This window comes from Humulus lupulus, chromosome 5 (assembly GCF_963169125.1).
Source record: "Humulus lupulus chromosome 5, drHumLupu1.1, whole genome shotgun sequence".
Classification (NCBI taxonomy): Eukaryota; Viridiplantae; Streptophyta; class Magnoliopsida; order Rosales; family Cannabaceae; genus Humulus; species Humulus lupulus.
This window is the reverse complement of record NC_084797.1, coordinates 244,139,537-244,194,112: the sequence shown is the minus strand read 5'-3', so window position 1 is coordinate 244,194,112 and position 54,576 is coordinate 244,139,537. Positions and strand designations below refer to the sequence as shown.

The following is a 54,576-nucleotide window of genomic DNA, read 5'->3' as shown; positions in this document are numbered from 1 at the left end:
GATGATGAATTTTAATTGTTGAGGCATATTTTGTTTGAATATATTTTGGAGATTTGGTTTATGATGCTATTTTGTGATTCTGTGTTTTGAGTATGATTTGAATTTGATTAGTTATTTTATTGTTTCTAATTATTTTTTGGACTTGATATTTGATTCTGTTTGCATCTTGCTATGTTGTTGGTTTTGGGCATTTTGCTTCTGACAGTGGCATGCTTTGCAGCTTGGTTCTTTTTTCTAGTGAAGCAATACTTATTTCTCCTTAAATGTCTACTAGCTTGATTTTGTATATATGTGTCTATTAGCAATGCTTTGTTGCTTGTGTGTTAGTATATTTCAGATCTGGTCTTTGATCTCTTTATGAGATTAAATTTTCAGTGTTTGAGTATTTTTGGATATGATCTATCTTTTCTTGTGCGTGTTCCTGATTTTTAAATTGATATGAGTTTTTTCAAGAACATATTACCTTAATGTCTCATGTTTTTAAGAACATATTACCAATGAAGTCTAAGCAATATAATTAAAAGGGTTTGGTTCTGTTTTGAGCCAGACATCTGTTTTAATATGTCTATATATGAAGGGAACTGTTTTGAGCAAAGATTTGTTTTAAAATATTTTGTTTGGTACATTGATTCTGATATTTGTATTCAAATTTAGTGTTGTGTAGCTCTTTGGTTGAAGGGATGGTCATGCTTTGAGCAATGAGTATGTTTTAATATGTCTATATGTGAAGGGATTTGTTTTGTGCAAGGATTTGTTTTAATATATTTTATTTGGTACATTGATTCTGATATTTTTATTCAGATTTAGTGTTGCTCTTTGGTTGTAGGGTCTGGTTCTATTTTGAGCAAGGAATTTGTTTTAATATGTCTATGTAGGAAGGGATCTGTTTTGAGCAAGGATTTGTTTTAATATATTTTGTTTGGTACTTTGTTTCTGATATTTGTATTTAGCTTTAGTGTTGCTTTTTGATTGTAGGGTCTGATCCTGTTTTGAGGAAGGAATACGTTTTAATATGTCTATATATGAAGGGATCTATTTTGAGCAATGATTTATTTTAATATATTTTGTTTGGTACATTGATTCTGATATTTGTATTCAGATTTAGTGTTGTTTTTTGGTTGTAAGGTCTGGTTCTATGTCTATAATCTAATTTTTAGTTTGTGGATTTATGTCACTGTCACTATGACTTTGAATTTATTTTGCCTATGATGTTCAAGAATAAGTGTACTTATTTTATGCTGGTGATTATGGGACTTGATGTGCTCATATATTTGTTTTTAATATATGCTGGTATATCAAGTATCATAAATGCCCATAATAATAAGTCATATATTTTATGAAATCCTTATGATGATTAAATTGGGGATATTTATTGTGTTGAAGTTAAACTCTTCACCTCTGCCTCAAGCATCCAATCGAACTCTTTACTCTGATTCGAAACCATCAAACATTCAAAGGTATTATGTGTTTTTTTTTTATCAGATGTTCAAATATATACATATTCATACAAGGCTCTATTTCACTAGTTCTTATTATGCTAAAATATTTATTTCTTTTCAATTTTTTAATAGATCCTATATATGTTGCTTATCATGATGAAGATTGGGAAATTCCTTTCTTATTGACAAGTTAGTTATTTGATTTCCTTTTGCAGATGAAGACCTTTCTCTAATTGGGACTTAGATTTTAGTTTGTGCAGTTGGAGTAAAGGTCCAAAAGTTATAGTACAGAAGACTAAGAACATGAAGAAAGAAAGAATACAAAGAAATAGAACCAAAACTAGTTACAGTGCCAAAGGAAAAGAAAGGGAGACATTTGATTTGAAATTGAGAATTAAGGAGATTTATTGTATTTATTTGTAATTTGAGAATTTATATTATTGTAACTTTGTATTTTGATTTTAAACTTGCAATTTTATTAAATTTCAAATTTAAGTAATGTACAGTTTATATATTTATTTTTATTTATATTGTTAGCTTTTATGATAATCTTAAAATTATTAATATTTGTAAAAAAAAAAGTTGATATTTACTTAAACATGTATAAAATTTTACTTAACCTAACTACAACAATTCAAGTATTCAATCCATAAAAAAAAAAAATCATGTAGTAACCATGTGGTCTATATCTAATGATGACATATGTACTAATTATCAAACGACACGTGGACAAATTATTGTTTAACACGTGGAGCAATCACAAGATGCCAATTGGCGGTATTGACGTATGCCGTGTGTATGCTACTATGGAAACCATGTCAGCAGACACGTAGGATGACACGTCATCTGATGACTCATAAATTGATTTATAACTTAGTGGGGTCCACTGATTCTTTTACCTACCAGTATTAATAAGTGTGGGTAAAGACTTTTTCCCCACTAACATTTACCTACCAGTCTCTACCAATTCAATATTGGTAGGTAAATCATATTACCCACCATTAGGCTAGTTTTACCTACACTTACAATTGGTAGGTAAAGACCTCATTTTCTTGTAGTGATAGCTAACACCATTGTCATAATCATGTTTTCTGCAGGTGTTTTAAATGACAAATCATGATCCCAGATGCATTTGGATTGTCTATTTGGTGCATCTGGTGATCTCAGTATTTTCACTTGCCACATAGGATAAGTTTTTCTGTTAGTGTTTTCCTAGCTCTGGTTAGTTGGTTGTTAGGAGTTTCTGTTAGGGTTCATTATCTGCTCATATATACAGGTCGGTTTGGGTCTTGGACCTTATTAGCTAACTGTTTCATTGTTGCAGAGAGTTTTTGTTGTCCTTGTTGTTTTCTCTCTAATCCTTTGTTGCAGGTTCTTAGTTAGGGTTTGAAGTAAGGTTGTACATTCGTTGGTTTGACTGGGTTATAACATATTTTAAGTAACCTAATGTAAATATTGAGTTACAAACATCCAACTGTAACCCGCACAAATAAGAAAAGAAAAAATTTAACCCGCCCAATGAGTTTGGCAATTTGGTTAGTTTAACTCATTTAAACCAATCTTCAATATTTTTTTACTTTTCAAATAATCAAATTCAATAAATTAAAAGTATATTATACATCTTTCAAGCTTAAAAATATTATATTCTAAATTCATTGTTAAAAATATATGATTTCATTCTTTTTATTGTTTAAAAAAGATCATTTATGTACTATTATATACTGTATATATGTATAAAAAAATATCTTAATTGATTTATTTGGTTTGTTTGGGTTATTTGGATAGGTTGGAATATTTTCCAACCCACCTATGTATTAGACTGGGTGGTTTGAATTTTCGTTGGGTTATCTAGGTTACATTTTTTAATGTTTTATTCGGTTTTGGTGGTTTGCGAAAGTTCTTAAACAACCCTAGTTTGAAAGCTCTTGGTTGAAGATTATTTTCTGATTCTACAGAGTGAAGAACAAAGGGATCTGTTCTAGAGATTCTGAAAGGATTTCACAGTCGAAGTGCTGAAGGGATTACAACTCATCTTCTAAGGGATTTAGAAGTTTGTAAAATTGAGTGGGAGACTCAATTGAGAGTGATTGTAAATCTTACTATGAGCTACATATGTTCTTTAGCATATATTGATTGTGTAATTTGTAAAGAACAAAGTTTGCTATAATGAAAGTATTTTACCACGATCTTTGTGACCCAGAGAGTAGCTAATTTCGTCAGCCAACCTTGTAAAAATTCGGTTGTGTTGTTTACTTTCCAAGCATTTGTTCATTGTTCAATCATTTGATTCAATCTTAAAGTTCACGGACTTAAAAAGTAACTTTTCACAACATAAAGTTAATTGGTTTGTCTGGATTTTCTTCTTCCAAGGGAAGACTTTTCTTCATTTTCTTGTTTTGTCGTTTCCTGACAGAATGGATTATTCAGAGCCAACTCAATGAACAATATTAGGGATTGGAACAACCATATTAATTGGTTAAAACACCCTATCATTAAAGATAAATTGTACTTATGAGATACATTTTTGGTTGTTTTGGTAAATGGAGATGGAAATTGTTTGGTACAAGAAAGTGGATGCAAGCATAGACATCAAAATTTGATTAATCATTACATCAAACAGTTTGCTATCCATCTACACACACATTTATACATAGAAATTAATATATATATATATATATATATAAATTAAAGGGCAACCATAGAGAGAGTATTGAAGCTATCCTGGTGATGAGCTTCATCAGAAGCAGTTGCAGAAGGAAGAAGAGTAAGTCTCTGGTAGAGCAAACGAAAAGCCCTTAAAAATCTAGAGCTAGAAGACGAACCATTATTACCATTACCATTAACATTTTCGATTTCACTGTTATTACGAGTAGAAGAAGAAGAAGAAGAAGAAGTACTAGCAGTGGAAGCTATTTGACCCAACTGAAAAAGCAGCAGCCTTGACTCATCTATTACCTCCCAATACCTAAGCTGAACCACCCTCGTCTTCATCAACACCTTCACCGCCAATGGCACCAGCAGCCCGCCCAACATCGCCGCCCTGTGCGTCGACGACCGCTGCAAACTTATTATCACCATCTTCATCTTCACCGCTCCTATCACTATTCCCAGCCCCATCTCATATATATATATAATATCTCTCTCTATACATATATTCTATATACTTATATATAGAGAGAATTTGAGCGGTGCGCCTCTTTTTTGGTTTGTACTCCTATACTCTTTTAGGTAAGATATTTTTAATAATAGTGATATTATAGTTATTCGTGGAAATTATATCCTATACCCATTTTAATTTTTACCCACTATTTTCTTATTTTAGAATCTAAATTGTCAATTAATGTACTCATTATACTCTTTCAATTACATTTTTTTTTCTCCTTAAACACATTACGATTAGAATGTATTTCTAATTTAACTATAATGTGACACATATAATACACATTACAACAACACTTAGAATCATATACTCAAATAAGGGTAATTTGGGAAATCTCATGATAATAATGGGTAAAGTTCAACTAAATATATTTAGTGTCTAATTTTAGTTAACTACTCCTAAAAATGAGTAGTTATCAACTTTTCTCTAGTTATTTGGAGTTTTTTGTAAAAATTTTATAAAATTTAGAATAATTTAGAGCACCGAAAATAATGTTTAAATATATTATTTTCCACGTCCATGAAAAAATTAATCACGCATCTAATAATTTGTTTCAATCTTATTTTTGGTCTTGTAAATAATAAGTAATTTTCTGAAAATTTGCAGAATACTCTAAATAACTACAATATACACCGAATAAAAAATTCAATAACCTCTTTTTATGAGTTGCAAAATATCCAATATATATATATATATATGTCATACCCTCGACTAATTAATTCAATGACCTAACAAACAACTATATATGTTGTACCACTTTCTCTCTTATGTCTTATTCTTCCAGACTTGCTGTACATGAACCACTGCCTCTAGTAATATAGACATTAGATTTGTATTAGTATAGAAAAAGACATCAATTATATTCTGTTTTTTTATGTGACACACAAAAATCCAACATTATCTTTTAGTCACATTTGAAATTAATTAATAAAAAATTTGATGTGTGTATATAGATGGTAGGCTCTTGGCGGTGCGGGAGGTGTAGTTTTTTACCAATTTATCAAACTGCATCGCATAGATCTCAAACCGCATAAATTGTACTATATAAATGTGGTGTGGTACGGTGTAAAAGGTTTATAACTATTGTCAAATAATTTAACAATTAAATATTATAATTAATAAATATTTATAATAAAGCTCATAAATTTTCTAAAAAAAATAATAAAGGTCATAACTAAAGATTAACAAAACAATAAATATACAACAAACTAATAAATTTTTAGCAAAATAATAAAAAAGTAACAAACTAATAACAAAGAAAAAATGTGATATAGAAGTAAAAATATTTTGATTGAGGAATATATTTAGGTTGAAGTAAAATATATGTAAGCATCTTATGAAACATAATATGTTTTCTAAATATTATGTATATTATACTATATAAGTATATACACATTAAGTTTAAATGTAGTAAAATTTAAAGAAAAAAAATATAAAAAAATTAATATATATATAATGATGTGGTACAATGCGGTTTGAACTACATTTATAAAATTAAAAAAAATGCAAATTGCACCGCATGGTTTGGCAAAAATGCAAATCGTAACCGCACTGCGAAGATTTTCTATCCACATGCAAATTGCAGTGTGATATGGTGCACTGTGAGCGATTTGTGCGGTGTAGGCGGTTTGATGAACACCCTAATAAAGAGCATATAGAATGAATGGAGAACAAATAACAATTAACAAAGAAGAAAACACTTGAGAAAGTAGATACTAAATATAAAATATATACAAGATGATTGTATATAATATTGTTTGGTATCAGAATAATTTGGCTCTTTTTTTATTTTAATTTATTTATAATTATATATGTATAGGCGTGTATTAGGAGTGTTCATGGTGCGGGTGGTGTGATTTTTTGCCAATTTTTTGGACCGCACCGTATACGCGATTTGAACATTTTTTCAAACCGCAAACTGCATCTCATAGACATCGCAAAAATTCGGTGTAGTTCAGTGCAGTGTGGACGGTTTATAACTATTGTCAAATAATTTAACAATTAAACATTATAATTAATAATGATTAATAATAATGTTCATAACTAAAGAGTGTTAACAAAATAATAAATATACAACATACTAATAATTTTTTAGCAAAACAATAAAAATACAACAAACTAAGAACAAAGAAAAAATGTGATATATAAGTAAATGTTTTGATAAAGGAGGAATATATTTATGTTGAAGTAGAATATGTGTTAGCATCTTATGAAACATAATAATAATTTTTAGATATTATGTATATTATACTATATAAATATAGATGTATTTAAGTTTAAATGTAGTAAGATTGAAAATATATATATATAACGATGCAATGCGGTGCATTACGGTTTAAACTACATTTATAAAAGAGAAATAAGTGAAAATGACATTTTTTAAGTGATTTTGCACTCTCACCTACTTTTGATATTTTTTTTTTGCAAAATGGTCTCGGTCTAAAATTCGACTTGTTGTCTAATTTTTTGATCAGCTGTTTAAAATTTTCGACTGGCCGTTTGAATTTTTCGACCACTTATCTAAATTTTCGACTAACTGTCTAAATTATTAGAAGTCATTTTGCAAAAAATTATTAAAATTAGACGAGAGTGCAAAATGACTTTAAAAAGTAGATTATTTTGTCAAATGATCCTTTACGAAATTCAAAATCATAAATTGCACTATACAATTTGACAAAAATACAAATAGCAATCCCACCACAAAAAATTATAAACAGTTAATTATAGTACAATGTATGCAGTTTGATGAACACCCCTATGTATAATAGAGGGTAGGACTAGTTGGTCGATTATGTGGGGTGTTATTAAAATTCAAATGGAGGAAATTTCGTCGAAGTTTCTCGAGCAGAGTAAAAGACATATGGTGTAGGTCCATTTCACTCAATTCTTTGGAATAAATATAAATACATTTTGTTTTCTTATTAATAATTCAATATATTATTTAATTCCATTTCACCAGAATAAAAGACATGGTGGGGGGCATTTCACTTAATTCTTCAATAAATATAAATATATTTTGTATTTTACTAATAATTCAATATATTATTTAATTCCCACCCAAATATATCTTATTCTTCTTTTTCTTTTGTAGTAATGTTGGAATTAAAAAGGAAAATAAGAATTGTGCCAAATAAATAATAAATATTTTTAAACAAAATATAGTATAGACTAAAAATAAAAATTTTAAAGCCTAGCGTATCATATTATCTCTTTAAAGTATGCCAACTCATCTATATTATAAACTAAAAGCTGCCCAAACCTATTTTTCAATACTTTGATTTTGTATTCACTCCTAATTAAAAATAGGGAGATTTTATAGTACACCTTTTTCTTTCTTTTTGGGTACATTCATGCACTTTCTTTGTATTTTTTGGCAAAAGAATAGTTTTAATTTTAATTTTTTTTATATAATGGTATATATTATAATCGCAGTCTCACATTAATTATGTATGTAAGATTGTAAGTGAGTTTTATAAAAATAATTACTTATATATTACAAATTTTTGAGAAATTCTAAATATGATACTTATCACATACATATAAAATAAAACAGATATTGCGCAACAAATTATTTTAATATTATTTTCGGTACTATAAATTATTTAAAAATTTATAAAAATTTACAGAATATACTAAATAACTATAATGCATACAATCATATAAGATATTGACATTTATTTATCACATATCTTTTTCCATACAATGTATGTTTCTCATTATTTCTCCTCACTACAAAATTTACTAATAAGTTTGAAGATTATATTTCAAAAGCATTAGAAAATAATAATGAACATAATTTTTTAATTAACAAAGTGCAAATAAAATATTTATGATAAGGATAGTTTCCCAAGTTTCTTATCAAGCATTCAAAAAAAAATCTTATAGTGTATCAATTTTGAAGACCAAAAAAGTTATATTATATTAAAATGTGTTGAGAAGAAAAATGAGATGTAAGAGGAGCCCACTCTTAATAATTAACTGATATCAAATAAGCATAATGGTCCTCCCATCCCACGTGTTTGTGTCTTTACACAACACGTGAAAAAAATAAAAATTCATATTTTTTTATTACACCTACCCTTCTTCAAAATCCATTGAAAATATTTTTAAAAAAATTGTTACGGCCATGATTGCCCATAATTTTATATTTGAAAATATACTATATCATAAAAAATAAGATCTAATCCTAATCTTTGTCATTCACCATAAAAAGAAGAGCCTTAGGTCAATTACTTGGGATGAAAAATTGCGTATAAAACAAAAATAATTTAACACATCTTCAACTGGTTGGTATAAGATCTGTTTTGACTCCTTGCTTCTTTGAACTATGTAGTAATACAAGTAACCAATTCGGCTTGTTAGGTAGTAATAAAAATACATCTTGCCGCCTTGCGGTCCAAGATCGAACAAACAAGTATTCGCTCAACAGTGATGCTAATAAGCATGTCAGTTCATATTCATGCTAAAATATGGTACTAATAAGCACTTCCAAATGTTTATAAGCAAATAAAGAGGCTAATAAGCATTTACTGACATACATAACATATGCATATAACAGTGTTGATAAGTGTTTTCTTTGCATTCACAAGCAAATAGCGATGCTAGTAAGCATGTCTTTATCAATCATACAGCAGTCAAGGGTTAGGCCCTATCAGAATATCTTATGCTCCCTAATAAGACAAGCAAATAAGGCATTTGTATCCTATTTAATCAGTTAAACACATAATCACATAAATAGTTAAAGTAACATCTCAAATTACCTAATAAGGCTTAGAGCTTTGGTTAGGGGGGCATGATGGAAAATTATGGAAATTATGTGATTATGTGATATATATGTCTATCGTTATATGATTATGTGAGTTATATTATAATATGACTTGATAGGCATGTTTATGTATATTAAATATGCATGTGGGCCCAATTATGGCTAAGAGGGTAATTTCGTAATTTGGCCCGTTACGAGTATATTTGGCGTATATGTGATATATGTGTAGGACCACATCATTATGTGGATATATTTGGGTTACTCGGCACGAGACGATCCTAGTAAGCAAAGTAGCAGTTTAGTCATAACGAGGTCAAATACTGGGCTTGGGTTGAGCCTAGGAGTGATTTGGGGCCAAAGACTTTGGGGAAGTCGGAATAGGAGAGCACTCATCTTGGGGTGGGCTTACTACTTAGATGCTTTCAATAGTTATCTGCTCCGCACTTGGCTACCCAGCGTTTACCATGGGCATGATAACTGGTACACCAGAGGTGCGTCCTTCCCAGTCCTCTCGTACTAGGGAAAGGTCCTCTCAATGCTCTAACGCTCACACTGGATATGGACCGAACTGTCCCACGACGTTTTGAACCCAGCTCACGTACTGCTTTAATGGGTGAATAGCCCAAAAATGGGGGAATTATTTGGTAATTATTTGAGGATATTGGAAGTAATGATAATTGTGAGACGTAAATTATGATTAACAGGATAAGCGGCAAATGACAAATTTACCCTTCACGGCTTAAAAGGGCAAGGCTTAGGCTAAGGGGCATTATGGTCATTCTGTGTTAAGTTAGTGACTTAGTCACTTTTCTTCAGCCAAAGGAAACCTTAATACAGCAAGGCTTAGGCTAAGGGGCATAACTGTTATCCTTCCATCTCGTACTCCCTTTTCTCTCTAAGTGGGGGTTGAAGTTTGAAAGGAAGCTTGGATTTTTGGAGTAGAATTTTGGGTTTAAGGCTTGGGGAAAGTGTAGGAAAGCTTGAGGATCGCTAGGAACCCATCTTCAATGAGTAAGGTAATGGTTTTAACCCTTGATTCTCTCCGATTTTCTGAGTTCTTACTCTGTTCTTGGTGCTCTTGAGTTTTACAAACTCAAGACTTGGATTATGAGTTCCTGTGAAGATTTTGGGTATTTGTTGTTGCTTTAATGTTACTAAGTTATTGGGTAAACTGTTTGGATGATTGAAATGTTGATTTGAGGGGTTTGGGACCTGTTGGGGTCGGATTTGAAGCTTTAAGGTTCGGTGAGATTCTGGAAAAAACCCAAAATTTTGTGTTGCTGGCATCAGCATAGCAACGCTAGGTAGGTAACGCTACAGCACTAGTCTGATGGGTAGTTTAAGTGTCTGACTTTAGCTCTGTAGCGCCCAGTAGGTAGCACTATAGCGCTACACAGTTTTCAGGACTTGAATTTTCAGTACTTTTTGGGGTTTTGGCCCGAGGGCTTGGGGGACGATTCCACCACCTTGTTTGGTGGGATTGTAGGTCCTGAGAGCGCGGGATTGGTCTCGGGGTTAAGTTTTGGAACTTGAACTCATTGAAATGTCGTTTATGGTTGTGACTAGGTTGCTGCTAGGGCTTGAGACAGGATCGTGATCGAGGGTCATTCATTGGTAGCCTGTACTTGGACCAAATGTAAGAAAACTACACCTAGTATTTGATACATGTGATTATGGCTTGGCCCGAATTATTGAACAAGGATGTGAATAGGGTATGAACACCTGATGATTATGCTTGTGACTGTTGATTAAGCATGTTGAATGCTTTTTATTTGAAAATCTCATATATGATATATGCATGTCTGCATTATCTTATTGAGAAAGACTTGACTTATTAGTCAAGGACGACAATAGTGTGTTGAGCGCTGGTCGTTTTGGTTAGGTTATGTAGGAGTGCATCATACGCTTGTTTGACCCAATGGTCGTGGAAAACTCAGCGCCAAATACGTTGGACCAGCTCCAAGGCTGGTTATACAGAGGATAGGGCAAAGGGCCCCTGGGTGACTTATTAGTCTTATATCCTAGGGCTATGCCCCATAATTGACTTATTAGTCAAGGATGGCCCTAGCACGTTGAGTGTTGGTCGTAAAGTATTGACTTATTAGTCAAGGACGGCCCTAGTATGTTGAGTGCTGGTCGTAAAGCATTGACTTATTAGTCAAGGACGGCCTTAGTACGCTGAGTGTTGGTCGTAAAGCATTGACTTATTAGTCAAGGATGGCGATAGTGCGCTGAGCACTGGTCGATATGGTTATGCATAACCAGGAGTGTGACATACACTTGATCGACGTGTGCTATGTGGTGCAGGTAAAGGCAAAAGAAAGCTGGACCATCCTTGAGTTGGAGAGCTTAGGTGATGACGTGTACATATGTAGCTGCTCGACCAATACCTGGGTGAGGTTTGAAAGAGGAACTAGGGCTAAACCCTGTTTTGCCGCTTAGATCGGCCGGTTGTAAATATTTTGTTGTAATAAACCTTTAAATTATATTTTTTTGGATCCCAATGTATATAGTAAACGTTCTAATGAAACGTTATATCTTAACTAACATTTTTAAGTCCTAAACCGCTAATCATACTTAGTTACACATTTATGGCAAAATGACTCGATTAGCGAGTTTAGCACTGTTTGCAATGTGCACCGTAACGGTCCCTAGAGTTGGGGCGTTACAATAACCATGTTCAACAACCGGGCCAAACCCTAATCACATATATATGTCGTATTGGGTGCAATTTTCTTATTTCTAGTCCAAGCACTAGATAGATAAAAACGACCCTCGAGCACGATCCATCCCTGAGCCCTAGCGATAATGTAGTCACAACCATAAACAATATCCTCATTACGATTCAATCCCATAAACAAACTCTGGGACCAATACCGTGCCTTCGGGGCCTCCACCTCCACCCAACGGGGTGGTGGAATCATCTCCCAAGACCCTAAGTTCTTCCCAAGCTCTAAAAGTGAGGCTTGTTGAAATTGGCATAGGGCAGGGGCGCCCAAACAAAACAAAGAGCCCCCAAGGAACTCCTCTACATATGATGTAATTTTATAAAATTTAGAATAATTATAAATGTATATTTAAAAAAAAAAAAACTCATCAAAGTTTAAGAAACTATAAAGTTAGGGGAAAAAACAAGTAAAAGATGAAAAGAAAAATAAAACAATGTTGGATGGAGAACTCATTTCTTAGGTCATCTACAACTAGACGACATATCACAATTTTGGTGTTGTTTTCATACCAAATCAATTACAACTGAACTGCATAATCTTCACTAATGGTGGGACACTGTAGCAACAACAAAAATATTTTTTGGTTTTTTTTTTTTTTTTAATTTTAATACTAATATATTAACACACACATATATATATATATATAATAGATGTTATGATTTAATAAAATAACATAGTGCTGGAATAAAAAATATATTTTTTTGTGTAACTTTTAATGTTATGGTTGAAATTGAAAAAAAAATATAGTGCTAAAATTTCATTATTTTAGTGTTGAACCAACACCAAAATGTTTATTGTGGTTGAAGTCGACCTTAATAATAAATTTCAAATAGATAATAGGGAATTTACTTATTTGGTATTATGTGTTTTTCCAAAATATCGGTTTGATATATTCTGTTTTTAATAATGTTTATATAGTATTTTGTATTTTAAAATCATATACATTTGATGTTCTGAACTCAAATTTGATAAATAAAATTTTATCAATATGACAAAACTGTCACAAATTATATATAATTAAGTAATTAAATTTGAATTTAGAACTCATATAATTAAGAACAACTCGATTAAATTAATTAAATTTAAATTTAAAATACTATGTAAGATTTCAAAATATATAACACTAAATGAGTTTTATTGTAAACGTAACGTAACAAAACATTGGAAAAAAATAATTACCTACCCTAGATAATACCATATCAAAAGTATCCCCACAACGACTTTTTTATGTATACTATGCACAAAATAATTTGTAGTACCATTTAGGATGTGAAAGTTTTTTGGAATCATGTGATAAAAACATATGATCAATATTCATTACTTTAATTTTATTGCACTCATTTAATTCAATTTATATTTTCTAGTTATTCCCTTTTATTTTAATTAAAAGAAAATATAAAATTACACCTAAATTTCTTAAATTAATCTATCTTCAAAATTATTGAAATTATATATAAAACTGGTACGTATCATACTTTTATTACGATTAATTTTTTGAATTTAAATTATATTAATATTTATCTAAAAGTTGGTTTCAATTTGTTTTTTTTTTAAAACACTTTTGAAACGAGCTTCTCATCTATAAATATGGACAACTCAAAAAAAAAAAAGAGTGATGACGTGGCAAATTTGTTATATATCATCCATTTAGAGATTATAATGGAATCAAATTTTCTTGGAGTGATTGAGGTTGACAACAATGAGATCATTTATTAATCTTTCATTAGTTCTATTATTAGGAAAATCAACTATTAGGAAAATCATTGACATTTGTAACGAATTTATAGCTGTATCATTTAAATATTGTCCTAGAGTTTCTAAAGTGTTCTAATATTTATCAATGATATTCTTTTGATACTTTTTTTTATTATTATTCTTTTGAGTTTTTTTCCACTAGATTTTGCTTAAGGTTTTAAGAAGATTTTGCTTAAGGTTTTAAGAAGGCCAAATAACTTAAAAAAAATGTTTTATATTGTATTATTACTATTATTAAAAACAAATCTAGAATATTGCTCTTTCATAAAATATTAAAACAAAATAAGAGACTATACTATGTTGGAATTTGTGTTTTCTCTCATAATTTGTTTGGACCATGTGTTTTAACAAATTAGTTTTAGAGTCTATATTTTGTAAAATGATTTAAATAGACACCTAAACCTAATTTTGATGAACAAAAGATTAAATATAACAACATAATTGTCACGCACAATGATTACACTTTTGTTTTGAGTTGTTAGTTTGGTAAGTTATTTATGCTTTTAGTTCAAAAAAGTTCGATCGAAATCGGGTTCATGGATCTATTTGAACTATTTTACAAAACACAAAATCCAAAAAATAATTTATTAAAACACAGTGTCCATACAAGTAATGAGAACACACATGGTCCAAAATGGTATAATTTCAAAAAACAAATCTAGAACACATTAATTATTTAACAAATATTATAATATAGAGTAAATTGCGGCTAAAATACTCAATATATTTAAAATGTTGTACTTCTATACCCAATTTTTTTTTGTGGTAAATATTCTCAATGTCTTCAAAATAATGCATTTTTATACCCATATTATTTTTTGGCAGTAAATATACCCAATATTTTTAAAATATTGTAATTTTATACTTATTTTTTTATTATTATTTTGATAAATAATAAGAAAGTGAAAGAAACATATAGGTTTTTAATTTTAAATTATTTTGTCCTTCTTATTCTTTCTTAAAATAATAAACAAAATCATTTAAAATTTAAAATTTAATCAAATTAAAACTTATATTTTTCCTTCATTTTTTTTAAGAACTTATATTTTAAATGGATGGAAAAATATAAGTTTTCAATTATTTTTTTAATTTAAAATAGTTATTTTGAGAAAGAATAAGAAAGAGAAATAATATAAAATTTAAAAAATAATTAAAAACATATATTTTCCTTCACTTTCTTATTATTTCTCAAAATAATTAAAAAAAAAAGTACAAAAGTGCAACATTTAAAAAACATTGTATATATTCTTCAATTATTAATGTGTAATTTGAATAATACCATAAATGTGTTGTATCTTAAATCTTAAAAATGGTAGTTTGTGATCTAAAATGTTATCATATTATATATATATATTTTAAAACTGTAAACAATGTTTATATTTTCTAAAAAACTACAAACAATATTTTAGTTTAATTTTCTTTTTAATGTGTTTATGTCATTCTTTTATATATAATAATGTTTATTTATTTAAAATTTATATGACAATCATACAAATTTAATAAATTCTATAAATAAAACTAAACAAACGTGCATAGCATATTACTTGTATCTATTATATATAAATATGTACATATGACAATGTAAAAAGAAAAGAAAAATCTTATAACATTTTGGATTTTTGTATTTTAACTTAATTCTACAATAAATTTTCTATTTTTAAAAAAATACATTTTTGATTCTTATGTTTTATCAAATAATTAAAAATAGTCCTCTAATATCGAATTTAGTCAAAATAATTTCAAATATAATTATATTACCTTTCATCTTATAAATGAATTAATTAAAATTAAAACAAAAATAATTTAAAACCTTAATTAAAGCAAAAACAAATATTTATAATTATTAAAAATATATTTTAATCAATTTAAAACTTAAAAAAGATTGTTAAAAATATAAAATAATATTAATATTAAAATTAAAACCTATGTTCTAACCTAATTTATTATTTTATTTTATTTTATTTAAAAAAAAAAAACAATGTTCTTCTTCTTTCTCAATCCCTCAACAATCTCGTCAGCCACTAAACAATCTTAAAATAATGAGATGGAAAGTGGTGAATTACAAAAATGTAAAGATAAATCGTAATTTTGAAAAATTATGGGCTCAATGGTAAGCCCAAAAGTTTCTGAAACATTTGGGCTAAATGTGTAAAAAAGCCCAAATAGATTATAATGGTTGAAGCTGAGGTCGAAGATGATGACGTAATGTCAATTACTGCTAACTAAAACCCCAAATCAAAAGCTCTGCAAAACCCTAAAACAGGAAGAAGAAGAAGAAGAAGAAGAAGAAGAAGGCGATGAAAGAGGAGGAGGGAGGCCCTCCCAATAAGGAGCTTTACGCACTCCTTCACATATCACCGGAAGCCTCCGATGAAGAAATCCGAAAAGCTTACCGCCAATGGGCCCAAGTCTATCACCCTGACAAGTACCAAGCTCCCCATGTATCTATCTAACTATTCTACTCTCTTCTCCATTATCATCATTGATTGCTTTGGTTTCCTGTTTTGATCATTTACTGGGTTTCAGATGAAGGACATTGCTACTGAGAACTTCCAACGCATATGCGAAGCCTATGAGATTTTATGCGATGAGAATAAAAGGCAAATTTATGATATTTATGGTATGGAAGGGCTCACCTCTGGTTTGGAGCTTGGTCCCAATCTCAATAAAGCACAGGAGATTAAAGAAGAGCTCGAACGATTGAAACGAAGGAAAGAAGAAGAGAAAATCTCTACTCATTTACGACCCTCTGGTACAATTCACGCTAGTATGTCTTTGCCTCACTTTCTTCACGGTGATGGCTTCATGAGAGGGTATGTCAAGTCTTCTTCTTTTCCTTCTTTTCTCCGTGTTTTTTGTTACACTCGTGTATTGATTTGAATTTGCCCAAAAAACAATGTCAGCATGGCTATGAGGAGTGATGTTCAGTCTCAGATATCAAAGAAAAATACTCTTGCAATCGCTGGAAATTTGGAAGTTAATGGTAATGCCGGCGGTGGAGCTGCCACGGCGGTGTTTAGGCATCAGATTTCTTCAGTTTCTTCCATTGAGTTGTTGGCTTCAGCTGGGTTACACGCCCTTGTTGGAATCCACTCTACTCGGTAAGCTCAATTGCTTTTTTTTTTGGTGAGGTTGAAGTGATTTTTTTTATCAGTAGACTGACTTCGTTGTTTGTATGTTCAGTCATTTATCTCTGCACTCAACTGCTACAATTGCATTTGCAATGTCTTTGAGAGATGGTTCGTTGAATCTCACTAATACTTGGACCCGCCAACTTTCTGACACTGCAACTGGAAATGTATGTAGCTTATTAATTTTGTCTTCTATTTCTTATCATTATGGCAGTGTCAAAATTATGTTGCATACACATAAAGCTACCATGTTTACTCAGATCATTATACAATCTCGTACAATTTTATTCTATGGATTAATCTGGTTACTAATCCTTTTTACTTATTAATTTATTGCCTGCTATGTAACAGATACAACTTGGTTTAGGCCCGGAATCATCTATTTCGGTTGGATGGCAAAAGAAAGCAAAGGAAATGTCAGCCTCCGGAGAAGTAAAGGTACTTGTTTATGGCCTTTTTTACTTCGTTTACCTCCCCTGGAAAGAAGCTTGTAGAACTTGTACAAAGAAAGCTAGTATTTTTAACTCTCCATATCAGTGGGATGGGGGAATAGTGAAGCACAAAATTTTAGTATGGCACGATGCTAGGACAGTATACTAGTTTCATTTTGTTAATCTATATGCTCGTTGCGTGTAAAATTATTGCGTACTTTTGCTAGCTATTGATTACTCGTAAAATATGCACACTCCTCTTCTCCTATTATGCACACAAATTTCTTTTTATTTGTTGGTTGGGACTCATCAATTATTCTTTGTATTTCATATTTCCTCTTTCATCATGTTCCACTACCACAGTTTGGCACCAGTTCTTTTGGGGCATCAGCTCATTACACTCACAGATTTTCATCCAAGTCTCATGGCCGTATTGCAGGCAAAGTTGGGAGGTATTTGCAAAGTAGATAGTATTTTAGTTTAGATGCTATTATGCTGTCATTTGTATTTGTCATTCCATAAATCTTTTGCTTTTGTTGGGTACTTTTGCTTTCTTCTTTTTATTTTTAGATAATAATCATTAATAGCATTATCTTAATTGGAATTGTGGTGTGTGTACCTTTAACTTTTGAATCTTACTGTTGCAGCACCAATCTTGAGCTTGAAGTTGGTGGGGGAAGGAAGATATCTAGTTTCAGCACTGTCCGCATGATGTATACAATAGGAATTCAGGTTTTGCAAACATAAAATTGATTTGATTAGCTTTATCTTGATAGTGATACCTAGGATTTTTGGCTTCATGTGCACTAATATCAACAAACCTAATGTTCATTCTTTTCTTGTTTGCAGGGTATTTTTTGGAGATTTGAATTGCACCGGGGTGGTCAAAAGTTAATTGTTCCAGTAAGCACAATCCTACTTCTCATGCTATGAACCTGTGTATGCTGAGGCATGGATGCAAATTTGAGCTATATATATCTTGATATAAAGTCATTTAGCAGTCATCTTTACCTTTCCTTATAAATTTTGTTTTAATTATTTAATATAAAGTTGATTGCTTTTCATATATTACTTTTTATTTTTCTAGAGTGTTTTATTGCTATTAATGCTGACCTCCTTTACTTGCAGGTTTTACTAACCAGGCATTTAAATCCAGTGTTTGCAACTGGAGCTCTCATTGTCCCAACATCATTGTACTTTATATTAAAGGTTTATACCCATGCCAAACTCATGTTTTTGACTAAACTATCAAGCTATTCAAGTGTTTGTCATACATATTTTTTCTTTCCTATTTTCTGTTTTTTTGTTTTTTTTGGCAAGAGCTTAAATAAATAGATATATAACTTGAACTTCTTCTGTTGAAACTTGAAACTTTATACAATCTTTGGGCACAATGCCTTTTTTTTCCCTGGCAGTAAAGCATCCGGCTTAATCAATAATCAATAATCAATGTTTAGAAAGACCCAAAATAAAAATCTTGTATAAATAGGCCCAAAAAAAACTTATTTTAAACTTATGATTTGTCAAGTAATGATGAATTGGAATATGATTTCTAAATCATCGTCCCATTACTACTAAAGTTTGTTCTAGGATAGTAGAATCTAGGATTCTAGTTCTAGAAACAAAAGTTAACTTTATTTTAGAACTTTAGATAATTGATGAGATATCTATGTTTGAGTTTTATGACATTTTTTATTCTATGTTTGAGTTTTATTAGACACATTGATCTTACTTTATATCTTTTTAGATGTTATAAAAATATTTTTTAATTTAATATTTGAGACGTACGCCTCCCCTCACAAAAACAAAACACCTTGAGGCGTAAAAGCATTGTCAATAATAATGTTCATAATCCGTCCTTTTGGGATTTAATCAAACTTTTAACTGAAACATTATACTAGTTAACATTTTTTCTTTGGTTTCTCTACAAAGATTTTCAGGCACCATTTCTTGTTATTATGTCTTGTGAAACTGCCAGGATTATTTTCTATATTATATTTTAAATGGATTAAGAAGTCGAAGTTCTAGGATCATAAATTGAATAAATGATTATTTTTTTATATGATATTTTAAATCGTCGTACTCTTTGTTGCTTGCAGAAATTTGTTTTCAAACCATACTACCTGAAGAGGGAAAAGCAGAAAGCCTCGGAGAATATGGAAAAGACTTCCGCAAAGGTATGGTCTGATTCGGCTGACACGAGTGAGATTGATAAAGGCTTGCACACTGTGTGTTGGTATTTATATAAATATACATATTTTTCATATTCAAGTCCCTTCTATGTAGGTTCAAGAGTCAAGAGCCGCAGCTGAGAAAGCCCAGCAGTTACTACAAAATGTAGCCAATAGGAAAAAAACTAGGCAATTAGAGAGAGGTGGACTGGTGATTACTAAAGCAGTCTATGGAAGCTCTAAAGCTTTGAAGAAAATTAATGAACCTGTAGAAGCAAACGAGGACGAATCAGCTTCACAAATCATAGATGTCACCTTACCTCTTAATTTTCTGGTCAATGATTCTGGCCAGCTCAAGGTATACTATTACTATATCTACATTCTTATTATTATTATACATATTGACATCATAAATACATGTAATTTGGTAACTTTAGTCTCCAAAACCTCTTTGAAATTTGATCGTCATCACCATCTGCTGGTGCAGCTTCACGAAGGCGTAAAGAAGTCGGGGATCATGGGTTTCTGTGATCCTTGTCCTGGAGAAGGCAAGCAGTTGTATGTGGAGTACACTTGTGGTGATGGGAGATATAAGGTACAGTTTAATCAAGTTTTTTGGTGATGAATGTGTTGGTTCTTTTGCTGTATTGGCTAACCACAAAGTGTTTGTTTCAGGTGGTGGTTGATGATTTTGGGGAGTTAATAATACCTCAAGAAGGCCATAGAGTTTAAATATACAACACAATTAATTGACACTTGAAATTTACAAACCTACTTTTGGTTACAACCTCTTGCAATTTTGCATGTTTTATACACCTTTGAGGTGATCTAACAACCAATCAATCATTTTTCTTTTGTATACATTACATTAATTTTCTCTTGGACTCAAGTCTGTTGGGGTATCTCATTTCCTTTTTCAAAGTGAAATAAAAGCCATTGATTTATTATTAATTTTCACAAATGCTACTAATTTGCTAAATGTACACTTTTCTTTTTGAGTTTCTAGCAAGCCATACGTACTCTACTCTTTATCTTAAAACCACATTTAAAAATTGGTATACATTTATCAATTAATTGGAGATTAAAAGTTGGAGTGTATTATTTGGTGTTAAAGTTTTTTGGAAAAATTACATGTCCCTCTGTAATTTAATTTTTTTTTTGTTTTATACGGTATATTACATTAATTACAAAAATACGGATGCCCCCAACCGTATATATGTTGGCCCTTCTTTTCTTTGTGCGGTTGATGTATAATTTCAAACTAAATTATATTTATGTATTTATATCCATTAACTTTGACTATAAGAGATAATATATATAAAAATTATTTTCTTTCACTGATCTCTTTTTAATTTTTTTTGTTGTTGCTTTTTTGTCTCCATTCTTAATGAGAATTCAGGTGTACCAAATAATATAACAATACTACCTTCAATAAAGTAGATTGATTTATTTTTATTTAAAATGAATATATTTATTAATATTAAAATAAATATTTATATAATTACTCAAAATAAATAAATATTTATACAAGTTAATATCAAATTAATTGAAATTAAACTTAAATTTATAAATCTTTGTAACAATCATGTTAAATCAATTTATAAATATTTATGTAAATGATAGTTACAAAAATAAATTTTTTGGTTGTGAAATTAGTTTTGTAAACTGTTGTTATAAAAATGTAAAACTGGTTTAAAAAAATATTGTATTTCACCATTATATATATATATTTAATAAAGTGTTTTTAGAAATAATAAATATCTTAAATTTATATTTTTAAGTTATATAGCATAAATATGAAGGTTCTTGTAATTTTTTGGTACAATATTGTAACAATATGGAAAAGTATAATATTTTTATGTATATTTTTGTTATGATTTCTTAACTATAAAATATTTTCGTAATTGTTAGTTACAATTTAAAAAAAAAATATATATGTTACTTGTTTAATGCAATTTAACATTTTAACTTAGTTTTATATATTTTTGTATGTTATACGTTAACTAAATTCACAACTTACTTTTAAAAATATTAGTCACAAATATAAAAATTCTCAGTTATGTAAATCATTGTTACAAAAAAAAAAAAAAAATAGCGACGAATTATTTTGTAAATATTGTGTTACAAAAATGTAAAACTTGTTTACAAATATGTAAAACTTAGTTATATATTAGTAAATGTTGTTTACAAAAATATTTTTATGTTGCTGGTTTACGTATCTGTAACACATGTTTACGAATTTGTAATGACTATTAACAAAAAAGTTGTATTTTACTGTTACTCCGTATTTACACTTTTGCCACTCCATGATTTTCATAAAAGTTCCGTATTTTTGTAATCTACCGTATTTTTCATATATTTTTTAAATGTTAATGTATTTTTGTAAATTTCCCAAGTTTTTTAGTCCAAGCTCTTTTGAGGTGGCCTTTATGAAGTTGGACTCATTCTATTAAACTTCAAGGCCTAGCTAGATATTCAAATCTCTAAATTATAAATATTCACACCCAAATAAAAATAAAAAGAAAGAGGTGACTTTGGTAATTAGAGTAATAATTAAAAGGTAACCTTTCATGTTTCTTTGGACTATTTTGATACACATGGTCCTAACTTAATCTTTGACCAAAAAAGGCACAGAAAATGATGTAATAATCTTTTCTCCAAAGTGAAATTTATTCATGGAGATCTAATATCACTTAGTTAATACAAAGTTTTATTTTCTCTTAATATTATAATAGACTGTCATTTAAAAAAAATATGTTGTTGGATCATGTGTTTTGTCAAATAATTAAAAATTATCCCTAAATCCACTCGATCAAAATAATTTTGCTCTCAGACTTTATTTACGAGGTGGGATCATCGACTTATAAAATATGTGAATTAGTAACATTTTTTACCATTGACTTAGAAAATATTTTGACTGAATTCAAATTCAGATGACTATTTTTAATCATTTTACAAAATATAAGGTCTAAAAATATATAAAAATGTATTTTTTTTTTAAATTAGAGGATGCATCATGGAATTAACGCAAAACACAAGAACCCAAAATCCATTATTCATGGATGAGTTGAATTGAAGTAATCAGATAATTCAAACTTCGATCTAATTCACCTACCACAGTAGAAAAAAAATGCAAAAGCCACATTAGAAGTTGTAAGACTTGTTTAAACTATCAAAAGAGACAAAATCCCATTTGCCAGAAATGGGATGTTAGGCTAAAATTGTATTGTAGTTCAAAGATTCTTACAGAAGATGAGTGTCAATAGTCAAAAGCAGCAGTCACTATGAGAAAACATGTCTGACAATGAGTTCACCATTTGATGGCTCAAACGATGCCTCCATTACTGCATGACAACATTCACTTGGACTTGATGATCCTTCTATTCCAACTGCCGCAGGTGTGGCCAAAAGCTTTACTCCTTGCTTCCAATATCTCTCATCTGACATCAGAATATATATTTTTTTTTCATTTGAGAACTGAGTTCAATTGAGGTAAGCAATCTAGGTAGTTTTTAACATAAGAGTGTGGGAAGTAACTGTTTTTTTTTTACCTGGACCGGTAGATAAGATGACAGAATTCTCTGAATCCATCACCCAGTCTATCCATAGAGCAAAGCCATGGCACATCCCAGGTTCAACAAATTCAACCTATCAAGAAGGTTTTGCATATGAGTGAACTAAAACTCAGCTTCCAATATGTTAGAATGTGGAAAGTGGTCTAGAAGTAAAATGAAATGTACTCATGCTCTTATGTATTGTTGAATGTACTCACACACTTTCTATGTGAGATATTTTTTCTCGAACATCCCCCTCAAGATGGTGGCTATTTTTGCTCACCAATCTTGGACGACTCGATCACAAGTGACTCTTTTTGGCTCACTATCCCCGAATCACAAGTGATTCTTTTTGGCTCTTGATACCATGTTAGAATGTGGAAAGTGGTCTAGAAGTAGAATGAAGTGCATGGTAAGAAGCATGATATTCCATCTCAAAACCAATTAGTGATGAGTGGAGTAACCCATGCTCTTATGTATTGTTGAATGTAGGATATTTTTTCTCTAACACAATAGCCATTGTTGAAATTCTATATTCCAACTCACTAGATTACACTAGACAAATACCATTTACAATATTATATTTCAAGGGAAAGTTGTAGACACCTGGAACTGCCCTGAAGATCGGCTTATCGGTTTTGAGAAATCAAACTCCATTACTGTGAATACACTACTGAGTTTCTGAAGAAAAAAATTCAAAGTCACATCTATTTAAGAATAAAAAATATACTATTTTTATTTTAAAAAGATTAGATTGAAACCTTATATTTTCCGGACTGCCAGACAAAACAAGGCAGGCAAGGACCCTCTTGCGGAGTAGGTAATTCACCACATGCCCCTAATGTAGTGTTTGCAACTGAATGATCAAAACCTTCAATCTTATCTAAGCTGCGACGACTATTCCAAAGATCCTGCAGACAAGGTCACAAATAACATAATTTCAGATTCGTTACAAGAATCATTAGTAACATACCTTGGTGTAGCACTATTGTTTTTTCTCATAGGGGTAACCAATGACCAAAACTTACAGGAAGAGACATGGCACAAGCCTTCAAAATCCCTTTACAAGGCATCATCAATGCATCTTCAGAGAGGACAGAGTTGAGTATTGTCCTTTCCTTCCTTTTATGCCAGCCAAAACCAAGAATAATGAATTCAAGAGCAATTAGATATACTGATGCCAGAAAAGTAACAAAGGAAATCATTTGAAACACAACAATTTTTTCTTAATTACCAAAATCGCAAGTTATGCCACGGAAGCATGCCCTCAGTTCCACTATAGAAAGGTTCTCCAATTAACAAGTCAACCTACAATCAACATTACATATTCAGTTTGTAATCATTTTCAGCAGTAACATCTCCTTCCTTGCTAAACAATTATTTATTTCTAACATCTGGAGAAATTACACATGTATATACAAACATAAAAAGTCTATGTAATGACCATACTTGTCATAGTAGTATCAATCTTCTCATAGATCCATAAGATCACATACAAGGTGGTGTACAGTCTAAATTAGGAAAAGAAAATTACCTTTTGGTGGTGTGTATCAAGCACACTCAAGAGTGATTGCTTCTTTTCAAGTACTTGTACACGATCCATGGAGAAGCCATTTGCATCAGCAACAGCTTGCAAATATTGAGCACCCTTGGCTCGCAGGCCTGGCAACAATGATATTACGTTTGATGTTTTTGAAAGCTGTGCGATGAGGATTGTTAAGAAAACACTATCATCTGCAACAACGCATAGTGGATCAATTCTTCCCTTTAACTGAGAAGAAGACCATACATGACAAGAAAGCAAGGTGTCAACATTCAGAAAACAACGGATGACAAACTCAGACCTTGTTGTCGATTAAACTTCTGTGATATTGAGTGAGATAAAGAAAGAAACAAAGATAGCTTACCGCACTTCTTATGGCTGTTAACATGATTCCCCTCCATTCATTGTCGCCATAGATTGCAATTCTTTCTGGTGAAAGTAAGAGCTGAAAATCTCCACCTTTAATGCCATGCATTTTAACATCAGTTTGTGATTGTTTGTCAAGATTATACGAGATGCTAGTTTCATCATGAACAGCGTGCAAATGAACCTCTTGATCATTGGATATGGGAATGCCTTGGCCTGGAACAAACCAGACACACTGTTTCCAGTGGTCGCACCATCCTTCATCACCTGATGAATCATAAAGAAAAATGCTATGTTACCTTTACCCTTCACCATGTCCTCTAAAGTAACACCAACCATTAGAACACGAGTAATATTTATGGAGAAAAGAGGACACTCATGAAGCATTTCACCCATGAGCATTATTTCCAAATTTTTAAAAGAAAAAATACATGGTAATTTTACTCATATGTTTTGAAATTCAACCAGACACGAGGATTTAAAGCCAAAAATACAACGTTTGAAAGAGAGAAAAAAAAAAGGTGGACGAATTTAAAAATAATAATAAAAAAAAATCATAAAACACTATGCTGCTACACTTTTGCCTTAAATAGTTTTAACCTTCTTCCAAGATTTTCTAAAGCATTACTGAAAAAAGTAGATGAAGTGGTTCCATTCACTAGGAAATAATGTCCACAGCTCACTTTTGTTATTTTGCAAACTAATCCATCTTGGGGCAGTAGAATAAAATATTGTCCCTTCACGATCCAGCTGAAGTACCCACCTGGATATGGAATCACAGCACCAAAGTTATTATAACAATTTTCAGAAGTGAATTCAAGAACAGGAAAAATGTTACCATAGCAATTACAACAATTACCATGAAACTACAGCATGAAGTTGACCATCGTTAGTTGCTTTTATACACAACTGAGTTTCTCCATGACTGTCTGGCCGTTTCCAAAAATCAAATTCAAAAATTTTGAAGGGTTCGGACAGCTGGATGAATTTTAAATTGAGTAGGAAATAAACCATTTGTAAAATTCAAAGAACATCCTTGAAGATCAAATGATATAGTTACCAGTTTTATTTCTTTCTCCATCGCATCACAATGATAAGCATATTGCTGTGGCTTGACACCTAAAATACTATCAACACCAGTTGGAACAAGGCGAATGCCATCTGATGTTTTCGCTTCATTGTTATGCAAATCGTGAAGCCTCCACAAGAACGAGCTTTCTACCAACTGAGGTGGAAAGTGAAAGGTTAAAAAACCAAGAACACAACCACACATGAAAGCCTTGAAATATTGATAGCTCAAAGAATCACTGTAACAAAACTGAACAGAAATGTACATTAAGCAACATAACTTATATAATTGTTTTGAATTCTTCAATCAAAATGAAAATAAAACACAAATCAGGTGGCATGTTATATGTTGAGTTAACAAGATTATTCATCTTTTTTACATTTAATTTTTGATATCAAAATCTCACAAGCAGCCGAATTTGATAAAAGCTAAAGTGTTGAAACAAACACATTGATGAATAACAAATATTAGATACAATACTGAAACTAAGAATTCAATCACCTGGCCATAGGTGGTTGCTCGGTATGGTACAGTTAATGGATTTTCCACTAACAACATGTCATGGGCATGTTGTAGAGAAGGGATCAGCCCTTCACCCAATAATTCTGAGTCAAGTATCTCACTTACCTACACACAAATTTAATGGCAACAATTATAAGTAAAAAACGAAAGATGTCCCATTTAACACAAGCAATTTTGAGTACAACCATATGCAAAGATAGTGTCTACTCACTAAAACATCTGCTCGTGAAGATATATCTACACCAACTTTAAGTTCATCAGAGCGTTTGTTGAATAAATATATGTTTTTTTCCATACCATTGAGTCGCATAACTCTTCTCATAATCTTTACCATTGGAAGGTAAGACTCACAAGCTGTTACCTTCCCCTGAGGCATTGAGGCCCCAGAGCCCATTGCCCGGGCAGCCATCATTGATAACAAACCAGTTCCAGCACTACGCAATAGTTGTAACATATACCATAATCAAAATCAAATTGTGAGAACATTCAAATCACAAAAAAGTTTATTTAGTAAGTAATTACCCAATATCAAGAACATGGCAAGGTGCTGTTATAGTCTTGTTAATGGCCTCGGCGTAGGCTCGATTCCTGGGAGAGTCGTTGAGCATGTCCAAGTACGAGGTCATAGCTAACATGGGTTGTTGCGAGTTTTTAAAAATTTCAGGTCCTTGGTCCTGATCTTCTTCTTCGTCGATCACGACCCACTCGGAGTTGCCAGTGAGTGGGTCGACTCGGAGCTGGAAGGCACGCTGGTTCGAACTGGAGCTCATGGTTCGGGCGGCGGTGACAAGGGAGAGAATGGTCCAAGAAGAACGAGCTGTGATGAAGGGAATGAGCGCTGTGGGCACTAAAGAGAGCATCAGAGTCACACTACTTCCGGACTACTAGGCATGGCGACGGCTATGCTATGTGATTTATGTGCTCAAAACCTTAAAAAAACTAAGTTACACACCTCACTTGACTTAACACTCCACCTCACTTTGGCTTTGCCTTTAAATGTTTCAAATGCACAAAATTTAGACGAAAAAACGAAGTAACATGTTTTTAAGCCAAGTATATTTCTTCAAAGTAAGAAAACAATTACTCATTTTCCTCCAAACAATTACTCAAAGATGGTCACTCTTTTGATAGGAATTTACCACTTTCTTCAAATTAGCAAAATGACATTTTTTTAGTTATTAATTTTTTTAAAAACGGATGATGTGTCATTATTAATCTCAAATTGACACATTAATAAAACACAAACAAAAGCCTTAAAAACCCTTTAGAGAAAGTCTATTTGCAGAACTTTGATGGTGACCAACTCCGATCACCCTCAATGACGAAGATATAGTTATTGTTATATTTTTTTTCTTCTTCTCATTTCCACTATAACTTTTACTTCATTCTTCTCAAATCGCTCGCGTAGACTTGCAGACGAATCTTAACAAAAAAATCCATATGTCATCCTTGCGATAAACCATATTTAACCAAAAATTTAAACAAAAGTTTAGATTTTTTACTTGAAATATCCAAGGATAACATATGAAGTTCCACCTGAAAGGTTTATCAGGATCATTATTAGGATTTGTATGCAAGTCTACACGAGTGATTTGTTCTATAATTTTTTTCATATACCAGCTTTCCCCAATGATATTTGTCAAATATATATATATAATTTGTCCACTAGTTGTAGTCAATATGAATCTATTGTAGTACCGACACTTGAATTTATCATAAACCCACTTAGCAGGTAGATAAAACACAATTTCACTTGTCTTTCGACTTCTCCTCTTTTAGTATACTATCTAGGACATTCGCTACAACCTCTATTTTTATAAACTTAACCTTGAAGTACTTTTTCTTTAATTTGTTGTTTGATGAAAACCACATTCAATTCTTCATGGGTTGGTTTGCCATTAGTATATAATCTAGATACTATTACAAACTCTTGGAGAGAGAACCTCACATGTTTGTCATTTATCAAAAACCACAGTTGATGCTTTTTTTTGACAATTTATCCTCCTCATAATTATTTGGTGCGATAAGGTCCCTCAAAAACCATTTAATAGGGTGGTCCAAAAAATGATCTACCTGACCATATTTTCTAAAAACAATATTGTCATTTTTTTTGTTAAGTGTGAATTTATTTTTTCAAATAATTGCATTGAGTACCTAATGGTAACTTTAGATTTTCTCCGTATGTTTTCATTTGTAATAATACACAGTACACAAAGAAGTTATATTGTTAAAGCAGTTATAGAAATCTGAAATAATTTGTCAAACAAATGAAAATAATATAAATTAATGCAAATAATAAGTACAAACATTAATTAGAATATTGAACTAAGAGACCCAAAATCTTGCTTAGTGTATTTTAACATCAAGAAGAAGATTATACTAAGTGACCATTAATTACACTAGGAGACCCAAAGGGTCGTAACTTGTTGCTTAGTGTATTTTAACATCAAGAAGAAAATTACACCAAGAGATCTTAATTATATTAGGTGACTCTGTGGGTTGCATAGCTCTTTTAATTTAATTTTCAAATCAATGATGAAATCTAACAAGGAAAATAATCCGAAAATTATAATATCTTCATTTTTTTTAATTTGTACATCAATAAAGTCAAAATCAAAATTATTCTACTCCATTAAACTCATAATCCTAATCTTACTTGTTCATTTGACGAGGGCTGACAAAATGTAGTTGAGTCATCCATTGTTGCTTCCATTATGTTTTCTTTAAAACAAATAGAGTAATTTAGGGTTCTAGAGAATGAGTGAAAGTGAAAGTTATAGTGAAAATGAGAAGAAGAAAAAAATATACTAAAAACTATGTCGTTGCTGTCAAGGGTGGCTAGAGTTAGTCGCTAGTGAACTTCTGTTGGTAAAAATGATAGAAAAGATGATGCTCTAGTATTTTCTATGGAGAAGAAAGAGATTCACTTGAAGGGGGTAGAAGAGATAGACTCTCTCTGTGACAGTTAGAATCCCGTGATTCGTAAGGGGAAAGATCGGGTAAAGCTGTGCAATCCCACATTGCTTGGGGAAGGTCAAGTGTGATGATTCTAAGACTGTGTAGGTATGATACTATACAGTTGAAGATGACTTAAATTGATTGATGGGTTCTACCTATATCAACAAGATGCATCTTCTTTTCGGTGGCCATCACTTGAGAACTCTAAAGTGAAGTGTGCTTGACCTGGAGTAATCTAATGATGGGTGACCTCCTGATAAATTTTTCCAGGAAGCGTGCGAGTGAGGACAAAACATATTGGAAAGACTCGTGTTAGTTTAAGGTCAGTCGTCATTCCAGTGAGCAACCATAATAACATGGGGCGTTACACCCTCTTTCTCATAAAGGATTTTAGGCTTTTGTTTGTGTGTTTTATTAACGTGTTAATTTGGGACTAATAATGCCACATCACCAGTCTTTAAAAAAATTAATAACTAAAAAACGAAAAAAAAAATGTCATTTTGCTACAAAAGTCATTTTGGCAAATTCCTCCTTTGATACACTATATTCATTCCAAAGATTCAATACTAAACCTTTCTCTAAGTCTCATACCATGCCATAAATCATAACATTAAAGCAAAATGACAACTTATGACAAAAATGTTTACAATTGGTACACTTAATAGTAAAACCAATGGAAATTGGACTTGGAAGAATGGATTATAATACTAGAATGACTAGAAAAAAATCAAAATGAAAGTGGGATATTGATTTGAGACTAGGTTGATGCCAAAGCAAAGTGGATATTGATGGAGCAAGACTTAGAATAAGGTAACAAATATAAGTTTTGCTCAAATCACAAGCCTATCCAAATTCCCATTATGTGTGGTACTTACTCAATACTCTTCCCAAAGAAGAAAGAACCAACCTTTATTTGAGGGTTTAAGTTACACTTTGGAAAAAGGAACAAGCTTTTCTGTACAAGAATAATATCGAGCACAATCCATAGAAGCGTCTTTCCTGGGAATTGGCGAGAGTTTCGCCGAATTCATTTATATAACTACGAAACATTTGTTGGAGATTTAGATTTCATTGTGTCTGGGACTGGGGATGGGGATGGAGCTAATGGCGGGAGTAAGAGCTTCACAGCCAAACTGTATATTTTGCCAGATCGCCACCAAGTCCACCAGCACCACACTTCTCCATTCTGTATGCTCTCTCTCTCTCTCTCTGAACTAAGTCATGAATGGGTTTTGGTTTTGCTGATTTGAAGTTGTGAAATTTGTGATTTTGTTTTGGGTGATGGCTTGCAGGATGATAAAATCGTTGCCTTTCAGGACATCAGACCTGCGACTTTCAGGTTTCATTCGTTTCTTTCATGCCCATTCTACCACATTGGTTACTTCATTCATTGATTTGTTTTTGTTAGCTTTTATTTACATGAATGTATTTTTCAATGGCAAGTAAAAGATTCAAAGATCTTAGCTTTATGGATTGTCAATATCACCACTCTCACACGCCATGAAACAAGAAAATGTTAAACCTTTGTGAAACAAATGTTAAACCATTTCAAGCACTATTTTTGAATTCTATTTCTGTTGATACAGATTGCTCTTCGAGTGAGTATGTATCGTAGTAGTTTCAGTTGTACTTGGCTTTTATAAGACCTTAATAGCTACTTCTAGTCATAGTGAGTCATTTAAAGGAAGAAGCTTTGGAAATTTAAAGGTTTGCACGTATGGGTACTTGGGAAACAGGTCGAAAGCGAGGAGCAAACGAATGGGTCTATGTGGGTTTGTTATGAAAATCTCAAAGGAAGGGGATGAACTAGCCAAGGTAAAGAAGAAAGTTGTGAAGTCTTCCGAAGAGGTTACAAGGGTTCTTAAATCTACATCGGACCCAAATTCTGCATTTTCTTATTTTATGGTTGTTGCTGATTTACCTTATGTTGTTCACACCCCTGAAACCTGCAATTACATGCTTGAAGTCTTGATGACTCATAAGAGGGTGGAGGATATGGCTGCTATTTTCGATTTCATGCAGAAGAAAAAGGTTCACAGAACCTCGAACACTTATCTTGCTATTTTTAAAAGTCTTTACATAGGGGGTGGAATTCAACAAGCACCAAATGTGCTTGAGAAGATGAGAAAGGCCGGGTTCATTTTGGATGCGTATTCATATAATTATTTGATCTATTTTCTTCTCCAATCAGGGTTTTGTAAGGAGGCTTTGGAGGTTTACAAGAGAATGATCATGGAAGGGATGAAGCCAGGCTTGAAGACTTATTCAGCGCTTATGGTGGCATTCAGAAAGCGAAGGGATACTCAAACTGTAATGGATTTGTTAGAAGAGATGGAACATTTGGGATTGAGGCCTAATGATTATACATTTAACATATGCATTGGTGCTCTCTGTAACGCAGGTGAACTTGATAATGCAAAGGCGTTGTTTGTAAAGATGAAAGCTAGCAGTCACAAACCTAATCGTGTAACTTACATTACTTTGTTGGACAAGTTAAGTGATTGGGGAGAGTTGGAAACTATGAAAGAAATTTGGGATGAAATGGATGCTGATGGTTTTTCTCACGATGTAGTTACGTTCACCATTCTTATTAAAGCTTTATGCAAAGCTGGCAATGTTGACAAAGCATATGATACTTTGGGCGTCATGAAGGAGAAAGGGATCTCACCAAATCTTCATACTTACAACATCTTGATTGGGGGACTATTAACGGCGAGTAGATTGGATGAAGCTCTAAAACTTTTCGGTAGTATGGAGTCCCTGGGTGTTGTGCCTGACACAATCACATATAATATACTCATTTCAAGTTTAGTGAAATTTAAGAGTGTCGATAAGGCTATCGATTTCTACTATGATCATGTAGGTCGTGATTTCTCGCCCTGTCCTCTTACATATGGTCCGCTCATCGATGGACTTTTTAAGTCAGGAAGACATGAAGAAGCAATGCTTTTGTTCGAGGAGATGGCAAAATATGGATGCAAGCCTAATTGCGTGATTTTCAATATTCTTATAAATGGGTTTGGGAAAACAGGAAATGTGGAAATTGCCTGTCAGTTGTTTGAAAGAATGGTTAAAGAAGGAATAAAACCAGACCTCAAGACTTACACCATTCTTGTGGATTCTCTCTGCCTTTTAGGAAAATTTGATGATGCGCTGTTTTACTTTGAGGAACTAAAGCAGACTGGCCTTAGTTTTAATTCACATTGCTATAACCTTTTGATTAAGACACTTAGAAGATCACAGAGGGTACAAGAAGCTCAATGTCTCTACACTGAAATGCAGAGGAGAGGAATTTTTCCTAATATTTACACATACAGCAAACTAATACTCGATCTTGAGATCAAGGGACTGGTGGAGCAAGCAGTGAGTATATATGAAGAACTACAGTTTAAGGGTTTTGAACCTGATGTTTTGACCTACAATGCTCTCATTCGAGCCTATATTTCGTTAGGGAATCCAGACCGTGCTTATGCAGTTTACAAGAAAATGATGGTTGTTGGCTGCGACCTGAATGTGGGAGCGTTTGCACAACTTCCTAATCAAACTTGAGCAATCTCAAGATCTTTCAGTTTACTAGCCTGTATTATTTCTATTTAACCATCTAACAAATTTATAATTGTAGAATTCTAGTCTCTATATGTACTTTGATAATCAGATGGCCCTACACATAACTGATCTTGTTTTCCATGAATACTATGATAGATATCCCTTTTCTGTGTAATTTGTTTTTGTTAGCTTTTGTTTATGTGAATGTATTTGTCAATGACTAGTAAAAGATTCAAAGATCGTAGCTTTATGGATTGTCAATATCACCACTCTCACTCACCATGAATACTATAATAGATATCCCTTTTCTGTGTGAAACAAGAAAATGTTAAACCTTTTCAAGCACTTTTTTTAGAAAGAAAGGAAATTTTGCAACTTAAATGAAGTCACATACAACCTTGTTTTTTTTTTCAATAATAAATTAATTTTGCTACTTAAATGAAGTCCTATACAACCTTGTTTTTTCTTTCTAAGATAAATTAAGTTGCTTTCTTTTCTAGGCATTACTTGGTTATTCCTTCAGCACACATTTCAACTGTGAATGATCTTCAGAAAACTGCAGAAGACTACTCTTTGGGTAAAATTAAGTAATTAGAGTATAGTACTTCATTCAGATTGAACTTCTTTTACATAACCCTCTGAGTCTTGAGTGTTGACAATATCTTTGTCTAATTTTCATCTTTTCCTTTTAGTAAATCACATGTTAGAAGTGGGGCGAACGCTAGTAAGTCGAGATGCACCTCAATGCGAGTATAGGTATGATGGCCTTGCTCCTGAAAGTTGAATCAGAAACTGTATTCTTGAGTTCTATCATTCACTGATGTATTTGTCTTGAAAGCTATTTGTTTGTTTTCTGAGTGATTGTTCTGTGTTGTATGCTTTCACTGAAAATTTGAAGCTTGTGAATGGAAAGGATGGACAAAATAATTCTGTTGGTAATGCTATGTTTTTCATTCAAGCATATGAGAATGACATTTTGCAGAAATGAACTAATTCCTAATCAACTAATTTCCTAGCATTACCTACCTGTAACTATCAATATTAGTTGTGAAATTATTATGATTACACATATAGGAAAAAGTATACAAACTTGAAGTAATTGTTGGTTTCACTTCCCTTTGAAGTAAAATTGAGCAGTTGAATTTAATGAATTTGGATTTGAATACAGATTCGGCTTTCATCGGCCACCATTCAACAGTGTCAACCATTTACACCTCCACTGTCTGGCCCTACCATACACCCCCAGGTAAAGCTCTTTGGAGTTTCATGGTGATATTTGAATTAGCCTTCTGTTACTTTAATCTTGTGCTTTAAAATACTGAATTCTCTTGTGTAATTTTCCCAGATGGAAGTGTTTAAAGTTTTTATCTTTGGGACCACTAGGATTCATTGAAGCTGACAAGTTACTGGAAAAGATCAAGCCTTCAAGCTGAAAAAAGTTATTGGATTTCAAAATTGTGAATCGAAATTCGAACACAATCAAAGATTTATTCATCTGAATAAGCATGAGTTCCATTGTAACCTTCATGGAGTATATTTTTTGAATCAACATATGTTCTGTGCTTTCCAATGTTAAACCTCAGCATTGTTCTGCAGGTGTTGAACCAAAGGGTCTTTTCCATTGTTCAGTTCCTAGAAAATCGATGTCAAACAACTCAGTCCTAGGACACCTTGTTTTGATTCCAGATGAAAGGGTAGGGAAACCTCAATATGGTTTTAACAGAATGAGTATAATAGTTTGGAGAACTGTGTGATGTGTTGATAGAAAGTAGCACAAGTGGTAGTTGTGTTGCCAAGTTTGAAGGTAAGTAGTCACAAACAGAAAGCTGGGTTATGGTGTTGCTGATCTTGTGATCTGCCTGTCCTAGGTATCTCTTAGGATTGGTTTTGTAGTACATAGGATAAGACATTTGATTTGGCTGTCTCTAATGATAGAATGCAGTTGAAATGTGAGGGCCCTAGCCTGATCAGATAATAATGGGGGACTAATAATATGCTTTATAAATTCAACTAATGGTCTAGTAAAAAAAGCATGGTTTTATACATTTTTAGATTTTGTGTTTATTAAACCTGATTTTGATGAACAAAAAATTGAATATAACAACACAGTTTTTAGGCAGAATGACTGTATTTTTGTTTTGAGTTGTTAGTTTGATGAATTATTTGTGATTTTAGTTCAAAAAAATTTGATCAAAATTGAATTTAGGGGTCTATTTGAATTATTTTAGAAAACATATGGTCCAATCCAAAAAGTAATTTTTTAAAATACAAAGTCCAAATAGGTAATGAGTCAAAACACATGATCTAAAAATGCATAAATTCAAAAAGCATTGATTTACTCTCATACATACCTCAAATTCCCATGGATTATAAAGCTTTATGTTAGTTGTTTATAATGGTTGAAGATTAGCAATCAACCTTATTTGTTAAAAAAACTATGATTTTAACATGGGAAGGAATGAATGAGAATCTCAAAATGTTTTCTTATTTACATCTTTTTTAATCTTTAATATACATTTACCCGATTCATATATAATTAAATTAAAATATAAGAAAAATAATAACTTATATTTTTTTATTCACATTTAAAGTATCATATCAAATCTTGTCCATTGAATTTTTTTTAGATAAATATAAAATATCTAAGTCATACTAGTAAAAATATCTACACACTGATAAAAAAGAAGTGGAATTCTAGTCTTGATCAGTAATTGGATTTGGATTGATATGAAAAAACATATCTTATTATTCAATGTTCTTATAAATCTGACACAATTATTATGCATAACTAATATTATTTTACACGATTCCTAACATTCATATTTTTAACTTTTATGAGGGGAAAAATAAAAATCTTCTACTCTTAATCTTGTTGTACTCTATATATTTGTATATAAATACTTTTATGGTACATACTTTTTGTGTTTTTTGGGTTATGAATAATTTTCGGCGATAATTTTTTTTTATGGTTATTTATATTGTAATTACTTAGAGTTTCATACAAATTTGTAAGAAATTCTGAATAATTTGTAGTGTCGAAAATTAAATTTAAATAAGTTATTTTCTACGTGCATAACAAAAATTAGTGACACGTGCAATAACTTATTTGAACAAAATTTTCAGCACTGTAAATTATTCAGAATTTCTTATAAATTTGCATGAAACTCTAACGCTTTGTTTGTTAGAGTAGAAAAATGGAAGGAAAGAAAGTTTTTGAGAGAAAAGTGGGGAGAAGTAAATAAGTGGGGTAGTTTGGTAAGAGAGAAGATGGAGAGGAAAAAAAAATTGGAAAGAAAAAATTTGGTGGGACCCATTTGAAATATTTTCTCTCCAAATCAAAGAGAAAAACGGGTAGAAACAAGTGTTTTGTTATTAATAATTAATTGACCAATATATCCTTGCAAAGTTGAGTAAACATAAAGTATTATATAGTTGACCAATGTAGGGGTAAAAATGTAAAAAACAATTCTCTTATCTCAATTTTAATTACAATAATAAATAAATATATAAAATAATTTTTTTTCTATTTTCTTTCCACTCTTTCTACCAAACATACATGAGAGAAAATACATTTATTTTCTTTCCTTTACCTTTTCTTTCCCTTATATTTTTTCTCTCCATCCTATTTTCTATCTACTCTACCAAATATAAGTTAAGTAACTACAATATACATAATCAAGAAAAAAAATTGCGCCAAAAACTGTTCACGAACCATAATCATGCACCATTGCATACCTATTTAGGTATGTAGCATAGAATTATACTATGTATAAATACTATTTTTTTAAGTGCTTAGAATGAGAATTATGCATGAAAGTGCCACATACTTGATGTTAATAATGACATACTAACTTGTGCAGTAAAGAAGAAACAAAAGACATTGGACCCATATGGCCCCACTTAAAATGACTGAACTTTCTTCTTCATTCACTTAAAAGCTGACCATTGCTAATCTAATCATTGTCTAGTTTGAAACCTTATAACACTCACATTGGATGAGCTAAAATGTGTTATTCTTTATAATATAGAGAAAAGATAGTTAAGTAGCCTTCCATTGGATGATGTAAAGTTATATTTTTTTACCTAAATGAATAGTATTTCTTTATATGTAGTGAAATACTATTCATCAAACTATAAATATTTTATTATTTTTTTATAAACTTTTGTATATATATGAGTGTGATACTATTATGTTTAATTATTTTATTTCTTAAAATATTTTTAAAAATATAATATATAAATAATGTAAAGAAGCATATGTATAGTATAATGTAAAAGTTTTAAGGTAAATTATAAAAATGTGTGTTTTTATGATATATTTTACACTACACTTTCTTTATAATATTTAGCTAAAAACTCATAAAAACATATTCCATCAGCTCCTTTATACATATATTTATAATAGCTATGCACAAACTCCAATTAATCCATATCTACATTTACATATCATTTATATAATATTGTAATATTTTTTTTATAACTTTTCTCTCTCTATTTAGTATATATTTATTATTATTTTTTCTTTTTCAATTATTTTATTTTACTTTAAGTAATAAAATATGTTTAAAGATATAATATTTAAATGATGTAAAGAAATATATAGAGAAGCTGATATATGGTATAATGTAAAACTTAGAGGTAAAATAGAAAAAGTTGTGTTTTGATGAGGTATTTTAAAAAATGGAGTAGAGCACCCAATGTGAGTGCTCTTACAATGACAAAACTAAGAGGATTTGGAATGAGAGACAATTGATTTAAGGGAAAAACACCTCATTCATTCTAAAATTATGCATAATACAAGTATGATAAACTATACAATACTAGACTTTGGTATAATACTTATTATTATTATGTTAAAAAAAATTATAAGTTGGTGATTTTGTTAAGGGGAAGGGAATAAAGGTTGTTTCACAATTATTGTTAATGTATAAAAAAATTCAAAAAGAGAGAAAAGGGGAAAACTTTGATTATAATTTGGATGAAAGGAATATTATTAGGAGAAGAGTATATATCTAATGTGTATATGATATGATAGTTTGGTGAGTCTTAGGCCTAAATAGCTGTCACTTAGGCCTAGTTGAATACAATGAAGGTGACTTTAGAGAAGAAAGATTAGTGGGCCACATAGTATTATTAATGTTATCATTATCTAACTTAGATTATAATTATATTATATGGTGAGGGGTTTATCTTGTTTTAAGAGGTGAGTGAGTGAGCGAGTCGAGTGGGGTCTCAACTCAACTCTCAACTCTCAACTCAATCAACTCAACCAATAGAATCCAAAAATAAAAAAATAAAAACAAAATAAAGTGGGCTGAGAGAGAGACACCTAATATTGAGATGGGCCCACAGAAAGCAGCCACTTGGGCAATCTGCCAGCTAATAATGCCACCTGTCATCTTCTCTGTCTTGGACTGCTGCTGTTCTTCTGGGATCTTTTCCATTCCAGCTGACCATATTTAAAATACAATTTTTTTTGTTATTCTCAGAAAAATACAAAAAAAATTCATTATTTGAGAAGAAGAAAAAATAAAATAGTACCTTCTAGGCTTATATCCCTATTATGATTTTTTATTTTATTATTATTATAATTATTATCAAAATTAATCCTTTGTTGTTAAGGATGGGAATTGATAAGTCATTTTGGAGAATATATTATGATCCTTATACCACATTGTGGATGAAGTAATATTTAAGATAATATATTTTACATTTAAAGAGACAACTTTATTTATTTGACTAATCTATTCTTCTATTTAACTGGACTCTATTGAAAATAATAATAATTATTATAATAATGTTAACAAACTTTATTCAAAGACAATTTTAATGTTAATGTAAGATATTTTCTTAATTTTTGTAAATAAGAATGGAAGTCTCAAGATAAACTATTTTAATAACCCTTACCAAATGAAATACAACAAATTCAATAGCTTTGCGGAGTTCATTTGTTTTATAGCCATTAAATTAGAAAATAAAGTTGAAAAATGAAATGATTCCATATAGGATATGGAGTGACATTGTTGGACATGGACAAACTTGCATAGGGAATTATTATTATTAATAATAAAACTTATTCTTATTTTGGAGGGATTGTGAGGACAAATGTTAGGTATAAAAGGATTGAGTCCAAATGTTGGAATAGACAATTCATGTAAAGGACTACCACTAGCTTATGTAACATTAGCAAATAATATGCAACAATAGTAGCTTTCTTTCATGTCATATTTATTTAATGATATATATATATATATAGGACAATTATCACGTAGGGGCTTTAAAAAGAGTTCTATCATAAGGTTTTCAGTGTTTCTTGACCCGTGAACAGTTTTCTGTGCGAATTTTTTATGACCGTGTATATTGTAGCTATTTAGAGCATCCTGCAAAGTTTCAGAAAATTCCGAATAGTTTACCGTACCGAAAACTTGGTTCAAACATGTTGTTGCACGCGTAACTAATTTTTTTAATGAGCGTAGAAATCAACATGTTTGAACCTAGTTTTCGGTACTGTAAACTATTCAGAATTTTCTGAAACTTTGCAGGATAGTCTAAATAGCTATAATATATACAGTCATAAAAAAAAATTCGCGCTGAAAACTGTTCACAGGTCGAGAAACACTAAGAGCCCTACGATTAGACTCTTTTTGAAGCCCCTGCAAGTGAAATTCCCTATACATATATATCATATATATATATAATCCTTAGGCTCCTATTTTGAGGACTCTACTAGTAATAGAAAAAAAAATCAATTATGCTAAACCAGCTTTTTATGAATTGGAATGGGATAACTTTGTTTGACATTCAAAACATGATAATGTCAAAAAATATTTGGTTGAGTATGATATGAGATAGTCCACTATTCAAGAAATAAAGAAGAAGAAGAAGAAGAAGAAGAATATTAACTAAATCATGAGAACCAAGAAAAGAAGCATAATTAACTTGTTAGAGGTAATTTAACTTTAATCTTAGTATCTAAGTCTTTACCCAAATAAACTTACTAAAGAAAAGCAAGAGAACCTTCATATGGCTAATCACACTCAATTAAGTAAATAGATTTTTCTCCTTTGAATTATCAATCTTTTCAACATTAGTCATTTCAATGAAATTAAAAGAGTGAACAATAATTTCAATGGAAAAAAAAATTATTTGTCCTATTTTTTTTTATTTGTTTCATTTTGACTAATCAAAAGCAAAGGGCACTAAGTAAGCACCAAGGAAGGATAATAGAGCCATCACCTTTGATTACCAAACCACTTCATTATCATTATAATATGATTAGTTTTTATTTAAAATTTCACTAACACTATAAGAAGAAATGATATGTAGAATAGTAATTTGTTATAGTTTAGTTGCTTATTTTGTTAGCTTTACATAACCAATAAGAAAAGTATTGATTTGATATTAAAATAGAATATAGAGTTGTTGATCTCTTTTTTCTAGTCCACAGCATTCAAAACAGATCATTAAAGAAGATAATGCTCTCCTCAAATACACCTTCCAAAGGGGCAAACTCCATACATTGTGAACCAAAAACCAAAACACACACAAAAAAAACTAAGTCTTTTCTTTCTTACTTTCTTTCTCTCTTTCAACTCATTCCTTTATAAACCTCTCTTTCTTCACTAGTTTCCATTACAAGAACTCTCTTTCTCTCCATTAATGGCTTCTTCCAATGCTCTGTTTTTGCTATGCAACATACTCTGTTTTAGTTTAAGCTTCTTCTTCTTCTTCTCAGTTTCCTTTTCTGAAATACTTCTATTCCCACTAACACATTCTCTATCCAAAACCCAATTCAACACAACTCACCACCTCCTCAAATCAACCTCCGCTCGCTCCTTAGCCCGCTTCCACCGCCACAGCAACAACGGCAACAACCACCACCAAGTCTCTCTCCCTCTCTCTCCGGGAAGTGACTACACGCTCTCTCTCACCGTCGGAACCAACCCTCCTCAGCCGGTTTCTCTATATATGGACACCGGAAGCGACCTCGTCTGGTTCCCTTGTTCTCCATTCGAATGCATACTCTGCGAAGGCAAATACGAACCCTCCTCCACTCCTCCGCCACCCAAAATCCCAAAAAACTCCACCGTCAAATGCAAGTCCCCGGCTTGCACCGCCGCACACTCTTCTCACTCCTCCTCCGACCTCTGCGCCATGGCTCGATGCCCTCTTGAATCCATCGAGATATCTGATTGTGCCTCTTTCTCTTGTCCACCTTTCTACTATGCATACGCCGATGGAAGCTTCATTGCTCAGCTTCATAAGCACAGTTTATCGGTACCCACTTCGTCTTCTCCGTCGTTGGTTCTTAAAGACTTCACCTTTGGTTGTGCTCACACGGCTCTCGGCGAGCCCATTGGAGTCGCCGGCTTCGGCCGTGGTTTGCTTTCTTTACCGGCTCAGCTAGCCACCGTCTCTCCTCACCTCGGGAACCACTTCTCTTACTGTTTAGTCGCTCACTCTTTCGACACAGAGAAAGTCCGGCGACCGAGTCCGCTCATTCTCGGCCGTTACGACGAGAAAGAGAAGAGAGTCGGTGATAACAGAGCTGAGTTTACGTACACGCCAATGCTCGACAATCCAAAACACCCGTATTTATACTCGATAGGACTCGCCGGAGTCACAGTCGGAAAGAAGAACGTTCCGGCGCCGGCGTTTCTGAAGAGTGTGGACAGAAAGGGCAATGGTGGGATGGCGGTGGATTCGGGGACGACGTTCACGATGTTGCCCACGAGTCTGTACGACTCGGTGGTGGCTGAGTTCGACCGGCGAGTCGGGCGAGCTCACGAGCGAGCTGGCGAGGTGGAGGACGCGACGGGGCTGACGCCGTGTTATTACTACGATAAGGCGATTGAGGTCCCGGTGGTGGCACTGCATTTTGTGGGGAACAAATCGAGTGTGGTGCTGCCCAAGAGAAACTATTTGTACGAGTTTTTGGACGGTGGTGATGGAGGGTTGAGAAAGAAGAGGAGAGTGGGGTGTCTGATGTTGATGAACGGTGGTGATGAGAAGGAGCTTAGTGGTGGGCCCGGGGCGACACTTGGCAACTATCAGCAGCAAGGGTTCGAGGTGGTGTATGATTTGGAGAATCGAAGGGTCGGGTTTGCTCGGAGGCAATGCTCCTTGCTCTGGGACAGTTTAACCAAGCTCTAATTCACTTTGGACAATTCTTCTCACTTCTCTTGGGTTGACTTTTTATTATAATAAAAGTTGAGGGTTGACTTGGCCACGTGTTAGTGCACGTGGGGTTTTAGGGGAAAAAAAAAAAAAAGGTGGGGGAGGGTTGTATTTGGGGTACTTTTACTCAAATATGTAAATAGGCACATAGATTTGTTTCACTTCACCTTTTGCTTTCTTTAAAGGAAAAATAATATGTGGATAATAAGGTGTTGATAATAAGAGTAAGCAAAAGGTGAATTGAAAACTTAGCAAAAGGAATGTGTGTTATGTATTTAAGAGTTTAATGTGAAATTGTATTTTGTATAGAATTTGGTCATGGTGGCCCCAACCCAAGCCCAATACTTGGTATGTATTTTAATATCTTTTTGTCTTGACTTTTAGGACCCCAATAGTTTAAGATGAGAGTGGTGAATTTCCATTCTTAGATATTTATTATTTACCATGTGTTAATTTAAATTGGCATCATCATGGTTCAAATTTTGAATTTATGATAGACCAAAAGAAAAGTACATATATGATAGTGTTTCATTGGACCGACCACCTGGCAAGGAATGGAAACAAGGATAAGGATAAAATGAAAAGAGAAATAAGTCCGAATAGGTCTTGCACCTGCTTTTGATAATTTATTATAAAATAATTTTGGTCTAAAATTCGATTAATTATTTAAATTTTTAATTAAGTCCCTAAATTATGAGAAATTATTTCATAAAATATTATTCAAATTAAGCAAAATTTATCATTTTGGCCCAAACGAAAAAAACCAGCTATGTGATGTGATGTGCATATAAAATCAGTGAAAAAGAAAGGTTAAAACTTTGAATAGTAAAAGTGACATGGTAAAATCAGTCTCAGTCTCAGTCTCAATCTTTGTTTTTCTTGTGTTTTTATGACTACGTAACTTGATTAATAGAGACCCCTAACTCATTTACTACATCTTTGTTCATTGTATTAGGTTTTTTTTTTTGTATGGACCAAAATCAATACTATGATAAGTCAGTGTTAATTTATTAATAGTGCTATTAATAAGTGAAGTGAAAGAAGAAGAGGACCACCTTTGGTGCTTTTACTACAACTTTTATTATAAGCTTCAAGAACAACAGACAAAAGAATCAGTGGAATTAAGGTTTGAGGAAGACGAGAGAGAGAGTTATTGGTTGTACAATAGGCACTATTTTCAAACACAGAGAGGCGTAAATTGGAAGAGAAGAGAAGAGAAGAGATGACAAAAGTTTTTGAGTGATGATATTTTTGTGTCAGTTTTTTTTTTTTTTTTTCAAACTTTTATTAATAGAAAGGAGAAAGATATGAGTCAATAAATAAATAAACATGGTGAGAGTGGAAGTGAGAGAGATGGAGAAAGAGAGTGCCTTAAGGAAAGGGCCAAAAGAAGAGTGCTTCTTCCAAAGCTGACATAGTTGGATTGGCTTCATCAACTACAACAGCTGTAAATATATATATATATATATATAATGTAATGGAGAGAGACCCCACCTTACCTTTATTCCTCCAATTCATACTTTTATTGCTCAACAATAATGAACCTCTAGTAGTGACCAAGTTTTTAGAGAAATGCTAAGTGTGGCAGTCTCCCAACATCACAAGGAGGTGAAAATCAGAGATGTTCGAGAGAAAGCTGTGGATTCCAGTATCCGTTTTGATTCATGCAGCTACTATGGTAACAGCTGGCGTTCTCTTCTTTTAATGCCTACAGTGAGGCCAAGTCAAGTGTTGACTCGAATCGTGCCTCAACTTTGATGCCCTTTCCTTAGCCAGAAAAGAGGTCATGCAGGTTTGGAACCAGATCGGGTAACTTTAAATTAAAGGTGGTCTCGATCTTAGATTCTTAAGAATCGATGGTGCAATTCAATATCGGATCTCATACATTTGAATTAAATAAGTATCTTGAGTTATCGCTAATCAACTATAGAGTTTTACCAAATAGCAACAATCAAGTTTTTTATATGCCACGAATGACCAACCTAACTCGTGTACAAGTTTCTCCAAGCATAACAACATAGGTCTAATAATGTGACAGTCAGAATCCTGTGATCCGTGGGGAAAAAGACTGGGTAAAAAGCTGTGCAATCCCACACCGTCTGGAGAATATCAAGTGTGATGATTCTAAGACTGTGTAGGTATGAGACTACACAGTTGAAGATGACTTAAATGGATTGATGGGTACTACCTATATCAACAAGAAACATCTTCTTTTCAGTAGCCCATCACTTGAGAACTCCAAACTTAAGCGTGTTTGATCTTGAGTAATCTCAAGATGGGTGACTTCTTGGGAAGTTTTCCTAGGATACGTGCGAGTGAGGACAAAACACGCTGGAAAGACTCGTGTTGGTTTGTAGGGTGAGTCGTCATTTCAAGAAGCAGTCATAATGACGTAGGACGATATAAATAACCTATCTAAACTCTTTATATATATATATATATGTTTAGAATTGAATCATCAAAGAGAGTCATCGTATGGTGAGGAAGATGATAAGAGTAAGAGATGAGATAGTGAGATATGGTTTTGTGAGTTGGATTGAGCATTAATTCCAAAGATGAAGCAGCCTACTACGACTACGTAAGTACGTACGTACGTACGTGTGTGTGTGTCTCCATCTCTGGATACAGCTAAGCCTAATCAAGCTTTTCTCCACTCGTGCACTTCTTCTTCTTCTACCTTTCATCATTATTTTGTCTTCTTCCTCTCTCAACTATTATTAAAGCTAATGCCTACGCACACTTGAGATGATATGATGACCTCATTCTCGTGTATACTCCACATCACATGAGATCTATGCAATTTTGCTCTTAAATTACTCACTACTTGTAGTAGTAGTAGTAGTAGTATGCAACGAGATTGGTCCATTCCATATAAAGTGAAACTTCATCTAAAGTCTAATGATTTATATGAGATAAAATATTTTTTTGGTTTCTATGTTTTATCCGAATACCTGATCGATTAACCTTAGTGTTTTATTAAAGGGATATTTACGACATAAGTACTCAATATTTAGGTTTTGTATGAGACATAGACCCAATATTTATTTTTATTAGCAATAGTACTCAAAATCAGTAAAAATGTGATTCTGTCAGCCTCCTCCGTTAGGTCTTCGTTTTGTGATGACTGGACCAACACGTGTCACTCTGTGATTGGTCCACCTCAATAATATTTTAAAAATAATTATAATTTGGACCAATAAAAACGTGACACGTGTCTGCCAAATCAGCTCATTAACAGACCTAACGGGTGAGACTGACGGAATTACACTTTTACTGACTTTGGGTACTATTGCCACTAAAAATAAACATTGGGTCTATGTTGCATACAAAACTCAAATATTGGGTACTTATGCCGCAATTATCCCTTTATTAAATGATAATTCAGATTACAAAATGAGTTAAAATGGTACCCTAGACTCAATTTTTATTAAAATATTTTTAATTATAAAATCGATTCTTAGGTCGTTGGAGATAAGATGATGCATTCACAGTAACAGAGAAAATGGTCGAAAAGTTGAGAATGAAAAAATATATTTGAGAATATTTTGACTAAGATCGTATACATAATACTATTTTGATCTATCTTGTAAAATACAAGATCCAACATATTCGCTGATATATATTTTCCCTCTATATAAAGATACTAATTTTAATTAATAGAATGTATTAGTGAAATTTGGACCATGCATAAATAATTAAGTTAAACTACTTTGACTTCAACAATATTAAAGCATGAGCAAGTAAATATCTAGAAAAGTAAGCATTGAGTTTGGAAGAGTTATAAGTTTCCATGGTCATTGGTCCATTGCAGATATTATGGGGACTAAGATTAAGATGTATATCTAGGTTGGACCAACCAATATAAAAGAAGATTTTGCTATCTTTGAGTTGACAGTTTCTATATATATTCAAATTAATTAATTAGATCAAGAATGTGAGCTGTTCTTGATCAATGAATCCATGCAACAACTTTATCATCAATTGTGTATTAATCACATGATCATCTTAATTACTGAACCACATCCATATCATACAAAGTTGTACAAATCATCAAATTGAATAATTAAAAGAAAATGACTTAGCATATACTATATATACTATTCTACTACATATGACATAGAAAGAACTCACAAATTATTACAAAAGTTTTCCTTTGATGTTTGAACAATACAAAACATTTAAACTTCTCCACTTGACCAAACTCATCAGTACTTAATTATCTAAATTTTGTCATTTTATCAAGGGTTTATACTTTTTTGGACCCTATATTTTTTTCCATTATCTGTTTGGATTCTGTATTTTGACAAATTACTTTTTGGACCCTATGTTTTGTAAAATGGTTAAAATAGAACCATAAACTCAATTTTGATGAAGAAAAAATTGAATATAACAACACAATTTTTAAGCAGAATGATTTTATTTTTGTTCTGAATTGTTAGTTTGGTAAATTATTTGTGATTTTAGTTGAGAAAACATTGACCAAAATCAGGTTTAGGGTTCTATTTTAACTATTTTACAAAACATAGGGTCCAAAAAGTAATTTATCAAAATACAGGATCCAAACAGATAATGGAAAAAAACACAGAGTCCAAAAAAGTATAAACCCTTTTATTAATAGTTTATATTTTTTATACGCTGTATTTTATCTCATTACCTATTTTGACCGGATGATTTGTAAATTACTTTTTGTATTATGTGTTTTGTAAAGTGTTTCAAATAGACTCCTGACCTCAATTTTGATCAAAATATTTGAACTAAAATCACAAATATGTCTAACTAATTTGCAAAATGGTATTAAAATAAATTATTTTCCAATTACTCATTAATAATATAATAAAAAATAAAGGATGGTTTGGCAATTGATGAATAAAGTTTGGAACTTTGTACAAGTACAAAAGGATTCTTGATCACAAAAAGGTTATAAGGAACCAGAAAATTGGACTGGGCCCCCAAAAACTAAAGTAAACTAAGCCCAAAAACGTAGGTCCAAAGAAGGCCCAAGATATTGAGTATTGACCCAACTCTGAGCTCTCTATTTCTAATGAAAATCACATTTGAATTTGAATGGAAACTAACTTCTGTTGTCTGTCTTAGTAGAGATTCCTTAAATTTAGACAATGCAAGCAAAGAATTGATTCCATTACCTTATTCCCATTCGACAATATCACTTCATTCTTTCCCATCTTCATTATCATTCTCATTCATCTTTTCCTGTTCTTTTCATTATATTCCCACCCTTTTCACTATTTGAATCTCAAACCATAAATCATTTGGAGTTGTTTTGTTTCATATTAGGGAAAGACAAAGGTAACACTACAACTATTATCTTTACTTAAGGACAAGTAATCATAATAGTTCTCAAACTGTGGAGAAAAGTGAAACTGAATCTCTATACCAAACAAAAAAAGTATACATTGTCATTTTCCATATGTATAGCTCAAAGGATAATGACAGTAGAATAGTCATCACAAGAGGCAGTGACGGTGGTGGCAGCAGTGGCGGTGGCGGTGGAGGAGAATCCTCATCGAGCAGTTGGCAGACATCTCAGCTGAAAACCACAAAGAGGACTAAAACTATTCATCCACCTATTGAAAATCATTGGCAGCTGCCTCCTGTAAAGCAAGAGAAAAAAATTTCTTCTTCTTCTTCTTCTGGAGGCTTCAAATCCATGTTGTCATACCCTCTCAAGCTTGGTGGAACATTGAAAAAGATTGGAAGGACTAAGAGCCTGCAACAAGTTCTTGAGGGGAACCATGATCCTAAAGATGAACAGCTTGTTCAATCTTTTCGAGAAATGCTTTTTCTTGAGGTTCAGCTTCCACCAAAACACAATGATTATCATACCCTTTTGAGGTAAGTAAGTAATTAATGATATAATGTAGAGAAATCGGTGAAAATATGCCTTCTAAATTATGAGAGACCATTTTGCAAAGAAATATTAAAATTAGGCTAGAATGCAAAATGACTTTAAAAAATATGCCATTTTGCCAAAAAGCCCTATAATGTACTGAGGATTGAAATATGTTATGGTGAGTTCTAAAGGGTTGTTGCTGTTACTATTATCTGTTTTAGATTTCTTCGAATGAGGGACTTTAATTTTGCTGAAGCTAAAGAAATGTTCTTGAACTATCTTAAATGGAGAGAAGAGTATAGAGCTGATGCTATTCAAAAGGTTAGATTCAATTCAATTCAATTCATTTCAACAACTATGCACACCCTTTTCTCCAGTGACTGATGTTATTGCAGGAGTTCAAATTTGAGGAGCTTGACAGGGTCAAGAAGTGCTATCCACATGGTTTTCATGGTGTTGATCGAAATGGGAGACCAGTATACATAGAAAGGATTGGGATGATTGATCTAAATGAACTATTACAAGTAACAACGGTTGAAAGATTTGTCAGATACCATGTGTCAGAACAAGAGAAGACATTGAAGTTCAGATACCCTTCATGTTCTATTGCAGCAAAAACTCATGTTGCTTCAACCACAAGTATTCTAGATGTGCAAGGAGTGGTAATTAAGCCAATTCTCTTCTCTCATCTATAAATATATATATATATTCAACTTTATTAGTATATTAATAAGTTTTATAACTTTGAATAGGGATTGGCTAATTTCTCAAAGCCTGCAAGATATATCTTCATGGAAATTCAGAAGATTGATAGTTGTTACTACCCGGAGGTATAAGTTATCTATTAAATCAATTACTATCCCTTGAATGAAATATGTACATTACATACTATTATATATAATATGGTGTAATGATATGAATATATATATATATATATGTTATCAGACTATGCATCGTCTGTTTATTGTGAATGCTGGTTCTGGGTTTAGAATGCTGTGGAAAGTAGTCAAGGCTTTTCTAGATGCACGTACTCTAGCCAAGATTAAGGTGCTCATCATTCTTATTCAACTATATATACATAATACAATCACATATATATACACATTGTAATATATTACTTTTCTATATCAGGTGCTGGGATACAACTACCTTAATGATTTGCTTGAAGTTATTGACCTGAGGCAAGTGCTTATTAAGAGTTTTGTTATTAAAAAGAAAAGAAGAATAAGATGATTTGTTTCATTAACATATGTTGCATACATAATATAATGACAGTTACTTGCCCACATTTCTGGGTGGAAACTGCACGTGTTCTGACTACGGTGGCTGCTTGTTAAGTGACAAGGGACCCTGGAATGATCCAGACATTGCAGAAATTGTTCAGGTCCAAATTCATCTCAGTACTAGTATATTCAGTGTTAGATAAAATATCCCACATGGAAAGTGTGTGGGTATTTTCAACAATTTATTATAAGAGTAAGAGTTACTCCATTCGTCAACCATTAGTTTTGAGATGTAACCTCATACTTTTTAAGAAAACTTCCAAAAAGAAAGCCAAAAGAACTACTTGTGATTCGGGGATAGTGAACCAAAAAAGCCAACGAGACATCGAGCAATCCAAGATTATTCAACAATTTATAAGAGTATGAGTTACTCTACTTATCACCAATTGGTTTTGAGATGGAACCTCATGCTTCTTACCATGCACTATATTTTACTTCTAGACCACTTTCCACATTCTAATATGGTATCAAGAGCCAAAGAAAACTCTAACAAGTATGTGTTCGATTCAAATCCAAAAATCGGTCCAAAAAGAAAGCCAAAAGAACTACTTGTGATTCGGGGGGATAGTGAGCCAAAAAAGCCAACGAGACACTTGCGATCGAACAATCCAATATTATTCAACAATTTATTATAAGAGTATGAGTTACTCCACGCATCATTAATTGGTTTTGAGATGGAAGTTCATGCTTTTTACCATGCACTTCATTCTACTTCTAGACCGCTTTCCATATTCTAACACTCGACATCTAAAATTCGAGGACAAGTCTATCTCGAATCAGAGAAAATAACAAAGTCCACTAATATAGTATGGTTGCTTCATTTTTTTTTGTGGCAGGCAATTACAACAACAGATGAGAACAACAATGGTGAGGAAGAAGAGATTGGAGCAGCTTCAAAGTCTGCCTTGGCACGCAATATGGTAAATCACTAACCTCAAACTCAACACTTTGTCCTGTTTTTTTTTTGTTGAAAACATAGATTGGAATCTTTAATTGTTCTGTTTATATTACAGAAAATCAGGGGTTTGGAAACAGCACTTGCAGAGACCAAAACAGTGAGTTTGAGATTGAGTTTTAGTTTTAGTTTTAGTTTTAGTTTTAGTTTGAGCTTAGAGTAGAGACACATCATTAAAGAGATGTATGTTATTGTTAATGTTTTGTAATATTGCAGAAAATTGAGGCATTGGAAGATCTACTTGATGAAACCAAGAGAGTAAGTTGGTAGTTAATTTAACTAGGTCACAAGGGTGCTCTGCAATTTTTTTTTTGTCATTCTGTACTCTTTTTTATAAAAAAAAAAAAATTCTTCGTAAAATGTCCTTTTAGTACACTTAACACCCTACCAATAATATTTGACACTTTATCTAAAAGTCCATTTTATAAAGAATTAAAAAAAAAAAAAAAAAAGAGAAATTGGTGAAAATAGCATTTTTTTTAAGTCATTTTGTACTCTGAACTACTTTTGATATTTTTTTACAAAAAAGTTTTACCGGCTGTTTAAATTTTTAACTACCTGTCTAAATTTTCGACTAGCTGTCTAAATTATGAGAGTTTATTTTGTAAAAAATTATTAAAACTAAGCTAAAGTACAAAATAACTTTAAAAAATATGTCATTTTGCCAAAAGATGCTTAAAAAAATGTCATTTTTCAAAGTTTTACTCATGACTCAATTATACATATTATCAATTTTGGTCTTGGTTTTCATCAATTGTGTTTCCCTTTTGGCAGGCCTTGGAAGGGCTGGCTCTGCATATTGAAGACCTAAGAGGTTTTTAGGACAATTTCAACTCATTACATCTCATTATTCTTGTCTTCTTTTCTCTCTTATTCTTCCTACAATCAAACCCAATATTTGTATGTATTATATAACCCACATTATCAAATTATTATTGGAGTTCACATGTGCAACAGTGAGTCATAAAAGTGTAAAAAAAATTAAGTGTTGCATGCAAAGATTCCTTTTTTGCCTTATTGGGTAATAGAAAAGTGCATTTTACAACCACTATTTATCAGCTTTTTTCTTCTTCTTTATCTCACTTTATCTAAGGTAAATAAAACTTTTATCAAAACCAATTACACATGTTAAAGTGTTCATTATATTGATCAAACCTAAGATTTGTTGACCAAAGCTACCTCCTTTGATCAAGTCCAAGCTTAAAGTACTTTCTCAGCAAAATACAATGGACCATTATTAAGTGCTTTTTTATTTTGCTTTGATTGAACAAAATAAAAAAAGAAAGATTGAACTTTGATTGTAAGAACCAATCAAGTTTCAAGTTTCCATTTTTAAGAGAGAAAAGTTGAAACCCATCTTCAATTTTATTAATAAATTTATAATGTCCATTTAGCAAACACTTTACTATTATTTTTACAACTAATATTTATTAAGCAAAAAAGCTCTTGTAAATTAATCTAAGCTTTAAAGAAAGAAAGAAAGAAAGAAAGGAGCTTTATAATCATGTTTAGTTTTGACCATCCATGCACATTGCACATATTAGATATTATTTTTTTGGGTAATCTTTCTGAGATGATGATCACTTGAGTGATTAGTAGTAGTATATGAATCTTAATCTACATTAACAATCCATTAAGATATGTAGCATGGTAAATGGTTTTAAAATTATAGTGTATTTTGTCACATATATATATATAACAATTCTCCAATTGGGGTGTCACTTTAAGCCCTACCGGTAAGACTTTCAGTGTTTCTCGATTCGTAAACAATTTTCGGCGCGATTTTTTTTTATGATCGTGTATATTGTAGCTATTTAGAGCATATGCAAATTTTTAGAAAATTCCGAATAGTTTACAGTACCGAAAACTAAATTAAAACATATTGCTTTCCACGCGCATAAAAAAAATTAGTCACGCGTGCAACAACATGATTGAACCTAATTTTCGGTATTGTAAACTATTCAAAATTTTCTGAAAATAGACTCTATAGGAGAATTCCCCTGTATATATATAATATTTATATAAACACAAACAATGATTGGAATTGGCAGGTTTAGGTGAGGCACTTTGCTTAGGCTAAAAGGAAGACTCAAAGATTGAAGCTTGAAGGTTTTTGCATATACAATTAGGTGGTCCTAGCATTTATCTATATCTATATTTATATCTTTGATTGTGATTGAAGAGAGCAAAACCATGTATAAATATGTATATTTATATCATTGATTGTGATTGAAGAGAGCCAAGCCATCTTAGTATTCATACACACAATTTTGATAATTAATAAGTAGTAGTAGTAGTAATAGTAGATTTAATTAAATGCAACCACTTTTTTCTATTAAAAATTAATGTCATATGAAGCACATGAAATGGGCTTTGGTCATTATTTATTATTATCATTTCTTTCACACTTAACCACCAACCAAAAATCATATAATAAAATACTATAAAATAAAGAAATTTGGTTAATGCTTATGGACAAGACACTCTGTATTTTGTTTTTATTTTATATGTGAAAAGAAAGCATTTTTAATTACTCCAAAGTCCAAACTAACATGTTTAATTTTTCTTAATCAAAATCATTACTATTGGTGAGTTTATTCCAAAATTCAAATATATAATAATAATAATAATAAGGGATAATTACGACATAAGTACCCAATGTTTGTGTTTTGTACGCGACATAGACCCAATGTTTATTTTTAGTGGCAATAGTACCCAAAATCAGTAAAAGTGTAATTCCATCAATCTCCTCCGTTAGGTCTGTTAATGAGCTGATTTGGCAGACACGTGTCACGTTTTTATTGGTCAAAATCATAATTATTTTTAAAATATTATTGAGCTGGACCAATCACGGAGTGACACGTGTTGGTCCAGTCATCACGAAACAGAGACCTAACAGAGGAAGCTGACGAAATTACACTTTTACTGACTTTGGGTACTATTGCCACTAAAAATAAATATTGGGTCTATACCGCATACAAAACTCAAACATTGGGTACTTATGCCACAAATATTCCTAATAATAATAATAATCTATTTGTCTATTTTTGTATTGTATGCAAACATTCACTTTAAAAATTTAAGAAAAAAAATATTAACACAAATATATTTGTTAAAAATAAAAAAGAAAAAACTGATAACATAATTATAAGGTCTGACTTTGGTGCGGGCGTACGAAAAGCCTGCACTTGTGCAGCTGGTTTTTCTCTAATGCTATTGGCTGAAATAAGAAGTTGCACAATATTACAATTGATACCGAGTGTATACTAAGTTTTATTCTTTGTCTCACTCTCCTAATTTTTATGACTGCATATAAAACTTAAACAATTTATAATTTTATGCAATATTTATTTTGTATATAAACCAGCTCCAATTTTCTTCTCTTCTCTTTTAAGACTGTAATTTTGTAGTTTTTCTGTTAAATTAAATTTATATTGTTGCTACAAAAAATATTATATTTATGTATAATAAGCTTAATTAATATAAACATTATTATAAATATATAACTTTAAAATAGTTACGGTCTGAAAAAAAAAAGTATACTGTTGGAAAAAAATGAGATTGGTTATATATACATATGACATCAAACAAAATTTGGAGTAAGATGTAGCACCCATATAATATTGTCAATAATCATATGATTGTATTGCATTACATTACATTACATATCATACAATATGTATAATTTGAGCATATGCATATTCTTATAAGTGTTTCCATGTATAAGTATAAAAATTGTGTATATGATGTCTATGTGTATGTTTAATATTATTAACCTTGTGGCGGTTGAGTTATCTCTTATGGGTGTTTGATGTGCTCAAGATATAAGAAAGTATGAAAAATATGGACAAGGCATGATATCAAGTGAGAAAAGTGAGATATAGAAGGCAAAAAATGTTAAGTGGTGAAAAATAGTACAATGTCGATTACTAGTATTTCGATGTAAAATTGAGTATTAGTGGATTTGCCGAATATAATTGAGGTATGATTAAGGTCTCATTGATGAAGTAAAAATGATTTTATAACCATTAGATCAAGTCTTGATGGGAGGTATACATAATCAATGGTATTGACGCAAAGTCAAAACGAGCTTAGCATAAGTGCGCTACGCTCAATCGGGTAAGCATAACTATTGGATATGAACTTATATGGACCTAAAGTTTGGTGTGAG

General features: G+C 31.8%; 5 protein-coding genes across 10 annotated transcripts; 4 read left to right on the top strand and 1 right to left on the bottom strand.

Annotated features, from left to right (window-relative positions):
• The first annotated feature begins 16,053 nt into the window (after positions 1–16,053).
• Positions 16,054–20,532, top strand: LOC133778739 (chaperone protein dnaJ 13). The gene is made up of 13 exons (XM_062218755.1): positions 16,054–16,289; positions 16,375–16,661; positions 16,752–16,949; positions 17,032–17,146; positions 17,331–17,417; positions 17,774–17,862; positions 18,058–18,142; positions 18,260–18,313; positions 18,539–18,619; positions 19,510–19,587; positions 19,697–19,939; positions 20,069–20,176; positions 20,257–20,532. The coding sequence occupies exons 1-13, from the start codon at positions 16,146–16,148 to the stop codon at positions 20,311–20,313; spliced, it is 1,626 nt and encodes a 541-aa protein (XP_062074739.1). The 5' UTR covers positions 16,054–16,145; the 3' UTR covers positions 20,314–20,532.
• Positions 20,533–22,620: 2,088 nt separating this feature from the next.
• Positions 22,621–27,608, bottom strand: LOC133778738 (protein arginine N-methyltransferase 1.6). 2 transcript variants are annotated; one of them, XM_062218753.1, is made up of 14 exons: positions 27,158–27,608; positions 26,847–27,069; positions 26,615–26,740; positions 26,105–26,269; positions 25,904–26,022; positions 25,728–25,807; positions 25,043–25,311; positions 24,670–24,906; positions 24,370–24,443; positions 24,164–24,257; positions 23,897–24,046; positions 23,742–23,816; positions 23,133–23,229; positions 22,621–23,021 (listed from the first exon to the last, which is right to left on the bottom strand). In XM_062218753.1, the coding sequence occupies exons 1-14, from the start codon at positions 27,493–27,495 to the stop codon at positions 22,864–22,866; spliced, it is 2,205 nt and encodes a 734-aa protein (XP_062074737.1). In that variant the 5' UTR covers positions 27,496–27,608; the 3' UTR covers positions 22,621–22,863. The 2 variants fall into 2 exon arrangements, with proteins under 2 accessions (XP_062074737.1, XP_062074738.1); XM_062218754.1 differs by lacking the exon at positions 23,742–23,816.
• Positions 27,609–30,342: 2,734 nt separating this feature from the next.
• Positions 30,343–34,734, top strand: LOC133778737 (bifunctional adenosine 5'-phosphosulfate phosphorylase/adenylylsulfatase HINT4). Of its 5 annotated transcripts, XM_062218752.1 has the most exons (6): positions 30,399–30,781; positions 30,886–30,932; positions 33,640–33,716; positions 33,832–33,895; positions 34,308–34,385; positions 34,485–34,734. In XM_062218752.1, exons 1-6 carry the CDS (start codon positions 30,683–30,685, stop codon positions 34,570–34,572), a joined length of 453 nt encoding a protein of 150 aa, XP_062074736.1. In that variant the 5' UTR covers positions 30,399–30,682; the 3' UTR covers positions 34,573–34,734. The 5 variants fall into 5 exon arrangements, 4 of the variants coding, with proteins under 4 accessions (XP_062074735.1, XP_062074733.1, XP_062074736.1 ...); XR_009869132.1 differs by lacking the exons at positions 34,308–34,385; positions 34,485–34,734 and adding an exon at positions 31,330–33,173 and having other exon boundaries at positions 30,345–30,781; positions 33,832–33,891; XM_062218751.1 differs by lacking the exons at positions 33,640–33,716; positions 33,832–33,895; positions 34,308–34,385; positions 34,485–34,734 and adding exons at positions 31,330–31,624; positions 31,785–31,915 and having other exon boundaries at positions 30,343–30,781.
• Positions 34,735–40,618: 5,884 nt separating this feature from the next.
• Positions 40,619–42,693, top strand: LOC133778736 (probable aspartyl protease At4g16563). The gene has a single exon (XM_062218748.1). It carries the CDS (start codon positions 40,799–40,801, stop codon positions 42,290–42,292), a length of 1,494 nt encoding a protein of 497 aa, XP_062074732.1. The 5' UTR covers positions 40,619–40,798; the 3' UTR covers positions 42,293–42,693.
• Positions 42,694–47,413: 4,720 nt separating this feature from the next.
• Positions 47,414–51,442, top strand: LOC133778733 (phosphatidylinositol/phosphatidylcholine transfer protein SFH11). Its single transcript, XM_062218744.1, has 11 exons — positions 47,414–48,169; positions 48,389–48,488; positions 48,563–48,829; positions 48,920–48,997; positions 49,113–49,214; positions 49,299–49,348; positions 49,443–49,551; positions 50,287–50,370; positions 50,464–50,505; positions 50,622–50,663; positions 51,180–51,442. The coding sequence occupies exons 1-11, from the start codon at positions 47,745–47,747 to the stop codon at positions 51,225–51,227; spliced, it is 1,347 nt and encodes a 448-aa protein (XP_062074728.1). The 5' UTR covers positions 47,414–47,744; the 3' UTR covers positions 51,228–51,442.
• The last annotated feature ends 3,134 nt before the right edge of the window (positions 51,443–54,576 follow it).

Excerpts from the sequence above, each read along its gene's own strand:
- LOC133778739 (XM_062218755.1), top strand. The coding sequence starts at position 16,146 with ATGAAAGAGGAGGAGGGAGGCCCTCCCAATAAGGAGCTTTACGCACTC. Across the intron at positions 16,290-16,374 it reads ACAAGTACCAAGCTCCCCAT|ATGAAGGACATTGCTACTGA; the intron begins GTATCTATCTAA and ends ACTGGGTTTCAG. Across the intron at positions 19,940-20,068 it reads ATGATTCTGGCCAGCTCAAG|CTTCACGAAGGCGTAAAGAA; the intron begins GTATACTATTAC and ends CTGCTGGTGCAG.
- LOC133778738 (XM_062218753.1), bottom strand. The coding sequence starts at position 27,495 with ATGCTCTCTTTAGTGCCCACAGCGCTCATTCCCTTCATCACAGCTCGT. Across the intron at positions 24,444-24,669 it reads TTGATACACACCACCAAAAG|GTTGACTTGTTAATTGGAGA; the intron begins GTAATTTTCTTT and ends TGTTGATTGTAG. Across the intron at positions 23,230-23,741 it reads GATCTTCAGGGCAGTTCCAG|GTTGAATTTGTTGAACCTGG; the intron begins GTGTCTACAACT and ends CCTTCTTGATAG.
- LOC133778737 (XM_062218749.1), top strand. The coding sequence starts at position 30,683 with ATGGGGATGGAGCTAATGGCGGGAGTAAGAGCTTCACAGCCAAACTGT. Across the intron at positions 30,782-30,885 it reads GCACCACACTTCTCCATTCT|GATGATAAAATCGTTGCCTT; the intron begins GTATGCTCTCTC and ends GATGGCTTGCAG. Across the intron at positions 30,933-31,329 it reads ATCAGACCTGCGACTTTCAG|GTCGAAAGCGAGGAGCAAAC; the intron begins GTTTCATTCGTT and ends CTTGGGAAACAG.
- LOC133778736 (XM_062218748.1), top strand. The coding sequence starts at position 40,799 with ATGGCTTCTTCCAATGCTCTGTTTTTGCTATGCAACATACTCTGTTTT.
- LOC133778733 (XM_062218744.1), top strand. The coding sequence starts at position 47,745 with ATGTATAGCTCAAAGGATAATGACAGTAGAATAGTCATCACAAGAGGC. Across the intron at positions 48,170-48,388 it reads GATTATCATACCCTTTTGAG|ATTTCTTCGAATGAGGGACT; the intron begins GTAAGTAAGTAA and ends TATCTGTTTTAG. Across the intron at positions 49,552-50,286 it reads ACATTGCAGAAATTGTTCAG|GCAATTACAACAACAGATGA; the intron begins GTCCAAATTCAT and ends TTTTTGTGGCAG.